The sequence below is a fragment of the Xenopus tropicalis genome, chromosome 9, assembly GCF_000004195.4.
Source record: "Xenopus tropicalis strain Nigerian chromosome 9, UCB_Xtro_10.0, whole genome shotgun sequence".
Classification (NCBI taxonomy): Eukaryota; Metazoa; Chordata; class Amphibia; order Anura; family Pipidae; genus Xenopus; species Xenopus tropicalis.
In genome coordinates, this window is record NC_030685.2 from 8,382,572 (window position 1) to 8,454,660 (window position 72,089).

Here is a 72,089-nt window from a genome sequence, read left to right on the forward strand (position 1 = left end):
AATTATATCTTAGTTGGGATCAAGTACAGGTACTGTTTTATTATTACAGAGAAAAGGGAATCATTTAACCATTAAATAAACCCAATAGGGCTGTTCTGCCCCAATAAGGGGTAATTATATCTTAGTTGGGATCAAGTACAGGTACTGTTTTATTATTACAGAGAAAAGGGAATCATTTAACCATGAAATAAACCCAAGAGGGCTGTTCTGCCCCAATAAGGGGTAATTATATCTTAGTTGGGATCAAGTACAGGTACTGTTTTATTATTACAGAGAAAAGGGAATCATTTAACCATGAAATAAACCCAATAGGGCTGTTCTGCCCCCAATAAGGGGTAATTATATCTTAGTTGGGATCAAGTACAGGTACTGTTTTATTATTACAGAGAAAAGGGAATCATTTAACCATTAAATAAACCCAATAGGGCTGTTCTGCCCCCAATAAGGGGTAATTATATCTTAGTTGGGATCAAGTACAGGTACTGTTTTATTATTACAGAGAAAAGGGAATCATTTAACCATGAAATAAACCCAATAGGACTGTTCTGCCCCAATAAGGGGTAATTATATCTTAGTTGGGATCAAGTACAGGTACTGTTTTATTATTACAGAGAAAAGGGAATCATTTAACCATGAAATAAACCCAAGAGGGCTGTTCTGCCCCAATAAGGGGTAATTATATCTTAGTTGGGATCAAGAACAGGTACTGTTTTATTATTACAGAGAAAAGGGAATAATTTAACCATTAAATAAACCCAATAGGAATATTTTGCTTCCAATAAGGGGTAATTATATCTTAGTTCTCAGCATTCTCATTGGTCAGTTCTCTTGCATCTATAATTAAGTTTTCAGTCAGTAGAATTCTCATTGGTGAATTGTTATCAACTTCTATGGAGAACTAGGGGGTGTAGTCGGACAGCTTTCCGGTTGGGTTTAGTGTCCCTTTGATGCAGCCCATTTAAGGGCTGTGATTGGCTATTATGGGCCTCTATGCACCCTATCAGCTTACAGGGGCTTTATTTGGTAGGAAATCTTGTTTTTATTCAACCAAAACTTCCCCCAAGTCAGGAATTCAAAAATAACTCCCTGGTTTGGGGTTGGTGAGCAACATGTTACCCCCGAGCCACTGGTTGGGGACCACTGACCCAAGTTCTATCCTACTGTCTCTTAGGAAGACTGAATCCGGTGTGACCCACTGCAGCTAAAACTATGGGTTCGGAGGTAAAAATGGAAGCTCCCATGTGTCTGATTGAGAACTCTCCTGATGGGAAATTATCTGTAAATCCCCAAGCCAAGGAGATCCTGTCCAAGATCACTCAGCCAGTAGTGGTGGTGGCCATTGTTGGGTTGTATCGGACGGGAAAGTCCTACCTCATGAACAAGTTGGCTGGAAAGAATGCAGGTAAGGGGGAGCAAATAATCTGGGTGCTTCTGAATCAGCAGGACTGAAATTATCTACAGGGGTGTCTATGGGTCCCTATATGGTGGGAGCTCTGTCCTGTCAAACCCAAGATGACCTGTCCAAACCCAAGCAAGATTAAGATCTAGGAGATGAGAGCTTTACCATTTTTGTTGAAGAAAATATGGAGAAGAGAAGAGATGCCCCTCCTCCCTAAAGAACAGATCTGAATATTTTCCACCATTTTCTGCAGTTCCCAGTACATGGCCAGACAGCCAAGGTTTTATCTCCAAGGAGTCTCTATGTTCTCCCTGTGTCTGTGAAGGGTTCGTCTAGGTTTCCTTCCATACTCCAAAGACACACAGGCAGCTTAATTGGCTTTTAATATAAGTATCCCCAGTGTGTGTGAATGTGACAGGGACATTAGATTGTAAGCTCCATTGGGCCTGATTTGAATGATGTAAACCCTCTGTCCTAAAATAAGGAGCTCAAATAGAAGGTAGGGTACAAACAATTCTCTACAGAGAAAGATTAAATTCATATGCATGAGATTCAATATTTGCAACTCACCCTATCCCACCACTAGAGATTCAATATTTGCAACTCACCCTATCCCACCCCTAGAGGGCGTATCTTTACTTTTTACGTCAACCAGTGATGTCACGAAGGGGGCGGGGATTGCTATTGAAGCTGAACCAATCACATGCCAACTCCAGACTTTTTCTGTTGTAGCCAGCATTATCCGAAGGTTCCCATTCTATTTGTAATATATTATACTCTTCGCAGGATTTGACTTGGGTGCAACCATCGTGGCACAAACAAAAGGTATCTGGATGTGGTGCGTTCCTCACCCAACCAAGAAGAACCACACCTTGGTACTGCTGGACACAGAAGGCCTGGAAGATGTACAAAAGGTGATGGGTCAATGCATTATATTAGGGATGTCCATAAGTTTATACGGTTATATTGATCATCTTCCTCAATTTGAGTATTTTTGCGCTTAAAGTGCAAAAAACTACTTAGACCAAAGAGACTATACCTTTATCCCAGTCCATAATCAATGGTCAGGACAAGTGATGAGCGAATCTGTTCCGTTTCGCAAAAAAATTTGCGAAATTGCAAGAAAATTTGTGAAACGGCGAAAATTTTTTGAAACAACGAAAAATTCCCAAAACGCATTTGTCGCACATTTTTTTGTCACCTGCACTTTTTTTACACAACCGCGCCCAATTTTTACGTGACCATGCTTTTTTTATGCAACCACGCCCACTTTTTACATGACTGCGCCTTTTTTGTACGCGACCATGCCTTTTTATGCTCCCAATTCGACACAACCGCGCCCTTTTTGGACTTTTTATGTGACCACGCTTTTTTTTATGCGACCGCGTCCATTTTGATGCATGACAAAAAAAATTTCTGCGTGACGAATTTTTCCGCAGTGAATTTTCACTGACTTTTCGCGATATAATTCGCCAATGGCGAAATGTGGAAATTCGCTGCGAATCCATGCCACGCAAAAAAATTCGCTCATCACTAGTCAGGACCTAGGACCACCCGTTTCTTTAAAAGCTTCCCATTGGATAGCGAAGGACAACCTAAGTTTTGGTTCTAGTGACCAAACAGAATTGTATCTCAAGACCCCCAAGGACCATGGCCCACAGGAGATAAGTCATGCACAATAAATTGTTGCTACCGTAAGGCAACTTTGGGCGACTTCATTTTGAAGCTCCACGTATGTCTTCCTACCGGTGGAGCACATTAATGCCGGTGGGAAGGCGTTCCTTGGCCCTAAAGTAAAGTTCATGAGAAGGTCCAGGAGGAAAAAGCAACAATGGGAGTCAATATTAAAATGCTGCTGGCCACATACCTACCAACAGTCTGAATCCCAACACTCTACCCATGCGTCCCAACCCTGCTGTGGTTGCAAACTTTTTTCATTTTTTTCCAGGGTGACAAGAAAAATGACACCTGGATTTTCTGCCTTGCGGTTTTGCTTAGCAGCGCGATGGTGTACAACAGTAAGGGGACCATCGATCAGGACTCCATCGAGAAACTTCAGTATCCTTGGATAGTAGGCTCACCAGTCAATTGTTCGGCCATGTTGGGGCTCATTTAGGATGGCACCGACCTTGTTGCTATGGCCGCAAGTTTAACTTAGAGAATAGTGGCAATGGTAACCATCTGGCATAGCCTGAGATATGGCTTACAATTGCCCTGGAACAAATTCTAGAGCACTAATGGGGCAAAAATTAATCTACCTCTTTGTTGAGTTTTTTAGTACAACAGCCTTTCAACAAAAAAAAGTAAAGAGTGAAAATAGTTGCCCCTTTGGGTGCAATATGAGAATCGCCTGGGGCAATGTCCAATGGCTCCATCATCAGGGTTGGTTTCCTTTACTTTACCCCATAGTTATGTGCAGGAACTAACTGAAAAGATTAAAGTAAAGGCTTCTGAAAATGATGACGAGGAGGCTGAGTTTTCCAAACATTTCCCCATCTTCATATGGACAGTGCGGGACTTCACCCTGTCTCTGGAAGTGAATGGAGAGAAGATCACAGACGATGACTACTTGGAGCATGCTCTGGCGGTGAAGGAACGTATGTAATGTGCACCGGTGGTGATAGCCCTATCCGAGATTGGCAACCTCTCAAACCAAAGCTGTACAACGTTGGTGAGATCCTAAGACTCATGGTTCCTCAACATCTGGAGTGCCACAGGTTGCCTTTCCCTGATCCATGACCACACACAGCTTAACCCTCGACATGTCTGAGTTAACTTCAGTATATTCTGTGGCTTATTTCTCTTTCTCTCTTATTTCCCAGCTGAGAGAACTCTGAGGGACCAGATGCTCAACCTGCCGAAGAAATGCATCCGCATGTACTTCCCGCGTCACAAGTGCTTCACATTCTGCAGCCCCACCTCTAACCTGAACCTCTTTCAGAAACTCGAACAAGTTTCTGATGAACAGCTCTTTCCTTCCTTCGTGGCAAAAGCAAAGCAGTTCTGTGATTATATCTTCAGCTATGCAGAAGTCAAACACCTGGATGGGTTTCAGCCAGCAAAAGGCAACAGTAGGTTGGATTCTTCTCTCCAGTGATGGAATTGGGTGGTGGTGCCTGGTAGAGAAACATTTGGTGCAGGGACTCCTTCTTCTCTTATAAAATAGTAACATTTGTTGCTGCCTTCATTTCTCATATTCTTTAACGTCTCCTTTCCCTTTTAAAGGAGAAGGAAAAGCATTTTATTGCTTTACCATATCTGAATAAACAGCCCTAGAAGCTCCCTGTGTTTGTTTAATATAGCAGCTGACATTTTAGCTTGGTCTTAGTAGCTTCCTGCTGCAGCTCTAGCTGCTGGTAGCTCAGATTGCACAGAGTTAGGAAGGGGAGCAAATTCTGATAGGAGGGGAAGGAGGAAAAAGGAGGGGGAGAGGTAGAGAGGAGCAAACTGAGCAGACTCATGCCCGTGCCCTTAAGAACATGTGAACACAAAAGAAGACAAGAAATCCGGTGTTTCTTTTGATAGAGGACTCAGTGCAGCTTTTCTGTGAGTGCTTATGGCTGTATTTACATAGACCTTTAGATAAAGTTTACTTAGTTTTTACCTTTCCTTCTCCTTTAAACCTCCATTTTGTATTTTTTGACATTTTTATGCTTTTTTTTCTTTGTCCTCTTCTTTTTTTTTTTTTTACTTATTGTACCTTCTCCTACCTCTCACCCACCAACCTTGATTGTCTCTTTATGATCCTAATTTCTATTGCTCTTCTGTGGCCTTCTCTTCCACAGTCCCTCTTCTTTGCTTGTTCTGGTGGGTACTGTTGGGTAAGGTGTGTCTTTGAACAGTATCTAGTAGAATTAAGTCTAAAACAACTGGACTTTTCTGAGTTTTTTCTTCAAATGCCGGAGAATTCCCTACCACTCATTTGACCTGAAGGAGCCACTTGGATGAGTGTTAAGAAAACCCAGAAAAGCCCAGTTGTTCTAGACTTAATTCTACTAGATACTGTGTATCATGATCTGGATGAATGAGAATCTTCATAGACTGATTGATACATAATGTATAAGACTTAATTCTACTAGATACTTTGTATCATGACCTGGATGAATGAGGACCTTCATAGACTGATTGATACATAATGTATAAGACTTAATTCTACTAGATACTTTGTATCATGACCTGGATGAATGAGGACCTTCATAGACTGATTGATACATAATGTATAAGACTTAATTCTACTAGATACTGTGTATCATGACCTGGATGAATGAGGACCTTCATAGACTGACTGATACATAATGTATAAGACTTAATCCTACTAGATACTGTGTATCATGACCTGGATGAATGAGGACCTTCATAGACTGATTGTTCTGTCCTCACCACGTGTTACCCTGAGGTAGTATGTGGCTTGACATACAGCTAAACCTTCCCACACTCCAATAAAGAGACAAAGGGTAAATCTGTAGAACTTTACTGGGTGATTGTGGAAATAAATGTGGTAAAACTGTAATACAAAGGAGATAAAGCACAATGAGTATATGGGGAATACACTAACACAAAACAACTGCAACATACAAACATTTCTGGATCTGATTATATGCCACAGTGTCTCTGAAGAGCTGGCAGCTTTTTAATGGTGGCTCAGTCCAGGGTTTATGACCATAATCCTTACCAGCGATGCTACCATGGGGAGAAGATGGAGAGTGTGTGCTTCTTGTGCAGCATGATCTACAAAATGGAGTCTGTACTCCCACAAGGCATTGCAAACGTCACATGGCAGGAAGTATGGTGGTTCCATAGGTTATAGGTCACACAGGAAATTAATACTTGCATTTGCAGCAAACAGTCAGCAGAGGGAGTTCACTGCTAATGAGTACAATAAACAGCAAAAATGATGGAAGCTGTGCTGGAGACATGACACTGATTGATACATAATGTATAAGACTTAATTCTACTAGATACTGTATATCATGACCTGGATGAATGAGAATCTTCATAGACCTGTGTCTTTGAAACATGAGACCGAATTATGAAGATGTCCCTGACTCTTTGCTGTAGTCAGAAAATACAGTAAACCCATTCCAGAAGTGTCAGAACTAACTCTCAGTGCTCCCAAGTCATCTTGGCTAGGATAAGGTTGTTTCTTTTTCAAGTATCTGTAAGATCAACCTCAACCTTATGTCCCAGTTGTAAGCAGATGTTTCGTCCCATGATACTCACTGGGTCTCAATTGTTAAATAACTTCTACATTTTCCTTCACTTTGGGCAAGCCGGGGTATGGCACTTTTTAAAAATCACCCCCAAAATTCCATGCCCAAATCCCTAATGAACAATTTGGGAAATCGTGTTGCTGTATGTTTTGTGGGTTGTTAGCCAATCTATGCTTATTTTTAGTGTTTGGAAATCTGGCCGAAAAATATACTGAAGCTATTAACAATGGCCAAGTCCCTTGTATGGAGAATGCAGTCCTTTACCTTTCTGAGAATGAAAACAAGGCAGCAGTTGAGAAGGCCTCGGAATACTATGAAACTGAGATGGACAAGAGAGTGGTGTTTCCTACAGAGACGATGGACCAGTTCATGGATATTAACAAAGAATGTGAGGAAAAGGCAGTTGATATCTTCATGGCAAGATCTTTCAAAGACAAAGACCATCACTTCCAGAAAGAGCTAATGGTGAGACAGGGTGTCCCTTCCAAAATAAGCAATGGCTGCCAGTGATTTGGCCAATCAAACCTGGATATCAAATAGGATATTGGCTGATAATAATAATACTTTTATTCAACAGGGGAGGATACAGAAGAAAAAGAACGAATTTCTGAAGAAAAATGAGGATGCTTCTGTTGCTAATTGTGATGATTTGCTTGCAAAGTTATCAGAAGACCTAGACAAAGCTCTCACTGCTGGGTCGTACGTTGTTCCCGGCAGCTATCAACTATTTAAGCAGGAGATGGATAAGATTGTTGGAAAATACAATGAGGATACAAAGAAAGGCATTAAGGTAACACTTATGGAGAGGGGGTTGGATTGATAGTCAAATCTCGATCTGAGGCCAAATCTTTCTGCTAACGTGGACATACTTTTTTTTTCTTGCAGGGCGATGAGGTTCTTCAGAAGTTTCTGAAGAATAAGGAGGCGACTGGAGACACAATTTTGACAAGTGACAAGGCCCTTGATAAAAATGAGAGGATTAAAGAAGGTATCTATGTAGCATTCTTAAGTAAAGCTCTATCACATAATTAAAGGGGATATAATAACTACTGCACTCAATAGTTGCTTTAAAATAGCACAAAGGTGAAGGCATGCTGGGAGCTGTAGTCCAGCAAATTCATAAAGCAATATTGCTCAATAAACCTTCCCCAGCTCTCAAAAACCAGTGGCTGCATTAATATGTGAAACAATCCTCCAATAAGAACCCCAGCTGATCTGTGTAAACCTGGCTTCATGTTCTTTATTCATATATTTGTACAGGGAAGAAGTTCATTGCTTCTAATGACCCCCTGCTAAGCTTTCATACTGATGTCTAGACATTTGGCCAAGATGGCTTACCATGTCCCACCATGTGACTCCAGCTAAACAGATAATTAGCACACATGGTTTTCCATTATTAAATTGTCTCCAATCAGGAGTCCAACAAATTATTCAGACAAAGGGTAATTGATGCTGTACTGGCTCTCATCCAGAGAGTGTATCTAGGGCAGATAGGACAGTCAGTTTCAGGACTGGGAGAAGGAGAAGACCCTGGAAGTGGTTAATATTTAGGGAACATCATGATGTGTCTGAATTAATTAGAAGGGACTGGCCAGGATCAGGGGCATGGCCTAAAGAGGTCTGATTTTAGGGAGGTTTGCACTGTATCTAGGATTGTCCCTACTGTAGAGCAAGACCAGGCAGTTGTTTTCTTTGCTTGGGAGGTTGGTGGGAGGTTGAACCCCATTTTAACTGCATTTATTTTTACCAAACAACAGCTGAAAAGGCAAAGGCTGAAAGCTTAATGATAGAGCAAAAAGTATCTCAAGTGAAGGCATCTCAGGAAGAGCAGAAGGTCGACAACCAAATGAAATCCTTTGAGATGAACTTCCAGCGACTGTTGGAGAAACTTCAAGCTGAAAAAATGATGATGAGGGAGCAAATTGAACGGCTAGTGTCTGAGAAGAGGAGGGTAAGTGCCGTGACCAAGTTACCTTTACCTTATTAGCACCACCGGCTATTGCACTTCTGCTGGATGCTTTCTGGGCTTTGAAGCAAAATGTTGCAGCACTACCTCTACTTACCAATCGGCTGTTGGGAAAAGTCAAAGGAAATCAGTCGTTTGTGTTGTAGGGTGCCAGAGAATCCTCATCTTGTGGATGGGCAGCCCCACTAATGTGTTCCTCAGCCCCCATCAACTTACGGGGACTTGCCAAGGGGCAAATGTAATGGACAATGTTGAGGGTACAGTTGACTTATTTATAGAGCGGTGAGGGTATTTCCATATTTCCACAATTCCACATAAATATTGCCCCAGTATTTAGATATGGTGTAGTCTTACTATATCTCACAAAGACAAACTTTCCCTAATAAGGTCATAGATAATGAATTTGCAATGATTACCCCCTTTATGGCTTCTTGTTATGACACAACAAAAAGGCCTTTGAGATAAGGAAGATGGTGGCAATCTGGGCAGAGAAATGATCAATGAATCTCTTGTGTACATAGGAAGAAGAACTCCTGACACGCCAAGGATGTGCCCGGCAAGCCAAACTCTACGCGGCACAGATCAGTGATCTTGAGAAGGAGAAGGAGCAAGCGGATCAGGAGACTGCGTGGTATACGCCCGTATGGGAGAGCTTGAAAAGTGTAGTAGTAGATGTTGCACCTTCCCTTTTCAACTTTGGTGCAGGGATGGTGAAAAAGGCGATTTCTAGTTTCCAAAACAAGGAGAAAGAAGAAAAGAAGAATAACAAAGAGAAGGGCCCGCCCAAACCAAACAAGACCACCAAATAAAGTTGGCTGAAGCTTTATAAGCAGCCAATAATAGCCAAGTGTAGTCAGCTTAGGGTGAAGACACACAGAGCTACTAGTAGCAGCTACTTGTCACGGCAACTAAAACAGACAATGCTGATCATTTGCTTATAATTGTCTCTACGTGTGTTTTAGCAATTCTCATCTGTCTCTATGGCAGGGTAGTTTTTTAGTAGCCATGACGAGTAGCTGCTACTGAGTAGCTGCGTGTGTTTTCACCCTAAGTGCTTTTTACCCCGCTTTACTTTACTTTCCCTTGGTTTCAGCTTATTTCACTGAGAAAAATGCTCTTTATCTTGTTCAAAAAACCCGAAACAGGTCATTGAAAAGTAAGTGAAAATTAGAAACTTTGCCTTACTACTTGATTTTAATATAGTAGCACTTTTGTCTCTGTCTTCAATAAATAAAGTGAAAATCTGTGCAAAGTTCTCTTGTTGTCGAATAGTATATATGAAAAAAATTCACGTGGAAAATATTGGCTTGAATGAAATATGTCCCTAGTCTATATAGAGATGCAGCCAGCAAGTGTTCACATTTTGTCTCAACATGTCCAGACACCATTTGCCTCTAGATGGTGCCAGAGTGCAAAGACTTGCCAGCAAAAGACAATAGAAAATTCCATGAACCATCACCACCTGGTGGCAAATTTTGGTATTTTTTCCCCTGAGTTAAGAGACATAACATGACAACATGGGGAAGGAACTTGGCTGTATCTGTAGGTATTCTGCCCAACACTCACTTAATGGCCATTGCTTCACTTTCTAGGGCCACGCCACAAAAATGTTGATTGGGATTGGGACTTGGGGGGAGTCTATGTTGCTACGATAGTGTTCTGATTAGTAAATTAGAGTGTAGCAGTGCAAGACCTACCACCAGTGTTGTATTTCTGAAACAAACATGGTCTGGGTCATGTCTCTCATCTCTTTCACCTGGAAATTTGATACATATTTTGTCAAACATCAGATGCTTAATATATCCTTTGATTCCATCATTCTTCCCATAAAATAGGGATGACTGAGCTGTTGTTGTTAAACTACAACCCTCACAATGCTTTCAGCTGGGACATGAAAGGAGACATATAAGATAAACAAAACAAACCCTAACCCTGTAGGCAATTATGAATAATATACGGTGCTGGTTTCCCTTTGGGCTAAACATTAACCCTATCTGTAACAATGGCCTCTTTATTGGAGCTCCCTATAGATCCTCTCAGGTCCCTGTCTGGGTTTCAAATGAGGGGTGGGCGTGTCCTAACGGTCCCTGCCAGAAGCACAGTAGGAGGGGGAGAGCCAATCACTTGGTTCCTATCCTACAGTGCCGCCGGCCCCCCTGCACAGCCTGGGAAAGGAGGCAGCAGGAAGTAGAACAGATGGGCGGGACTGTACTTGCATTCCCCCCCGTGGAGTTGACATTAGTGGTCCATGCATAGGCTGTATCTGCTCTGCTGTGTATGCACCCAGAAACAAAAGCTTAAGCTGGGCCACCCACACAATCAAGGGACCCAGGGGTTGAAAAAGCTTGCGGTTCTTAGTGTTCTGCATATTTAGTTTTGGTTTTAACAGCAATGATTTCTTAGAAGTTGTGCAATACAGTCTGGGAGAGCACAGTTATGCTAAACGGAAGCTTTCTTTATTTCTTTAGTTGATATCTAAAGGCAAACTAAACCTCAACATAAAAATAACCTTGCATTGATATACCTTATGCTTTGGGTTTCTCTGCAGCCCAATGCCACCACAGACCAAGATCTTTGGCTCTGAAGATGCCCCAGAAGCTGGGCTGCTGTCACTTACCTGAGCTTAGGGACCCACTCCCTATATGCAACATACCTGTATACAGTAATATCAAATCCACAGCAGAAGACTAATTGGTATTACGTTAAGATTTAACACAACATGGTAGGATACCAATTGGTACATAATGAGTAATTATCATCCTAGGACACATACAACCTCATTGTCAATTGTTTATGGTGACCACTAAGATTAGAGTCACCCAGAGCACACTGAGCATGTGCAGAGTCACTGACACTCAAAATATGGCCTCCCAACATCAGAAGTGTTCTCTCTGGGGTGGGGTATATTCACTTACCAACACCTCCTCCACCTTCATTATATTATTGAGGGTCCTCTCTGGGGTGGGGTATATTCACTTACCAACACCTCCTCCACCTTCTTTATATTATTGAGGGTTCTCTCTGGGGTGGGGTATATTCACTTACCAACACCTCCTCCACCTTCTTTATATTAATAAGGGTTCTCTCTGGGGTGGGAGATATTCACTTACCAACACCTCCTGCATCTTCTTTATATTATTGAGGGTTCTCTCTGGGGTGGGGGATATTCACTTACCAACTCCTCCTCCATCTTCTTTATATTAATAAGGGTTCTCTCTGGGGTGGGGGATATTCACTTACCAACACCTCCTGCATCTTCTTTATATTATTGAGGGTTCTCTCTGGGGTGGGGGATATTTACTTACCAACTCCTCCTCCATCTTCTTTATATTATTGATGGTCCTCTCTGGTGTGGGGGATAGTCACTTACCAAACCTCCTCCATCTTTTTTATATTATTTAGAGTTCTCTCAGGGGTGGGAGATTATTCACTTACCAACACCTCCTCCATCTTCTTTATATTATTGAGGGTCCTCTCTGGTGTGGGGGATATTCACTTACCAAACCTCCTCCATCTTTTTTTATATTATTTAGAGTTCTCTCAGGGGTGGGAGATTATTCACTTACCAACACCTCCTCCATCTTCTTTATATTATTGAGGGTCCTCTCTGGGGTGGGGGATATTCACTTACCAACACCTCCTCCACCTTCTTTATATTATTGAGGGTTCTCTCTGGGGTGGGGTATATTCACTTACCAACACCTCCTCCACCTTCTTTATATTAATAAGGGTTCTCTCTGGGGTGGGAGATATTCACTTACCAACACCTCCTGCATCTTCTTTATATTATTGAGGGTTCTCTCTGGGGTGGGGGATATTCACTTACCAACTCCTCCTCCATCTTCTTTATATTAATAAGGGTTCTCTCTGGGGTGGGGGATATTCACTTACCAACACCTCCTGCATCTTCTTTATATTATTGAGGGTTCTCTCTGGGGTGGGGGATATTTACTTACCAACTCCTCCTCCATCTTCTTTATATTATTGAGGGTCCTCTCTGGTGTGGGGGATATTCACTTACCAAACCTCCTCCATGTTTTTTATATTATTTAGAGTTCTCTCAGGGGTGGGAGATTATTCACTTACCAACACCTCCTCCATCTTCTTTATATTATTGAGGGTCCTCTCTGGTGTGGGGGATATTCACTTACCAAACCTCCTCCATATTTTTTATATTATTTAGAGTTCTCTCAGGGGTGGGAGATTATTCACTTACCAACACCTCCTCCATCTTCTTTATATTATTGAGGGTCCTCTCTGGGGTGGGGGATATTCACTTACCAACACCTCCTCCATCTTCTTTATATTATTGAGGGTTCTCTCTGGGGTGGGAGATTATTCACTTACCAACACCTCCTCCATCTTCTTTATATTATTGAGGGTCCTCTCTGGGGTGGGGGATATTCACTTACTAACTCCTCCTCCATCTTCTTTATATTATTGAGGGTCCTCTCTGGGGTGGGGGATATTCACTTACCAACACCTCCTCCATCTTCTTTATATTATTGAGGGTTCTCTCTGGGGTGGGAGATTATTCACTTACCAACACCTCCTCCATCTTCTTTATATTATTGAGGGTCCTCTCTGGGGTGGGGGATATTCACTTACCAACACCTCCTCCATCTTCTTTATATTATTGAGGGTCCTCTCTGGGGTGGGGGATATTCACTTACCAACACCTCCTCCATCTTCTTTATATTATTGAGGGTCCTCTCTGGGGTGGGGGATATTCACTTACCAACACCTCCTCCATCTTCTTTATATTATTGAGGGTTCTCTCTGGGGTGGGGGATATTCACTTACCAACACCTCCTCCATCTTCTTTATATTATTGAGGGTCCTCTCTGGGGTGGGGGATATTCACTTACCAACGCCTCCTCCATCTTCTTTATATTATTGAGGGTTCCCTCTGGGGTGGGGGATATTTACTTACCAACACCTCCTCCATCTTCTTTATATTATTGAGGGTCCTCTCTGGGGTGGGGGATATTCACTTACCAACACCTTCTCCATCTTCTTTATATTATTGAGGGTTCTCTCTGGGGTGGGGGATATTCACTTACCAACACCTCCTCCATCTTCTTTATATTATTGAGGGTCCTCTCTGGGGTGGGGGATATTCACTTACCAACACCTCCTCCATCTTCTTTATATTATTGAGGGTTCTTTCTGGGGTGGGGGATATTCACTTACCAACACCTCCTCCATCTTCTTTATATTATTGAGGGTCCTCTCTGGGGTGGGGGATATTCACTTACCAACACCTCCTCCATCTTCTTTATATTATTGAGGGTTCCCTCTGGGGTGGGGGATATTTACTTACCAACACCTCCTCCATCTTCTCTATATTATTGAGGGTCCTCTCTGGGGTGGGGGATATTCACTTACCAACACCTCCTCCATCTTTTTTATATTATTGAGGGTTCTCTCTGGGGTGGGGGATATTCACTTACCAACACCTCCTCCATCTTCTTTATATTATTGAGGGTCCTCTCTGGGGTGGGGGATATTCACTTACCAACACCTCCTCCATCTTCTTTATATTATTGAGGGTTCCCTCTGGGGTGGGGGATATTTACTTACCAACACCTCCTCCATCTTCTTTATATTATTGAGGGTCCTCTCTGGTGTGGGGGATATTCACTTACCAAACCTCCTCCATCTTTTTTATATTATTTAGAGCTCTCTCTGGGGTGGGAGATTATTCACTTACCAACACCTCCTCCATCTTCTTTATATTATTGAGGGTTCTCTCTGGGGTGGGGGATATTCACTTACCAACACCTCCTCCATCTTCTTTATATTATTGAGGGTCTTCTCTGGGGTAGGGGATATACACTTACAAATGACTCCTCCATCTTCTTTATATTACTGAGGGTCCTCTCTGGGGTGGGGGATATTCACTTACCAACACCTCCTGCATCTTCTTTATATTACTGAGGGTCCTCTCTGGGGTGGGGGATATTCACTTACCAACACCTCCTCCATCTTCTTTATGATAAGGAATGTCCCTACTGGACTTGGGAAAACAGTAAAACTTACAACTAATATGTGGGTTCTCGTTTGCTGATTAAATGCTAGGAATAAAGGTACTTACCAACACCTCCTCCATCTTTTTTATATTATTTAGAGCTCTCTCTGGGGTGGGAGATTATTCACTTACCAACACCTCCTCCATCTTCTTTATATTATTGAGGGTTCTCTCTGGGGTGGGGGATATTCATATACCAACACCTCCTCCATCTTCTTTATATTATTGAGGGTCTTCTCTGGGGTTGGGGATATTCACTTACCAACACCTCCTCCATCTTCTTTATATTATTGAGGGTCCTCTCTGGGGTGGGGGATATTCACTTACCAACACCTCCTGCATCTTCTTTATATTACTGAGGGTCCTCTCTGGGGTGGGGGATATTCACTTACCAACACCTCCTCCATCTTCTTTATGATAAGGAATGTCCCTACTGGACTTGGGAAAACAGTAAAACTTACACCTAATATGTGGGTTCTCGTTTGCTGATTAAATTCTAGGAATAAAGGTAATAAGTTTTCTTGTGCCCCTTTTTAAAAGCAGAGATCTCATTGGTATTTACTCCAGGTGATCAAATATGATATGAAATATGGAAAGTTGTCATAATGGATGTCCAAGAATCTCTGAAGTTAACCACACATTTTGAAATTTTGAACTCTTATTTTTCATCTGTCTATACATCTGAGTAGCCAGATAATGAAGGCTTCCCTTGTAATATGCCCAGTTCGAGTAATTTAGCTACTGGCACATGGATCACTCGGGAGGGAATTCAATAGAGACTTGAACATGTAAAGGTAAACAAAGGTCCAGGACCAGATGGGATTCATCTCAGGGTATTAAATGAGCTGAACGTTGTGATTGCCAAACCTCTTCACTTAATTTTTCAGGATTCATTGAGGTCTGGCATGGTGCCAAGAGACTGGCGGATTGCTAATGTGGTGCCGTTATTTAAAAAGGGATCCCGTTCTCAGCCTGAAAACTATAGGCCTGTTAGTCTGACATCAGTAGTAGGAAAACTTTTGGAAGGGGTAATAAGGGATAGGGTACTTGAATACATTGCAGTTCACAATACTATTAGTTTGTGCCAGCATGGTTTTATGCGTAACAGATCTTGCCAGACTAATTTAGTCGCCTTTTATGAGGAGGTGAGCAGGAACCTTGATGCTGGAATGGCAGTTGATGTCATCTACTTGGACTTTGCTAAAGCGTTTGATACAGTACCTCACAGAAGGTTAATGATCAAATTAAGGAATATTGGCCTAGAACATAATATTTGTAATTGGATAGAGAACTGGCTGAAGGATAGAGTACAAAGAGTGGGGTAAATGGAACATTTTCTAATTGGGCCAGTGTGGTTAGTGGAGTACCGCAGGGGTCAGTCCTTGGGCCTTTGCTTTTTAACTTGTTTATTAATGACCTGGAGGTGGGCATAGACAGTACTGTTTCTATTTTTGCTGATGACACTAAATTGGGCAAAACTATAAGTTCCATGCAGGATGCTGCCGCTTTGCAGAGCGATTTGACAAAATTAGAAAACTGGGCAGCAAACTGGAAAATGAGGTTCAATGTTGATAAGTGCAAAGTTATGCACTTTGGTAGAAATAATATAAACGCTAACTATCTACTGAATGGTAGTGTGTTGGGGGCATCCTTAATGGAGAAGGATCTAGGGGTTTTTGTTGATAACAAGTTGTCTAATTCCAGGCAGTGTCATTCTGTGGCTACTAAAGCAAATAAAGTGCTGTCTTGTATAAAAAAGGGCATTGACTCAAGGGATGAGAACATAATTTTGCCCCTTTATAGGTCCCTGGTAAGGCCTCACCTTGAGTATGCAGTGCAGTTTTGGGCTCCAGTCCTTAAGAAGGATATTAATGAGCTGGAGAAAGTGCAGAGACTGCAACTAAACTGGTTAAGGGGATGGAAGGGTTAAACTATGAGGTGAGACTGTCGAGGTTGAGGTTGTTTTCTCTGGAAAAGAGGCGCTTGCGAGGGGACATGATTACTCTGTACAAGTACATTAGAGGGGATTATAGGCAGTTGGGGGATGTTCTTTTTTCCCATAAAAACAATCAGCGCACCAGAGGTCACCCCTTTAGATTAGAGGAACGGAGCTTCCATTTGAAGCAGCGTAGGGGGTTCCTCACGGTGAGGGCAGTGAGGGGGTTGGGGAATGCCCTGCCGGGGGATGGGTTAATGGCAGATTCTGTTAATGCCTATAAGAGGGGCCTGGATGAGTTCTTGATCAATCAGAATATCCAAGGCTATTGTGATACTAATATCTACAGTTAGTACTAGTGGTTGTATTTATAGTTTATGTATGTGAGTGTATAGATTGGTAGGTGTGGGTTGTGGGTGCTGGGTTTACTTGGATGGGTTGAACTTGATGGACACTGGTCTTTTTTCAACCCTATGTAACTATGTAACTAACTATGTAACACAATGACTGAACCGTTGCACTATGGCGTTCCTTAAGGATAAACTGTTTGTCTGTCTTATTTAAGGGCATTTTATACTACATAAAGCCAATGTACAGCTTAGAGCTTCCTGCCATAGGTACATTGTGACATATTAGGAGAAAAGGAGCTCTCAAGGCTCTATTGGGTTGACCTTTTGGTCCACCATGAGAATTCCCTGAAGACCACAGAGTAAGAACATGACTGTCTTCATTTGGCTGTGATACCCAATATTCCCAATTAAACAAACGGGATAGTTTTAGCCCAGTTGCCCCTCCACACAGACCTCTTCCTAGTTGCACCCAACCAATTCCCTCCCCACTTTGTGGGACCCCTCACCCCCATGTATGCAAGATATGGAGATACCACAACCAGCCAGTTATACCATTGCTCCATTCTGTGGGTCATTTGCAACTCCTAACAGAAAACACACACAAGAGAGTCTACTGGGAGTTTCCATTTTTTATTCAAGCTAAGAATCGATGCTGCAGGAGAGACCTAATGAAAATGCAGTAGGTTACACCACCCTAAATACTACAGTAACCTGTAAGAATATCAGCAAATTATTTCTTCTACTGAAACAACTTTATTAAGCGTTACACAAAGTTTTCAGGCACAAATTTTCTGCCTTTGTAGCTCATTCAGGGGGGCCTGGAAAGCAACACTCCATCAGGTTTATGATACAGTACATGGTGGTGGGATAGGTGGTTTTTCAATTTTTTTTGTTTCTTCCTGCAGCGTCTTTTCTTGCATTCGCTGCTTTTGCAGCTCCTCCTCTTTCTTCTTCATTTCCTTCTCATGAACTTGAGCTGCATTTGCTGCCTTTGCAACTCCTGATCTTTATTCTTTACTTCCCTCTCATGAATGAACTTGAGCACCTTTTTCTTCCTTCCTTGTCTCTTTTTCTCTGGATCCCCCATTCTCTCCAAGGAAAACTCTATATCTTTGATAATTTCACAGAAAATATTCAGCACCTCCTCGTGCCTCCCTTTGGTTTTGATGCAATCTTCTGGGGTGAAATTTTCAAGGGCAAAGATTTGCTCCGCCCCCATGTTTTCAAACTTTTCCTTCATTTCTCTCAGATTCCCACTGGTCTTATGGGTTAGAACCACAATAGGAAAGATTTCTGCAAAGAGCAAATGATTGTTATGTAGCAACACCTAGGGCACATAGGGTTTATTTACTAACATAGGTGCTAACTTGCACAAGTACGGTGCTGATTACTCTTTGGCTCCTATGTCTGTACAGTAGGTCAAGTCAAGTTTAAAGGACAATGAAAGGCATTTTATTGTCAATAGATTAGTGCAATCCATTACCATACCTGAGTAAGCAGCCCTAGAAGCTTAATCTGTCAGTTTAAGATAGCAGCTGCCATTTAAACTTGGTCTGTTCTGCAGCTCTAGCTGGTACTATATTCTGATTTGAGGGGGAGTGAATTCTGATGGGAGGAGGAAAAGGGGGGGAGAGGGAGAGAGGAGTAAACAGAGTAGTCTTGTGCCCATGCTATGAAAGAATTTTTTTGAGAGCAGGAAGTCTGACACAGAAGAATATGTTTACAAAAAAGGAGACAAGAAATCCTGTGTTTCTTTTGATAGAGGACTCAGCAGTTCTGTGAGTGCTTATGGCTGTATTTACATAGACCTTTCTGATAAAGCTTACTGAGTTTTTACCTTTCCTTCTCCTTTAAAAGAATCACGTTTAAAGAGCAGCACAACACCAGGGGATGCTTCTTAGCTTAAGTTTCTGATAGCTGGTCATCTAGCTAAACCAAACAGCAGGAGGCACTGTTGTATCAAATTTATTATATCAGTAGTATAGTATTTGGTAATGTCTTGAAAACTAGGGCAAAACAGTAAATTAAAGTGTTATACTCTTTGCAGCAGATGAGAAATATAACCCACACTATACTGTACCTGTCAGGTCTCTGGCCGTTTCAAGCAGCTCTTTTATCATTGGCATCTCCTCGTTGGGCAGTCCTTGCTTTACACTGGACATCAAGGGACCGTGCAAGGGAAATTAGTGAGGAAAAAGTCAAGTGATGTTACTCCTCCCCCATTTGCTTGGATAATTATTATTATTTTAACAACCAATAGCAGCAAGAAAGATTATTTTTTGCAGATTTACAGTGAGAGATCTTAGGATAGAGATAATTATGTAATTTCTCCCTTCATTATATGGCACAGGAATCAGACATGGGGATAAAGGGACAGACTTGTTCAGTGCTGGGAAACTGTGCTTAATGCTCCCAACTCCAATTGCAGGAACAGAGAACAGGGAGCCAGATTTATACAGATCAGCTGGGATTCTCATTGGAGGATTCTTTTGCATTTCAATGCTGCCAATGGGGGCCCTAGAGAGCTGGGAAAGTTTTATTGTGCAATATTGCTTTAAGAATACAGCCCTGATGTTGCTGGACTACAGCTCCCAGCATGCCTCACCCTTCATTATATGTTACATTATTCTGGGATTTGTAGTCCAGCAACAGCTGAGTAACGTTTGGTTGAGCCGCGCTGTGCAGCAGGGTTTAGTGTCCCCTTTAATGGCAGAACATGCAAAGCACTGTGGGAATTGGCATCTTGGCTGGAGGATTGTTTCCAGGGTTCGATGTAGTCAGCTGGTCGCTAACGGGTTAAGTCTCCACGGGTGTCTCCAGATGTTTCCCTGCTCTGGGTTTTCCCCCTCACTTGTTTAGATGTAAAGGCTGAGAGTTCTGTAAGGAGGAGCCGCGGTGTTGGGGATTTAACCCCCTGCAACAATACTTACAGCATAGAAACTGCTCAAAATAGCAATTAATAATTTACATTTATTAAGGTGTTTAGTTCTTCTCTATCATGAGTTCGCCTAGAGGGCCCAGAACAGAATGGTACCGTAATCCTTATAATAGAAAGGCTAATTACCTGAACACAAAGATGGGGTAGATAAAGTCAGATGATTTTACATCTGCCTCAGCATCTATAATTCTTTCTGTGAGCCCAAATCCTTTGCTCCAATTTACTCCCTTATCCAGGGGCAACAAGTTGGCTGGAAACAAAACACATCAAAGAAAATAGTTATTTAGTTTTGAGCTTTATCATATTCAGCATATTACCCAACATATGTTATTTAATAAGCCTTTTAATATACAGATATAGGACCCATTATCCAGAATGCTCGGGAGCAAGGGTATTCCGGATAAGGGGTCTTTCTGTAATTTGGATCTCCATATCTTAAGTCTACAACAAAATCAATAAAGCATTAATTAAACCCAATAGGATTGTTTTGCCCCCAATAAGGGGTAATTATATCTTAGTTGGGATCAAGTACAGGTACTGTTTTATTATTACAGAGAAAGGGAATCATTTAACCATGAAATAAACCCAATAGGGCTGTTCTGCCCCAATAAGGGGTAATTATATCTTAGTTGGGATCAAGTACAGGTACTGTTTTATTATTACAGAGAAAAGGGAATCATTTAACCATTAAATAAACCCAATAGGGCTGTTCTGCCCCAATAAGGGGTAATTATATCTTAGTTGGGATCAAGTACAGGTACTGTTTTATTATTACAGAGAAAAAGGAAATCATTTAACCATTAAATAAACATAATAGGGCTGTTCTGCCCCAATAAGGGGTAATTATATCTTAGTTGGGATCAAGTACAGGTACTGTTTTATTATTACAGAGAAAAGGGAATCATTTAACCATTAAATAAACCCAATAGGGCTGTTCTGCCCCCAATAAGGGGTAATTATATCTTAGGTGGGATCAATTACAACGTGCAGTTTTATTATTACAGAGCAAAAGGAAATCAGTTTTAAAATTCTGAATTATTTGGTTAAAATAGAGTCTATGGGAGACAGGCTTTCCATAATTCGGAGCTTTCTGGATAACGGGTTTCCGGATAAGGGATCCCATACCTGTATTTTATTATAAAGATAACCAAGACCATAATATCAATGACATACAATGTCAACTTAGATTCTTATAGGTCTTTTTTTTTTTTTTTTTACATTTTCTGTGATTTTAGTGCATTTTTAGTTATTTTATTGCATTTTCAGTTATGCATAGTTGTTGTTCGCTTGACTTTGTTTGTAAAACTAATTTGCCCAAGCCAAAATACTCAAACTGTGATTCTGACTGCAGATATCACTAGGAAAAAAACACCATTGATTTTTGTTTTTTTTTATTTTAGCAATTTTATTGCATTTCACATTGTTCTTTTTTACTTGTCTTTGCACATGGACATTTTGTCTCAATTTCAATTTAATTTCAATTTGGCTTTCTCTGTACGCCACATACTTAGGTAAATCTATAGATATTGGGCATCAAACTGTTCAGTAGACCCCTGGCGTTCATATTTAGAGTGTTTTATGTTGGTAAGTTATGAAATGTGGGGGTACATAATGGGGCAAAATGCAAGCTTTGTAACAATTTTCAGAAAAGTTATAAAAACTGTTCTGTTTAGCATAGCTTTGTAGTTTGCAGTAGAAATATGTATTTACCCATTTTTGTTTTGTCAGAATGTGTACTTTCAGAAAATGTATGGTTTTCTAGGGTCTCCATACTGTTAGGGGGTCTTATGCCACATAATACACATACCGGGTGCAAAAACTGCACGAGCCGGAGTGTCATATGTGAAAATTCATATGCACTATTTTTATTTGGGTGCCCCTGTACTCCGCATAGTTTGGTAAATCTATACATATTGGGCATCAAACTGTTCAGTAGACCCCTGGTGTTCATATTAAGTGTGTTTTATGTTGATACTCTACAAGTTGTGGGGGTACATAATGGGGTAAAATGCAAGCTTTGCGCCAATTTTCAGAAATGTCATAAAAACCGTTCTGTTTAGCATAGCTTTGTAGTTTGGTAGTTTGCAGTAGAAAGATGTATTTACCCATTCGGAAAATGTATGGTTTTCTAGGGTTTCCATACTGTAAGGGGTCTTATGGCACATACATATACCGGCTGCAAAAACTGCACGAGCCGGAGCGTCATATGTGAAAATTCAAATGCACTATTTTTATTTGGGTGCCCCTGTACGCCACATAGTTTGGTAAATCTATGCCTATAGGTCATCAAACTGTTCAGTAGACCCCTGGCGTTCCTATTTGGGGTGATTTGCCTTTGTATGCAAGGAATTGTGTGAGATAAATGAGGCAAACTGCAACATTTTTAGGCGATTTTCTGAAATATCATAAAAACCACTAACTTTAGGAAAGCTCTGCAGATTGGTACTTTGGTGTAGAAAGGACTCTTTACCTATGTTGGATTTGTCAGAATGTGTACTTTCCAAAAATATATGGTTTTCAGGGGACACCCTACATTTCTGCAGTTTCTATCCCACATAAAACTGCCAAGTGTTTATGAATTAGGTAAAGGTAAGCCATGAAATTAGTGTGCACAAGGTATATTTTGGGGTCTCTAAGTGCCATGTGCTTTGATAAACCTATGTACAGTGGGCATCAAACTGTTCAGTAGACCTCTGGGGTTTATATTTAGGGTGTTTTATCTTGGTGCCTAATGACCTATAGAAAATAAGATGCTGCATGTTGGAAGTTTTGAGGTGATTATTGGAAATGTCATAAAAATCGGCAAACTTGGGAAACCTTTGCGGCTTGGTACTTTGGAGTAGAAAGACATGGGTACCCATTTTAGATTTCAGGAAATATGTACTTTCCAAAAATACATGACTTTCTGGGGTGAATGTACTTTTTACTAGCATTATCCCACATATAATGATGTAAATGTGTTGATTTTGCAGAAGCTGAAATGACAGAAATGATAGATCATATGGGGGTATGTTCACATTGGGGCCCCTACATGCCACATACTAAAAACCAATAACTTTAGGAAAGCATTGCAACTTGTTAGTTTGGAGTCGACAGACAGTTGTGCCTATTCTGTATTCCCCAGAATCTGTTGTTTCTAAAAATGTATATTTTTTGGGGATAATCCTTCTGTTAGTGGAATTTTTGGCTTTGAAATCTAAAGTATGCAGCTTTCTGGAGCAGTGCTTTGGGAATTTGGTAGGGTACTGCTGGGAGTTTGTGACCTATACATGTGAGAAATCTCCATAAAACTATATATATTTGGTATTGGCACATTCAAGAGACATGGGACTTTCCAAATCAGTTGTATTTTCACGCATAAAATAATTTTCGTTTCTGGTATGTGTGTTTATATTATGGAAAATATTATTTTTTTAATTTTTTAGAAATTTAGAAGCCCATATCTTGTTACACAAAACTTCCACCATATTTTGAAAGCTTAGGTTGTCCTGAAAAAACAATATATAGTTTTCCTGGGTAAACTAAAAGTACCCCCTGAGGTAAAGCCCCTAAAGTGAAACAGTGCAAAATGTTCAAAAACTGGCAGTAGACGTTCCGCTTTGTCAAAAACGGCTGTGCCTATAGCCTGTGTATAATGTATAGATTCAGCCATGGACTTACCAAGCTGAGCAAATATTTCTGCCGTCTCATAATCGTTCATCGCTGAGCAGCCGCGGTTGTCCACCAGCGTCAGGGTGTCGGTCAGCGGAAACGTTACTCTGGTTTTAGTGTCGCCGCCTTCTGAATTTTTGGAGTCTGTATAGTTCTGGTACTCGCCATCTTCCAAGACGTACTTGCAGGTGTTGATGAAGGAGGATTTGCCGTGTCCCAAAAACCCAAAGAGCTGGAGGAGGACCCGGTCGTAGCCCTGGTTCTTTGTGGTGCAGTCAGTCAGGTTGAGGTTTTTAATTGAATCTGTCAGTCGAGTGATTTCATCCATTTTCCTTCCCAGTAACCGGACTCTGTGCCCCGAGGTGAATAGACGCAGAGCTGAGAGAGACGGTGCCTTTATATATAGGGAATGTGAAAGTAAAAGTAACACAAACACATGAAACCCCCACACAGCCCAAACTTACAGAGCAGTAAAATTCAAGTAAAATAACTTGGTGCTGTGACTTGGATATGTGTGATTATACAAACCGGATTCCAAAAAAGTTGGGACACTAAACAAATTGTGAATAAAAACTGAACGCAATGATGTGGAGGTGCCAACTTCTAATATTTTATTCAGAATAGAACATAAATCACGGAACAAAAGTTTAAACTGAGAAAATGTACCATTTTAAGGGAAAAATATGTTGATTCAGAATTTCATGGTGTCAACAAATCCCAAAAAAGTTGGGACAAGTAGCAATAAGAGGCTGGAAAAAGTAAATTTGAGCATAACGAAGAGCTGGAAGACCAAATAACACTAATTAGGTCAATTGGCAACATGATTGGGTATAAAAAGTGGCAGTGTCTCTCCGAAGCCAAGATGGGTAGAGGATCACCAATTCCCACAATGTTGCGCAGAAAGAGAGTGGAGCAATATCAGAAAGGTGTTACCCAGAGAAAGATTTTGCATCTATCATCATCAACTGTGCATAACATCATCCGAAGATTCAGAGAATCTGGAACAATCTCTGTGCGTAAGGGTCAAGGCCGTAAAACCATACTGGATGCCCGTGATCTCCGGGCCCTTAAACGACACTGCACCATAAACAGGAATGCTACTGTAAAGGAAATCACAGAATGGGCTCAGGAATACTTCCAGAAACCATTGTCAGTGAACACAATCCACCGTGCCATCCGCCGTTGCCAGCTGAAACTCTACAGTGCAAAGAAGAAGCCATTTCTAAGCAAGATCCACAAGCTCAGGCGTTTTCACTGGGCCAGGGATCATTTAAAATGGAGTGTGGCAAAATGGAAGACTGTTCTGTGGTCAGACGAGTCACGATTCAAAGTTCTTTTTGGAAATCTGGGACGCCATGTCATCCGGACCAAAGAGGACAAGGACAACCCAAGTTGTTATCAACGCTCAGTTCAGAAGCCTGCATCTCTGATGGTATGGGGTTGCATGAGTGCGTGGGGCATGGGCAGCTTGCATGTCTGGAAAGGCAGCATCAATGCAGAAAAATATATTCAGGTTCTAGAACAACATATGCTCCCATCCAGACGTCATCTCTTTCAGGGAAGACCCTGCATTTTTCAACAAGATAATGCCAGACCACATTCTGCATCAATCACAACATCATGGCTGCGTAGGAGAAGGATCCGGGTACTGAAATGGCCAGTCTGCAGTCCAGATCTTTCACCTATAGAGAACATTTGGCGCATCATAAAGAGGAAGGTGCGACAAAGAAGGCCCAAGACGATTGAACAGTTAGAGGCCTGTATTAGACAAGAATGGGAGAGCATTCCTATTCCTAAACTTGAGAAACTGGTCTCCTCGGTCCCCAGACATCTGTTGAGTGTTGTAAGAAGAAGGGGAGATGCCACACAGTGGTGAAAATGGCCTAGTCCCAACTTTTTTGGGATTTGTTGACACCATGAAATTCTGAATCAACATATTTTTCCCTTAAAATGGTACATTTTCTCAGTTTAAACTTTTGTTCCGTGATTTATGTTCTATTCTGAATAAAATATTAGAAGTTGGCTCCTCCACATCATTGCATTCAGTTTTTATTCACAATTTGTTTAGTGTCCCAACTTTTTTTGGAATCCGGTTTGTATATATGTACTGTGTGAGTATGTGATGGTATCAAAATAAAGCATTAAATTATATATATAGTGAATAAAGTACCCCCTTTTTATAAAACATAAGGATATTCTAAGTCACCAAGGAGTTCCATGATCGTATGCTTTTATACAGGTGACTTATAATATCCTCATATTTTTCAACAGGGGGTACTATATTTATTACAATACACATGTTCCAGTGAGTCATGTGACAGAAATGACATCACCAGTTATAACTGGTGACATCACTAAGCACTGATTATAAGACTATAATTTACAGCATATTCATGACTCTTGTGTATTATATAGTGAACAAGGTACCCCCTGTTGTACCAGCCTTGTGCTTTTATACAGGACATGGAACTCCAAGGTGGCTTCTAATACCCTCATATTTTATAACAGGGGGTACTTTATTTATTATAATATACAAGTTTTAGTGAGTCATGTGACAGAAATGACAACACTAAACTCCGATTATAACCAATGACATCACTAAGCTCCATTTTAAAGGATACAATTTACAAAATATTCTTTGCTCTTGTGCATTATAGATATATATATATATGTAGGGACCCATGGGGTTAAATGGCCCCTATGGTTTTAAATCCCTACAGGTTCAGTTCCCTTAGTTGCTGGGCAGGGAATGTATCTAAGTGAGTTCATTAACATATGAATGCTATTGGTTAGGAGGTATGGTGACCACTTCCTGCCTTACTTTGGTATAGTGCTGGGAAAGGGGCAGCACCTTCCTGTTTGCTTCCACCTGAGGAACAGGGTGTATGGGTGCTGTGAGCCCAGGGCAGGGGCCCAGTTAAAGTCAGGGAACACGGCCCCGTGAATGAGGCATTAGATAGTGGCAGGTGTAGCTGCTGAGAAGCTGTATTGTGAGTAACCCTGTAGGTGTTCAATAAACACTTATTATTTTGTTGTTTGCAAGAACCTCTGGCGCCCTCTGTTTTTATTTTTCTGTATAGCAGCAAGAGAGGTGTAGTTGCACAACACCCTCACCTTCTACTTAGCGAAGGCCCATTCTGGGTAAGAGAGTACTATATATATATATATATATATATATATATATATATATAGTGAATAATGTAATCCCTATTTTAAAACATAGGGATATTATAAGTCACTAAGAAGTTCCTTATAATATATAGTGAATAAAGTGCCCCCTATTGTAACATATAGGGATATTATAAGTCACAGAAGAGTTCTTTATAATATATAGGGATGTAGCGAACTGTTCGCCGGCGAACTAATTCGCGCGAACATCGGGTGTTCTCAAGTCCGCAAATTCGCGAACTTTTGGCGATGTTCGCCATTTGGGTTCGCCTTAGCTGGCGCCAAATTTTGACCTCTCACCCCAGACCAGCAGATACATGTCAGGCAATCAGGCAGCTCTCCCTCCTGGGCCACCCCCCCCCCCTTGGACCACTCCCTTCCATATATAAACCGAAGCCCAGCAGCCATTTTACATTCTGCCTGTGTGTGCTTGAAGAGATAGTGTAGGGAGAGAAGCTGTGATTGATTTCAGGGAGAGTTTAAGTAGGATTTCTGGCTAGTAATCTACTACTGCTCTGTATTTGTGTGGGGATAGGAGCTGTGCATTCATTTCAGGGAGAGTTTAAGTAGGATTTCTGGCAAGTAATCTACTTTCTACTGCTCTGTATTTGTGTGGGGATAGGAGCTGTGCATTCATTTCAGGGAGAGTTTAAGTAGGATTTCTGGCTAGTAATCTACTTTCTACTGCTCTGTATTTGTGTGGGGATAGGAGCTGTGCATTCATTTCAGGGAGAGTTTAAGTAGGATTTCTGGCTAGTAATCTACTTTCTACTGCTCTGTATTTGTGTGGGGATAGGAGCTGTGCATTCATTTCAGGGAGAGTTTAAGTAGGATTTCTGGCTAGTAATCTACTTTCTACTGCTCTGTATTTGTGTGGGGATAGGAGCTGTGCATTCATTTCAGGGAGAGTTTAAGTAGGATTTCTGGCTAGTAATCTACTTTCTACTGCTCTGTATTTGTGTGGGGATAGGAGCTGTGCATTCATTTCAGGGAGAGTTTAAGTAGGATTTCTGGCTAGTAATCTACTTTCTACTGCTCTGTATTTGTGTGGGGATAGGAGCTGTGCATTCATTTCAGGGAGAGTTTAAGTAGGATTTCTGGCAAGTAATCTACTTTCTACTGCTCTGTATTTGTGTGGGGATAGGAGCTGTGCATTCATTTCAGGGAGAGTTTAAGTAGGATTTCTGGCTAGTAATCTACTTTCTACTGCTCTGTATTTTTTGTCTAAATAACAATTTGTCTAAATAACAATAATAATTCCGTGTCCAGAAACATCACTTGAGTGACGGTTTTCCACCAGCAATAAAATATTCCGTATCCACTACTGTATACGTTGCCCTTGCAGGCCTTGTTGCCCGGTGTCTGCAACCAAGTGCCACCTAGCTGTGTGAGCTTTTTCACAATTTGTCTAAATAACAATAATAATTCCGTGTCCAGAAACATCACTTGAGTGACGGTTTTCCACCAGCAATAATATATTCCGTATCCACTACTGTATACGTTGCCCTTGCAGGCCTTGTTGCCCGGTGTCTGCAACCAAGTGCCACCTAGCTGTGTGAGCTTTTTCACAATCTGTCTAAATTACAATAATAATTCCGTGTCCAGAAACATCACCCAAGTTGTTGTTGTTTTGTAAAAATAACAAAAATGCCAGGCAAAGGCAGGCCGCCACGCAGAGGCACTAGGGGCCGTGCTGCTATGATATCCTGTGGCCCTAGGAAATTGCCCAGTTTTCCGAAGGCACTTACCCTGAACTCCCAAAATGCTGAAGAGGTAGTTGACTGGCTTACACAGCACACCCCATCCTCTACTGTTTCTAACTTTGCCACAACATCCTCATCCTCCTCTGCTATGGGCACCCCACGTACCACTTCCTCCACCACCGCCGCCCCTTCTTCACTGGAGTCAGAGGAGTTATTTACTCATGAGTTTGTTGAACTGAGTGATGCGCAACCATTATTGCCAGAAGAAGATGAAGGAGATGCGGACGTTACACCAGATATCATAATTCAGGCAGGCAACACAACAGAGATGGACATAAGGTGTGATGAGGTCCCCGCTGCTGCTGTCTTCTGTGAGCTGTCAGAAGAAATTGATGCATCTGAGGAGAATGATGATGAGGAGAGTGATATTTTGTGGGTGCCCACAAGAAGAGAGCAAGAGGAGGATAGTTCAGATGGAGAGACGGAGAGTCAGAGAGGCAGGAGGAGATTAAGACTTAGAAGAAGCAGGGACAGCTCCCAGGGAACAGTAGGGCAACAACATGAATCGGCACCTGTGGTCAGCCAGCCAACGCACCCACCAACTTCTACTGTTACTGCTAGAAAGCCCACATCAAAAGGCTCAGCAGTGTGGCATTTTTTTAATGTGTGTGCCTCTGACAAAAGCGCTGTAATTTGCAATGAGTGCAGTCAGAAACTGAGTCTTGGGAAGCCCAACACCCACTTAGGTACAACTGCTATGCGAAGGCACATGAATGCCAAACACAAAGCACTATGGGAGCAACACCTCAAAGGCAGCAGCCAAACGCTAAGCCACCCTCCTTCTGCTCCAGCATCTTACTGCTCTACCTCTGCTGTCCTTGACCCGTCTCAACCACCCTCCACTCCGCCTTCCAGTTCCTGCTCATCTGCCCCCAGCCAAGTTTCTGTGAGGGCCATGTTTGAGCGTAAGAAACCAATGCCTCCGAGTCATCCCCTTGCCCGGCGTCTGACAGCTGGATTGTCTGCACTCTTAGCCCGCCAGCTTTTACCATACCAGCTGGTGGACTCTGAGGCTTTCCACCAATTTGTAGCAATTGGGACACCGCAGTGGAAGGTACCCAGCCGCAATTTTTTTTCACAGAAGGGAATACCACACCTGTACCAGCATGTGCAGAGTCAAATCACCGCATCTCTGTCATTTAGTGTTGGGGCAAAGGTCCATATGACTACTGACACATGGTCCTCCAAGCATGGTCAGGGCAGGTATGTCACCTACACTGCCCACTGGGTGAACCTGGTGATGGCTGGGAAGCAGGGAATGCGTGGTTCAACAACAGTGGAGTTGGTGTCACCGCCACGGGTTGCATGCGGGTCTGCCACCACCTCTACTCCTCCTTTGCTCTCTAACTCGTCTTCTAACTCGTCTTCTAACTCGTCTTCTAACTCGTCTTCTAAGTCGTCTTCTAACTTGGCTTCTTCCTCGGCTTCTTCCTCCTCTGCTGCTGTGTCCTCCTCCACACCTGTGCACCCCCAGCTCCACATAGGCTATTCGACATGCCAGGTACGCCGTTGTCATGCTGTCTTGGGCATGACGTGCCTGGAAAGTAGAAACCATACCGGATCTGTACTCCTGTCATCTCTGCACTCACAGGCCGATCGGTGGCTGACCCCACACCAACTGAAAATTGGAAAAGTGGTGTGTGACAACGGAAGCAATCTGTTGGCAGCACTGAGACTGGGCAATTTAACACATGTGCCCTGCATGGCACATGTTTTAAATTTGATAGTCCAACGGTTTGTCTCGAAGTACCCAGGATTGCAGGACATTCTCAGGCAGTCCAGGAAGGTGTCTGGCCATTTCAGACATTCCTACACAGCCATGGCACGCCTTGCTGACATTCAGCGGCGGCACAACTTGCCAGTCAGGCGTTTAATTTGCGACAGCCAGACTCGCTGGAATTCAACGCTCCTCATGTTTGAACGTCTGCTGCAACAACAAAGAGCCATCAATGAATACCTATTTGAACTGGGTGGTAGGACTGGATCTGCAGAGCTGGGGATTTTTTTCCCCCGTTACTGGGTGCTTATGCGCGACGCCTGCAGGCTGATGCGCCCTTTTGACGAGGTCACAAATATGGTTAGTCGCACTGAAGGCACCATCAGCGACCTAATACCCTTTGCTTTTTTTCTTGAGCGTGCCGTGCGACGAGTGACAGATGACGCTGTAGACCAGCGTGACCAAGAGCCTGATTTCTGGGCGGAATCACCAGAACGTTCCCAGGCACCTGCTGCAACGCAGGGAGAGGTGTCAGAAGCGGAGTCAGAGGAGGAAGGTGGCTTTGTGGAGGCAGAAGACAAACAGGAGCAAGCTTCCCAGGGGGCTTGTGGTCACCTTTTGTGGAGCCCTGGTCTTGTACGTGGCTGGGGGGAGGAGACGGTGGTGGATGAGGACGTAGTCCTTGATAACGAGGAAGGGGAGATGGATACCTCTGCATCCAACCTTGTGAGAATGGGGTCTTTCATGCTGTCATGCCTGTTGAAGGACCCCCGTATCAAGAGGCTTAAGGAGAAGGACCTGTACTGGGTGGCAACGCTACTAGACCCTCGTTACAAGCATAAAGTGGCAGAAATGTTACCAACGTACCACAAGTCCGAAAGGATGCTGCATTTCCAAACCAGCCTGCAAAACATGTTGTACAATTCTTTTAAGGGTGATGTCACTCCACATTCCAGGGGCAGAGGTGCCGGTAATCCTCCCACGAGCACACCTGCAAGGACAATGCACTTTGGCCACTCTGTAACGTCAGACATGCAAAGTTTTTTCAGTCCAAGGCAGCGCCAGGACCCTTCTGGATCCACCCTCAGAGAACGCCTCGACCGGCAGGTAGCGGACTACCTGGCATTAACTGCAGATATTGACACTCTGAGGAGCGATGAACCCCTGGACTACTGGGTGCGCAGGCTTGATCTGTGGCCAGAGCTGTCACAATTTGCCATAAATCTGTTGTCTTGCCCTGCCTCAAGTGTCCTCTCAGAAAGGACCTTTAGTGCAGCAGGAGGGATTGTAACTGAGAAGAGAACTCGCCTAGGTCACAAAAGTGTTGATTACCTGACCTTTATTAAAATGAATGAGGCATGGATCTCGGAGGGTTACTGCACGCCGGAAGACTTGTTCTGACTGCCCATGCAGCTGTCCTTCTCTGCACGCCGCTTGACACCACACACAGCTGTCCTTTAGCGTCCTCCTCCACCACCATACAAACTAGGGTGCAAATCCTACTGGCTTAATTGTAAGCCAAACTTTTTGGACAGGTAAATCCTGAATTTTTCTCTCTTCTACTCTTCTGTGCTTGTCACCCTATCTGAGTTCTTTGAAAGGGTTTGGCTGGGGCATGGTTATGATACCATCTAGCTTTGATGTTTTTAATGTCTTCTGTGCTTGTCACCCTATCTGAGTTCTTTGAAAGGGTTTGGCTGGGGCATGGTTATGATACCATCTAGCTTTGATGTTTTTAATGTCTTCTGTGCTTGTCACCCTATATGAGTTCTTTGAAAGGGTTTGGCTGGGGCATGGTTATGATACCATCTAGCTTTGATGTTTTTAATGTCTTCTGTGCTTGTCACCCTATATGAGTTCTTTGAAAGGGTTTGGCTGGGGCATGGTTATGATACCATCTAGCTTTGATGTTTTTAATGTCTTCTGTGCTTGTCACCCTATATGAGTTCTTTGAAAGGGTTTGGCTGGGGCATGGTTATGATACCATCTAGCTTTGATGTTTTTAATGTCTTCTGTGCTTGTCACCCTATCTGAGTTCTTTGAAAGGGTTTGGCTGGGGCATGGTTATGATACCATCTAGCTTTGATGTTTTTAATGTCTTCTGTGCTTGTCACCCTATATGAGTTCTTTGAAAGGGTTTGGCTGGGGCATGGTTATGATACCATCTAGCTTTGATGTTTTTAATGTCTTCTGTGCTTGTCACCCTATATGAGTTCTTTGAAAGGGTTTGGCTGGGGCATGGTTATGATACCATCTAGCTTTGATGTTTTTAATGTCTTCTGTGCTTGTCACCCTATCTGAGTTCTTTGAAAGGGTTTGGCTGGGGCATGGTTATGATACCATCTAGCTTTGATGTTTTTAATGTCTTCTGTGCTTGTCACCCTATATGAGTTCTTTGAAAGGGTTTGGCTGGGGCATGGTTATGATACCATCTAGCTTTGATGTTTTTAATGTCTTCTGTGCTTGTCACCCTATATGAGTTCTTTGAAAGGGTTTGGCTGGGGCATGGTTATGATACCATCTAGCTTTGATGTTTTTAATGTCTTCTGTGCTTGTCACCCTATATGAGTTCTTTGAAAGGGTTTGGCTGGGGCATGGTTATGATACCATCTAGCTTTGATGTTTTTAATGTCTTCTGTGCTTGTCACCCTATATGAGTTCTTTGAAAGGGTTTGGCTGGGGCATGGTTATGATACCATCTAGCTTTGATGTTTTTAATGTCTTCTGTGCTTGTCACCCTATATGAGTTCTTTGAAAGGGTTTGGCTGGGGCATGGTTATGATACCATCTAGCTTTGATGTTTTTAATGTCTTCTGTGCTTGTCACCCTATATGAGTTCTTTGAAAGGGTTTGGCTGGGGCATGGTTATGATACCATCTAGCTTTGATGTTTTTAATGTCTTCTGTGCTTGTCACCCTATATGAGTTCTTTGAAAGGGTTTGGCTGGGGCATGGTTATGATACCATCTAGCTTTGATGTTTTTAATGTCTTCTGTGCTTGTCACCCTATCTGAGTTCTTTGAAAGGGTTTGGCTGGGGCATGGTTATGATACCATCTAGCTTTGATGTTTTTAATGTCTTCTGTGCTTGTCACCCTATCTGAGTTCTTTGAAAGGGTTTGGCTGGGGCATGGTTATGATACCATCTAGCTTTGATGTTTTTAATGTCTTCTGTGCTTGTCACCCTATATGAGTTCTTTGAAAGGGTTTGGCTGGGGCATGGTTATGATACCATCTAGCTTTGATGTTTTTAATGTCTTCTGTGCTTGTCACCCTATATGAGTTCTTTGAAAGGGTTTGGCTGGGGCATGGTTATGATACCATCTAGCTTTGATGTTTTTAATGTCTTCTGTGCTTGTCACCCTATATGAGTTCTTTGAAAGGGTTTGGCTGGGGCATGGTTATGATACCATCTAGCTTTGATGTTTTTAATGTCTTCTGTGCTTGTCACCCTATCTGAGTTCTTTGAAAGGGTTTGGCTGGGGCATGGTTATGATACCATCTAGCTTTGATGTTTTTAATGTCTTCTGTGCTTGTCACCCTATATGAGTTCTTTGAAAGGGTTTGGCTGGGGCATGGTTATGATACCATCTAGCTTTGATGTTTTTAATGTCTTCTGTGCTTGTCACCCTATATGAGTTCTTTGAAAGGGTTTGGCTGGGGCATGGCTATGATACCATCTAGCTTTGATGTTTTTAATGTCTTCTGTGCTTGTCACCCTATTTGAGTTCTTTGAAAGGGTTTGGCTGGGGCATGGTTATGATACCATCTAGCTTTGATGTTTTTAATGTCTTCTGTGCTTGTCACCCTATATGAGTTCTTTGAAAGGGTTTGGCTGGGGCATGGTTATGATACCATCTAGCTTTGATGTTTTTAATGTCTTCTGTGCTTGTCACCCTATATGAGTTCTTTGAAAGGGTTTGGCTGGGGCATGGTTATGATACCATCTAGCTTTGATATTTTTAATGTCTTCTGTGCTTGTCACCCTATATGAGTTCTTTGAAAGGGTTTGGCTGGGGCATGGTTATGATACCATCTAGCTTTGATGTTTTTAATGTCTTCTGTGCTTGTCACCCTATATGAGTTCTTTGAAAGGGTTTGGCTGGGGCATGGTTATGATACCATCTAGTTTTGGTTTTTTTTATGTCTTCTGTGCTTGTCACCCTATATGAGTTCTTTGAAAGGGTTTGGCTGGGGCATGGTTATGATACCATCTAGCTTTGATGTTTTTAATGTCTTCTGTGCTTGTCACCCTATATGAGTTCTTTGAAAGGGTTTGGCTGGGGCATGGTTATGATACCATCTAGCTTTGATGTTTTTAATGTCTTCTGTGCTTGTCACCCTATCTGAGTTCTTTGAAAGGGTTTGGCTGGGGCATGGTTATGATACCATCTAGCTTTGATGTTTTTAATGTCTTCTGTGCTTGTTGTCACCCTATCTGAGTTCTTTGAAAGGGTTTGGCTGGGGCATGGTTATTATACCATCTAGCTTTGATGTTTTTAATGTCTTCTGTGCTTGTTGGCACCCTATCTTAGTTCTTTGAAAGGGTTTGCCTGGGGCATGGTTATGATACCATCTATCTGAGATATTTTTTCTGTCCTCTGTGCTTCAGTGGCTGCAACAAAAAAACCATAATTTTTTAGGAATGTACACATTCCTGATTTTTCAGGGTTCTGCAACTGCGGCAAAATCGTATCTTTTATGGTCACCACAGGTGATCGAAAAGGTAGGACAAACCTGGGCCCACACTGCAGAATCAGTGTTTTTTGGTTCACGTTACTCTACATTGAATTACCTCTGCCTGACCATGCACGTGCGCACAAGCACGGTGACTGCTAAACACACCACTACAGAAATATTCCCACCGACGGGACGAACGTCCTGGAGGTGACAAGCAACTAGTAAAAACTAATATTCGCACACTTGACAGTATCATTAAAGCTTTTTGCGTTTTTTTTCGTTGCAGTAAACGCGGCGTTTTGTCTTTGCGTGTGAACCGGCCGTAACCTTTACACGACTTGATTGGAATGTAGATGCCGGACTTTTTAAAGCAGTTTATTACATAAGTTTAGGAATGTAGTGTGATTCCTGCCCTTTACAGCACAAAACGCAACGCTGTGTCAACAACGTATTTTTCAGAGAAATTTTTGCCATTGATGCCCCTCCTGCATGCCACTGTCCAGGTCATGGCACCCTTTAAACAACTTTAAAATCAGTTTTCTGGCCAGAAATGGCTTTTCTAGGTTTTAAAGTTCGCCTTCCCATTGAAGTCTATGGGGTTCGCAAAGTTCGCGAACGTTCGCACTTTCTGACGAAAGTTTGCGAACGGGTTCGCGAACATTTTTTTTTAGGTTCGCTACATCCCTAATAATATATAGTGAATAAAGTACCCCCTATTGTAACATATAGGGATATTATAAGTCACAGAGGAGTTCCTTATAATATATAGTGAATAAAGTGCCCCCTATTGTAACATATAGGGATATTATAAATCACAGAGGAGTTCCTTATAATATATAGTGAATAAAGTGCCCCCTATTGTAACATATAGGGATATTATGAGTCACAGAGGAGTTCTTTATAATATATAGTGAATAAAGTACCCCCTATTGTAACATATAGGGATATTATAAGCCCCCGAGGGGTTTCTTATAATATATAGTGAATAAAGTGCCCCCTATTGTAACATATAGGGATATTATAAATCACAGAGGAGTTCCTTATAATATATAGTGAATAAAGTGCCCCCTATTGTAACATATAGGGATATTATAAGTCACAGAGGAGTTCCTTATAATATATAGTGAATAAAGTGCCCCCTATTGTAACATATAGGGATATTATAAATCACAGAGGAGTTCCATGATCATATAAAAGCAGAAGTGCTTCATGGAACTCCTTGTTGACTTCTAATATATTTTACAACAGGGGGTACTTTATTTATTATAATATATTAGTGTTTAGTGAGTTTTAGTGAGTCATGTGACAGAAATTACATCACTAAGCTCCAATTATAAGGATATAATTTACAGTTTGTTCCCATAGGGAAATAACCTTACTGTATATTATATATATATATATATATATCTGCATAAAGATGCCAGCACTCACATCTACTGGGGAAGTACAGGAGCCTGGGTGCAGGTCAAAGTAGATTAACAGATGCAGCAAGAAGAGGATCCGCACTCACAGGACTTAAAGGACAACTAAAGCCTAAAAAAGAATATGGCTAGAAATGTTTAGCTGTGTGTTTTGAGCGCTTGTACCAGCCCAAAGTCACCAAAGCTCTATAGAAATAAAGCCCCATACCCCTGAAGATGCCCACAGTAGCTCTCCATCTTTTGCCTTGCCCAACTACTGCACATGCTCAGTCTGCTCTTGGCTGATGTCAGTGACCTGAGCTTAGGGATCAACTCACAATATTCTTCTTTCCCCTGCCTGCTTGGTCTGGTCACTATTAAACATGCATACTAGCCAACCAATCACAGTCCTGTCTGGCTGCTCCCTAATAAACTGAAGTCCTGCTCTGGCACTTTGAGCTTGGGGCGAGACTTAAGCTGAATCCTTATTCTGTGACTTTTCTTTCCACCTTGTAATGATTCCAAATACTGAGCTGTGTAACAAATATAAGTTACAAAGGTTGGAAACAGAGGCAGAAGCTGTGACAAAAGTTTCAGTCACTTTGCTATTACTCAACAGCCCCTCTGGGAATAAACTTTCCCATTGGAAAGGTTTGTCTGTATGTAATACAGTGACTGTATATGCACCTTACACTCCCCCCCATGGCTAAGGTACAGAATATTACTGGCTTCAGCACTGGGGCTTTTTTTTTTCTTCTTTTATATACAACCACACAACAGACCAATAACTTCTCTCAAAGTGTTTATGAAGCAGTTGCATGGGGGTTTGTGTGCATTACACACGGGGAGAGGCCAAACTGTGCCAGTAGGTGTATAGGCAGAACAACATGATATGTACAGGGGAACCTCTGCACAAACACTATGTTCCTTCCCAGGATGCAAAGTGACTGACACTGAGCTCAGAGTTTGGGCTCTCACTATTATAAACAGGCTGTGTATGGAACCCCCAGGCTGCTCAGCAACCCTTTGCTTTGGTCAGTGTAATGCAAGTGTTAGAGAGAGTCATTTGTAGAAGGATAGAATTCAGAATGTGTTTTGCTTAGAAAAAGCCACAATTATCTTCTGAGCTGATATTTTGGGGGATGGGGATATGGGAATATTTGGGAGTCTGTTGTAAACAAGTTATGTCTAAATACTGAGCTAAAGCTTGTTTTTATTGATATCCTGTAATAAAATGTGTATAATAGGGCAGCGCTAGTTTATATGTACCTGTACCCATGATGCACCTGTGTCTCTGTGCCAATGGGATCATTTTTAGGTTCCACTTAGTTCTCTATGGAGGTTGAAGGAAAAAAATATATACACAAGAGCATTGACCAATGAGAATGCTAATTAGATTCCCAGCACTATATCAGCCATTTTGATATTATCTTACATATAGAGATAATGATGTCATTTTCCCGTCATTATATGGCACAGGAATCAGACATGGGGATAAAGGGACAGACTTGTTCAGTGCTGGGAAACTGTGCTTAATGCTCCCAACTCCAATTGCAGGAACAGAGAACAGGGAGCCAGATTTATACAGATCAGCTGGGATTCTCATTGGAGGATTCTTTTGCATATTTATGCAGCCACTGGCTTTGTGCTGTTGTTTTGATAATTTACTATGTTCCCTAAGCTCCGCCTCCCAACAGCAGCCCAGAGCAAACTGAGCATGTGCAGGAGCCAGATCTTATAGAAGATGGTATAACAAAGTAACAAGATGGCGGCTCCCTGTGGACAACTTTCAAAGCATAAATCATTATTTTAATTAGGCTTCTCAACCCCTGGGCTTGTGCAGTAAGTTCATAATGTTTATGTTTATGTTCAGTATACAAAATACAGCATTTCTAATGATTTTCTATTTTAGACTTTAGTTCTCCTTTAAGGTGGCCATACATGGGCCAATTGTTGCTGCCGATATGGGTTCCTTGGACCGATTCAGGAGCTTATTTGCCCGTGTAGGGGCAGAAACAACGGCAATGCCAGATATCGTTCGGGAAGGTTAAAAGATTTAGTCGGATCGGGGACCGACTGCCCCATTGCTGCCAATATAATTTGGCCTCGAATAAGCCTACATTTTCCCCGATATCGCCCACCCAAGCAAGCGGATCTTCACGTGAATGGCCACCTTAAGAGTGTCAAGAAGGCTTGTAAAGACAGAGTAAGAGAACATATTAGTCAGATTTGTAATACTAAATATGCATTTAAGAGCAATGTCACTAGACACTGTGCAGAGTGCAATAATAGTGATAAAAAGTTATTTTCAGTACAAGTGATAGAACAGGTAAAGACTGGTAGGAGAGGAGGAGATACCCTTACCCTTCTCTGTCAGGGACAAGTTTACTGGATTTTTTATTTATATACACGTATTCCTTTAGGTTTGGATTTTACTTTTGATGTTACTTGCTTTGTGTGAAAAGATATTACTTACTCTGAAACAATTGTATTTTTACTCTATAACCCCATGTTATGTATTTTTTAAACCTCTCTTTAACTATGTCTGTATTTGATGGAGTTAATAGATTGAATTGTCTGTAGTGGTGGGGGTTGGAGCCTACTCTACATTGATTGGTCTTAAATTAAAGTGGGTGGATGTTTTACCATGTATATATAGATGTGCAAATAAATGTTGGTGAGCCTATGATTAAGTGCTGGATTAGCATGAAACGCGTTAGGCTGCATATATGGGGTATGATTTTTTAATGGATTAGAATAAAGATTTATATTTTTCATTTTTTTGTCTCTTTTTGCGGACTTAATCTTTAATTATTGTCAAGAAGGCTTGTGCCCAGGATATTATGTTATAAGAATGAAGAAAACAGCAGCACTCCGGTTGTTTTGAAAAATGTGAATCTTTACTAAGAGAGAGGGGGCGAGAAAGAGAGGAGCGCTTTACTGCACGTTCTTCACCTACCAGCAGTAATTATGGGGATTCAACTTCGGAGGCTTCCTCTTCTTCTTTTTTAGGGCTAGGCATAATGCGGGCTTTGCAAAGAAAAGGAGGGGCGGCAGGAGACACCGGAGGACAGAAGGAACGCAGACAACAACCACAGCGCAGAGCACGGACTTACAAAAAATGTTGGTAATCAATATTTCGAGTCATTCATTTACATCTGAGGAAATGTGTTTATTAAGTAAAGGTTTATCATTTAGTCCGGTAAGGACATGTGACACTTTTCAATTGGATATAGATTTGGAGCGATTTTTTCGCAATTTAAGGTTGAAATCATTTTTTTCACAGCCTAATACTATGGTGATTGATGCATTGACAGATACTAAGGGTATTTCACAGTTGAACCTTAAAAAAGTGGGATTGAGGAAAAAGAGTAATTTTGTTCCTCCAGCTACAGATCCAATAATAGAGACATATATTAAATTAGTGAAATCTGATATAAGTGATCTTAAGTCTCAACTAAAGTCTAAACCTTTATTACATACGAGACATAATTTAACTTTACAGGATAAACGGCATTTGTCTGATATATTGTCATATAAACAGGTGATATTTAAACCTGCTGATAAGGGTGGAGCATTAGTTATTCTTGATAAAAACTATTATGTTAATGAAATTAAAACACAGTTGGCTGATGAGAGTGTATATTGTGCACTTCCTAAGGATCCCCTCACAACTGTACAAAATAAGATAATGAGGGTTGTGGAACCAGCATTTAATGATGGTGTCATTGATGTGGATCTTAAAAATTTCTTGTATAAAGTTAATCCAATTACACCTGTGTTTTACACTATTCCAAAGATCCATAAGGATCTGCATCATCCACCTGGGCGGCCAATTGTTGCCAATACTGATTCAGTATTTTCTCCATTATCCATTTACTTGGATAAAGTGTTGCAACCAATTATGCGTAATACAAAATCTTTTTTGAAAGACACAAGTCAATTACTAAATATTCTAAATGACTGTAAAGTTACAGATCAAACACTGCTAGCTAGTTTAGATGTTAATAGTTTATATACATCTATAGCACATATAGCAGGTTTGGATGCAGTTGAAAAATGGTTGCATGTAGCCTCTGTGTACACTGAGAAAGAGAAGGCATTTTTTATGAATTTATTGGAGATTGTACTGTATGATAGTTACTTTATGTTTGGTGACATTTATTATAAACAACTACAAGGTACGGCTATGGGAAGTAATGTAGCTCCCACGTATGCCAACCTGTATGTGGCCAATTTTGAAGACTTATTTGTCTATACTAATACACTTTTTCAGCAATATTGTTCCCTTTATTATCACTATATCGATGATATTATTATATTCTGGGAAGGATCTGCTGATACATTAGTAGAGTTTTATGAAAATCTAAATTCGGTTGTTCCCAAACTCAAATTCTCTTTGGTGCATGATACACAAAGTATCAATTTTTTGGATGTTACTATCAGAAAAATGGGTACACAAATTGAAACTGATTTATATCAAAAGCACACTGACAGAAATAATTTGTTACATAATACTAGCTTTCACCCGAGACCTTTGTTAAAATCGTTACCTATTACACAGTTCAAAAGGGTGAAAAGGATAGTTTCTAATAAGGAACAGTGTGATATGAGGCTGAACCAGATGTCTGAGCGTTTTGTGGAAAGGGGGTATCCAAAAAGGGAGTTACAAGTGAGTTTGGATACAGCTAAGGGTGTTTGTGATGCACAGTTGAGAATCCCCCTTGATAATGGAACCAGAGAGAAGGGAGAAAGGTTGGCATTTGTGAGCCAATTCTCAGTAGCCAGTGAACACGTAAGGAACATTATTAGGAAACACTGGCAGGTATTAAAAATGGGCATATCTAATGTTAAGGAATTTTCTATACCACCTCTAATGGCTTTTAAAAGGAATAAAAATTTGAAAGACCTTTTGGTTAGGGCTGATATAGGTCCACAAAAGAAATATACACAACGGTTTTTGGGTACCCCAAAAATGGGAACATTTCCGTGCTTATCCTGCGCACATTGTAATAACATTACAAAGGGTGAGTTCTTCACACACCCACACACGGGTAGAACTATGCCAATTAGAAAATATTTTACATGTGACTCCATGTATGTAGTTTATCTCATTAAGTGTCCGTGTGGCCTTGCATACATAGGAGAAACTACACAGAAGGTAAAGGATAGGATTAAGCAACATAAATCCAATATACGTTGTAAACAATTGCAATTACCTATACCTGCACATTTTCATCAAATGAAACATTCTATTTCACAGTTAAGATATCAAGTGATAGATAATGTCGATCCACTTAGACGGGGAGGAGATAGACAGCGATTACTAAAAAAATTGGAAATGCGTTGGATTAATACATTAGGTACCCTGTCACCTGGCGGTCTCAATAGGGAATATACCCCTATGATGTTTATATGAGTAAGTTGATGTTAAGTGCTTGGTTTTAACAAATACTTGTGTTTTATGTCTTAAATCCATGTTTTATGTCTTAAATTTTTATGTCTTAAATCCATATTAGTTCTGGGGTTAATTGTCCCCTGAATGTGGCATTGGAGCCAGAGAGATATTTGATGGATGAAATAAACTGCAGTAAGATACTGTCCATTTCACGAGCTGTTCAATTTGCTATATGTGATACATGTCACAGGGCACTTAGTATATTGCATGCACAGGCATTTATCTTGTGATTTATTGTATTTACTAAATATATTCACTAAATTTTATGGGTTAAATGGAAGTGAATATGGGGTTAATTGTCCCCTTAATTCGGCATTGGAGCCAGAAAGATATTTGAGGGATGAAATACACTGCAGTGGGATGCTGTCCATTTCAAGATTTGTTTAATTTGTTATATATGTTATATGTGATACATGCCACAGGGCACTTCTTATATTGTATACATAGGCACTTAGTTTGCATTTCATTGTGTGCACTAAATATATTCACAGAATATTATGGGTTAAATGGAGGTGAATATGGACTGATCCTCCTCTTCCTGTGGGTATTTAAACACTTGTTTGTATTTGTACTAATAGGCTTGATAAAGGGCTGGAGTGAAGCCCGAAACGTTGCCTTTGGCACTTAGTAAAGATTCACATTTTTCAAAACAACCGGAGTGCTGCTGTTTTCTTCATTCTTGAATTTATCTGCCCGGGCAGTGGGTACAGCGTGCACCTGGGGCTGCAAGAAGCTATTTTCACTGTGTAAGCACATGTTAACCGATTCTACAGGATATTATGTTATATTACAACAGATTGTCTATGAAGATTTTCATTCATCCAGGTCATGGTATATCTAGTATAAATAAATTTAAAGCAACTGGACTTGTTGAGTAATCATTGAAGACGTTTCACTACTCATCCGAGCAGCTTCTTCAGTTCAACTGACTGGTATGGGAAGCCCTCAGCATATGTACTCTTCCACTAATCCAATCACAGTGGCACTTTGTAACTCTTCCACTAATCCAATCACACTGGCACTTTGTAACTCTTCCACTAATCCAATCACACTGGCACTTTGTAACTCTTCCACTAATCCAATCACACTGGCACTTTGTAACTCTTCCACTAATCCAATCACAATGGCACTTTGTAACTCTTCCACTAATCCAATCACAATGGCACTGTGTAACTCTTCCACTAATCCAATCACACTGGCACTGTGTAACTCTTCCACTAATCCAATCACACTGGCACTTTGTAACTCTTCCACTAATCCAATCACAATGGCACTTTGTAACTCTTCCACTAATCCAATCACACTGGCACTTTGTAACTCTTCCACTAATCCAATCACACTGGCACTTTGTAACTCTTCCACTAATCCAATCACACTGGCACTTTGTAACTCTTCCACTAATCCAATCACACTGGCACTTTGTAACTCTTCCACTAATCCAATCACAATGGTACTTTGTAACTTTTCCACTATCCAATCACACTGGCACTGTGTAACTCTTCCACTATCCAATCACACTGGCACTGTGTAACTCTTCCACTAATCCAATCACACTGGCACTCTGTAACTCTTCCACTAATCCAATCACAATGGCACTTTGTAACTCTTCCACTAATCCAATCACACTGGCACTTTGTAACTCTTCCACTAATCCAATCACAATGGCACTGTGTAACTCTTCCACTAATCCAATCACACTGGCACTTTCTAACTCTTCCACTAATCCAATCACACTGGCACTTTGTAACTCTTCCACTAATCCAATCACACTGGCACTTTGTAACTCTTCCACTAATCCAATCACAATGGCACTTTGTAACTCTTCCACTAATCCAATCACAATGGCACTTTGTAACTCTTCCACTAATCCAATCACAATGGCACTGTGTAACTCTTCCACTAATCCAATCACACTGGCACTTTGTAACTCTTCCACTAATCCAATCACACTGGCACTTTGTAACTCTTCCACTAATCCAATCACAATGGCACTTTGTAACTCTTCCACTAATCCAATCACAATGGCACTGTGTAACTCTTCCACTAATCTAATCACAATGGCACTGTGTAACTCTTCCACTAATCCAATCACAATGGCACTTTGTAACTCTTCCACTAATCCAATCACAATGGCACTTTGTAACTCTTCCACTAATCCAATCACACTGGCACTGTGTAACTCTTCCACTAATCCAATCACAATGGCACTTTGTAACTCTTCCACTAATCCAATCACAATGGCACTTTGTAACTCTTCCACTAATCCAATCACAATGGCACTTTGTAACTCTCCCACTAATCCAGTCACAATGGCACTTTGTAACTCTTCCACTAATCCAATCACACTGGCACTGTGTAACTCTTCCACTAATCCAATCACACTGGCACTGTGTAACTCTTCCACTAATCCAATCACACTGGCACTGTGTAACTCTTCCACTAATCCAATCACACTGGCACTGTGTAACTCTTCCACTAATCCAATCACACTGGCACTGTGTAACTCTTCCACTAATCCAATCACACTGGCACTGTGTAACTCTTCCACTAATCCAATCACACTGGCACTTTGTAACTCTTCCACTAATCCAATCACAATGGCACTTTGTAACTCTTCCACTAATCCAATCACAATGGCACTTTGTAACTCTTCCACTAATCCAATCACAGTGGCACTTTGTAACTCTTCCACTAATCCAATCACACTGGCACTTTGTAACTCTTCCACTAATCCAATCACACTGGCACTTTGTAACTCTTCCACTAATCCAATCACACTGGCACTGTGTAACTCTTCCACTAATCCAATCACACTGGCACTTTGTAACTCTTCCACTAATCCAATCACACTGGCACTGTGTAACTCTTCCACTAATCCAATCACACTGGCACTTTGTAACTCTCCCACTAATCCAGTCACAATGGCACTTTGTAACTCTTCCACTAATCCAATCACACTGGCACTGTGTAACTCTTCCACTAATCCAATCACACTGGCACTGTGTAACTCTTCCACTAATCCAATCACACTGGCACTGTGTAACTCTTCCACTAATCCAATCACACTGGCACTGTGTAACTCTTCCACTAATCCAATCACACTGGCACTGTGTAACTCTTCCACTAATCCAATCACACTGGCACTGTGTAACTCTTCCACTAATCCAATCACACTGGCACTTTGTAACTCTTCCACTAATCCAATCACAATGGCACTTTGTAACTCTTCCACTAATCCAATCACAATGGCACTTTGTAACTCTTCCACTAATCCAATCACAGTGGCACTTTGTAACTCTTCCACTAATCCAATCACACTGGCACTTTGTAACTCTTCCACTAATCCAATCACACTGGCACTTTGTAACTCTTCCACTAATCCAATCACACTGGCACTGTGTAACTCTTCCACTAATCCAATCACACTGGCACTTTGTAACTCTTCCACTAATCCAATCACACTGGCACTGTGTAACTCTTCCACTAATCCAATCACACTGGCACTTTGTAACTCTTCCACTAATCCAATCACACTGGCACTATGTAACTCTTCCACTAATCCAATCACAATGGCACTATGTAACTCTTCCACTAATCCAATCACAATGGCACTGTGTAACTCTTCCACTAATCCAATCACACTGGCACTATGTAACTCTTCCACTAATCCAATCACACTGGCACTTTGTAACTCTTCCACTAATCCAATCACAATGGCACTTTGTAACTCTTCCACTAATCCAATCACAATGGCACTGTGTAACTCTTCCACTAATCCAATCACACTGGCACTATGTAACTCTTCCACTAATCCAATCACAATGGCACTTTGTAACTCTTCCACTAATCCAATCACACTGGCACTTTGTAACTCTTCCACTAATCCAATCACACTGGCACTTTTTAACTCTTCCACTAATCCAATCACAATGGCACTTTGTAACTCTTCCACTAATCCAATCACAATGGCACTTTGTAACTCTTCCACTAATCCAATCACAATGGCACTGTGTAACTCTTCCACTAATCCAATCACAATGGCACTGTGTAACTCTTCCACTAATCCAATCACAATGGCACTTTGTAACTCTTCCACTAATCCAATCACAATGGCACTTTGTAACTCTCCCACTAATCCAGTCACAATGGCACTTTTAACTCTTCCACTAATCCAATCACACTGGAACTGTGTAACTCTTCCACTAATCCAATCACACTGGCACTTTGTATCTCTTCCACTAATCCAATCACACTGGCACTTTGTAACTCTTCCACTAATCCAATCACACTGGCACTGTGTAACTCTTCCACTAATCCAATCACACTGGCACTGTGTAACTCTTCCACTAATCCAATCACAATGGCACTGTGTAACTCTTCCACTAATCCAATCACACTGGCACTGTGTAACTCTTCCACTAATCCAATCACAATGGCACTTTGTAACTCTTCCACTAATCCAATCACACTGGCACTTTGTAACTCTTCCACTAATCCAATCACACTGGCACTGTGTAACTCTTCCACTAATCCAATCACAATGGCACTGTGTAACTCTTCCACTAATCCAATCACAATGGCACTGTGTAACTCTTCCACTAATCCAATCACAATGGCACTGTGTAACTCTTCCACTAATCCAATCACACTGGCACTTTGTAACTCTTCTACTAATCCAATCACACTGGCACTGTGTAACTCTTCCACTAATCCAATCACAATGGCACTGTGTAACTCTTCCACTAATCCAATCACAATGGCACTGTCTAACTCTTCCACTAATCCAATCACAATGGCACTGTGTAACTCTTCCACTAATCCAATCACAATGGCACTGTGTAACTCTTCCACTAATCCAATCACACTGGCACTGTGTAACTCTTCCACTAATCCAATCACACTGGCACTGTGTAACTCTTCCACTAATCCAATCACACTGGCACTGTGTAACTCTTCCACTAATCCAATCACACTGGCACTGTGTAACTCTTCCACTAATCCAATCACACTGGCACTATGTAACTCTTCCACTAATCCAATCACACTGGCACTGTGTAACTCTTCCACTAATCCAATCACAATGGCACTGTGTAACTCTTCCACTAATCCAATCACACTGGCACTGTGTAACTCTTCCACTAATCCAATCACACTGGCACTGTGTAACTCTTCCACTAATCCAATCACAATGGCACTGTGTAACTCTTCCACTAATCCAATCACAATGGCACTTTGTAACTCTTCCACTAATCCAATCACAATGGCACTTTGTAACTCTCCCACTAATCCAGTCACAATGGCACTTTGTAACTCTTCCACTAATCCAATCACTCTGGAACTGTGTAACTCTTCCACTAATCCAATCACACTGGCACTTTGTATCTCTTCCACTAATCCAATCACACTGGCACTTTGTAACTCTTCCACTAATCCAATCACACTGGCACTGTGTAACTCTTCCACTAATCCAATCACACTGGCACTGTGTAACTCTTCCACTAATCCAATCACAATGGCACTGTGTAACTCTTCCACTAATCCAATCACACTGGCACTGTGTAACTCTTCCACTAATCCAATCACAATGGCACTTTGTAACTCTTCCACTAATCCAATCACACTGGCACTTTGTAACTCTTCCACTAATCCAATCACACTGGCACTGTGTAACTCTTCCACTAATCCAATCACAATGGCACTGTGTAACTCTTCCACTAATCCAATCACAATGGCACTGTGTAACTCTTCCACTAATCCAATCACAATGGCACTGTGTAACTCTTCCACTAATCCAATCACACTGGCACTTTGTAACTCTTCCACTAATCCAATCACACTGGCACTGTGTAACTCTTCCACTAATCCAATCACAATGGCACTGTGTAACTCTTCCACTAATCCAATCACAATGGCACTGTCTAACTCTTCCACTAATCCAATCACAATGGCACTGTGTAACTCTTCCACTAATCCAATCACAATGGCACTGTGTAACTCTTCCACTAATCCAATCACACTGGCACTGTGTAACTCTTCCACTAATCCAATCACACTGGCACTGTTTAACTCTTCCACTAATCCAATCACACTGGCACTGTGTAACTTTTCCACTAATCCAATCACACTGGCACTGTGTAACTCTTCCACTAATCCAATCACACTGGCACTATGTAACTCTTCCACTAATCCAATCACACTGGCACTGTGTAACTCTTCCACTAATCCAATCACAATGGCACTGTGTAACTCTTCCACTAATCCAATCACACTGGCACTGTGTAACTCTTCCACTAATCCAATCACACTGGCACTATGTAACTCTTCCACTAATCCAATCACACTGGCACTGTGTAACTCTTCCACTAATCCAATCACAATGGCACTTTGTAACTCTTCCACTAATCCAATCACACTGGCACTATGTAACTCTTCCACTAATCCAATCACACTGGCACTGTGTAACTCTTCCACTAATCCAATCACAATGGCACTTTGTAACTCTTCCACTAATCCAATCACACTGGCACTGTGTAACTCTTCCACTAATCCAATCACACTGGCACTGTGTAACTCTTCCACTAATCCAATCACACTGGCACTGTGTAACTCTTCCACTAATCCAATCACAATGGCACTTTGTAACTCTTCCACTAATCCAATCACACTGGCACTGTGTAACTCTTCCACTAATCCAGTCACAATGGCACTGTGTAACTCTTCCACTAATCCAATCACACTGGCACTTTGTAACTCTTCCACTAATCCAATCACACTGGCACTGTGTAACTCTTCCACTAATCCAATCACACTGGCACTGTGTAACTCTTCCACTAATCCAATCACAATGGCACTGTGTAACTCTTCCACTAATCCAATCACACTGGCACTGTGTAACTCTTCCACTAATCCAATCACACTGGCACTATGTAACTCTTCCACTAATCCAATCACACTGGCACTGTGTAACTCTTCCACTAATCCAATCACAATGGCACTGTGTAACTCTTCCACTAATCCAATCACACTGGCACTTTGTATCTCTTCCACTTATCCAATCACACTGGCACTTTGTAACTCTTCCACTAATCCAATCACACTGGCACTGTGTAACTCTTCCACTAATCCAATCACAATGGCACTGTGTAACTCTTCCACTAATCCAATCACACTGGAACTGTGTAACTCTTCCACTAATCCAATCACACTGGCACTTTGTATCTCTTCCACTTATCCAATCACACTGGCACTTTGTAACTCTTCCACTAATCCAATCACACTGGCACTGTGTAACTCTTCCACTAATCCAATCACACTGGCACTGTGTAACTCTTCCACTAATCCAATCACAATGGCACTGTGTAACTCTTCCACTAATCCAATCACACTGGCACTGTGTAACTCTTCCACTAATACAATCACACTGGCACTATGTAACTCTTCCACTAATCCAATCACACTGGCACTGTGTAACTCTTCCACTAATCCAATCACAATGGCACTGTGTAACTCTTCCACTAATCCAATCACACTGGCACTGTGTAACTCTTCCACTAATCCAATCACACTGGCACTGTGTAACTCTTCCACTAATCCAATCACAATGGCACTTTGTAACTCTTCCACTAATCCAATCACACTGGCACTGTGTAACTCTTCCACTAATCGAATCACAATGGCACTTTGTAACTCTTCCACTAATCCAATCACAATGGCACTTTGTAACTCTTCCACTAATCCAATCACACTGGCACTGTGTAACTCTTCCACAAATCCAATCACAATGGCACTGTGTAACTCTTCCACTAATCCAATCACAATGGCACTTTGTAACTCTTCAGAAAGGTGACATCTGAAACTCACAGAGGTGTGAATGCTGTGGAGTTACTTTGAAGAAGAACTAACGTTAATTATATGTGTGTGTTGCATACAGCAAAGGTCTGTTATAGACAGGGTCGGACTGGGGGGGGTGAAGGGCCCACTGGGCTTCTGCCCCAGGGACCCTGCAGGTGCCCCTGTCGGCCGTGTCCCCTAATTCCCTCCTCCCCCCTTTGCAGGGGCCACCCTGACCCCTCTCGCAGGGCCTCTCACCCGACGTCCTCCACCGAAAGTGCGTAATTTAACGAGCCGGGGCAGGAGCGGTTGGGCAGGGGGAGTGCAGGTAAGGGTCGGGTCTGGGCCAGTCTGACCCTGGTTATAGAGCAAATGAAGAGTTACAGGACTTGGTGGGATACATGTTGTTATAGCAATGCTAACATGTATCACAGTGCCATGGGCTTTAGCAACTGAACTTAAGGTTAAAATGCCAGGATACTTCATATATTGTAAAGAGTGAAGGTACAATTATTCTGGGTACGATGTTTACTAGGTAGCTACAAGTGGAACATATGGTGTATCATATATAAAGCAGCACCGGGTTCATGGAAATCACCAATTGTGGGAAAATATTTCACAGGGTAAATCAAGACCAATGAACCAATAACGGTAGTATAGAGATGTTCTCAGTTGCTAGTATGGATGCAAGGGTAAATAAGTCAGATATTAGTAGAAAGGAGCATAGGAGATTAGTTCATTCAGTCCCAGTGGGCTGATGGTATCCAATCTATGGATCCATTTTAATTCAGTCTGAAGTAGCAGTCTCTCACAGTTTCCTCCTCTGGGGGGATCAGGAACATAGTCAATAATCATACTCCTCATGCTAGTGTATGTTTATATTCCAAAAAATATTTAGCCACTGGTGTATCACCCTTGCCGGTGGAAAGTGCAGTCCTTATAGCCGAGCGATGATTAGCCATTCTGTCTCTGAAATTGGTGATGGTCTTCCCCGCGTACATCAGTCCACATGGGCATTTAATAATGTAAATAATAAATTTGGAGGTACATGTGACCCTGTGTTTAATTTGGATAACTTTACCCGAGTGGGGATGATGGAAAGTAGGGCCCATCAGCATCTGTCGGCAGGTGGTGCAGTCTGTGCAACGGTAGCAGCCAACCTTTGAAGATGGTAGCCAGGTGGAGGTCTCAGAGTGTTGGTAACAGTGAGTGAGGTCATGTTTAACCAATAAGTCCCTTAGGTTCTGTCCTCTCTTGTGGGCTATCCGTGGTGGCTCCTTGAACACAGGGGTTTGTACTACTGACCAGTGGTTGTAGATGGCATTTCTAACCTTTTCAGTAGAAGGTGGTATAGGTGGTTAGGAACGTAAGTCGTTCTTTTCATTCACATCTGGTCGGTTTCTCAATATTTTTAAGGAGTGAGTCCTGTGAGGGTAGCATTGCCTTTTCTCTGCTATTCAGTCGTTCATGTAATGGATGTCCCCATTGTGAGAAGCGTTCCACAAGCTCGTCTAATTGGATCTTGAGTGTGGTACGGTCTGAGTTGTTCTGGACCATCCTTAGCATTTGTGAATAGGGGATGCTTCGCAACAGATGTGGGGGGGGGGGGTGACAGGATCTGTAGCGAAGTAAGGTATTTCTATCCGTGGATTTCATGTGTGTTTTTGTGCTGACATTGGTACCTGTGACGATAAGATGGAGGTCTAGAAAAGACAAGTCTGTGGTGCTACAGTTTGCCGTGAAGCGTATGGGCGAGTGTAGGGCATTTAGCTGTGAAACTATTCCATAGTGCCTGTCCAAAGTATGATTAGGTCATCTATAAAGTGCCACAATCTATAAATGTGTTTGCTGAAGACAAAATAAATGTGGTGTTGTTTGCATGCTGTCATATATAAGTTGGCAAACGCAGGGGCGACATTTGAGGCCATACTTGTCCCACTCAGTTATAGGTAGTAGCAGAGTTCAAATTTAAAGTACCGTATATAATCGAGTATAAGCCGATCCGAATATAAGCCGAGGTACCTAATTATACCTAAGAAAACTGGAAAAACTTATTGACTCGAGTATAAGCCTAGGGTGGGAAAGGTATGTCTTTTTTCATTATGTCATTTGCAAATAAATGTCTTACTACACTGCACTGCCTCATAGAGGGGAGGCCAAATTACTACAGCCCTGCATTACTACAGCCCTGCATTACTACAGCCCAGCTTTACAATAGCCCAGCATTACTATAGCCCAGCTTTACTATGCCCTGTATTACTATAGCCCATCTTTACTATAGCCCTGCATTACTATAGCCCTGCATTACTATAGCCCAGCTTTACTACAGCCCTGCATTACTATAGCCCTGCATTACTACAGCCCTGCATTACTACAGCCCAGCATTACTACAGCCCAGCATTACTACAGCCCAGCATTACTACAGCCCTGCATTACTATAGCCCTGCATTACTGTGAGGTAGGCAAGCCGTTCCCTATGTGTATACAATAGCGCCTGATACAGTAGCCCTATGTAAGCCAGGCTTTAGGGCAGGATTAATGCTGCAGCGCTTCCCCTATGTATATAACAGGCCAGAGAGCACACACTCCCCCACCCCTCACTATAGAATATTATTTCCAGGCTGCCCCACTCCCCCGCCATCATCTTGTAGCGGTACCTCCTCCTCCTCGGTTCTCTCATCTACGGCAGCCTCGGCCCCCTCTCCTGAGTCGAAGCTTGAGGAGGATGCCGGGCCGGATGCAACGTTATGCGCATGAGATCCAGCGCGTGTCACCCGCAGCCCGACGAGCCCTCACTGGGAGAAGAGCCTCAAGAAAGACCGGGGCTCACCGGCCGGAGTAGGACGCAGCTGGACGGCTGGGGAAGGAGGGCAGGCCAGTCCGGGTGATCCCTGTGGGAGGCTAGGCTGCGAAGCGGGGGCCCTGGCAGACAAAGGAGCCGGGGGAGCGGGGAGGGTGCGCGCGCATCGAACGTCAGCAGAGTTGCTAGAGGAATATGTACTCTCTTCTGCTCACATACTCGAGTATAAGCCGAGGGTTACTTTTTGAGCACATTTTTTGTGCTGAAAAACTCGGCTTATACTCGAGTATATACGGTAGTTCAATTTCAAACACAATTCCAACCAGGTGATGAGAAATTCTGTTTTCGGTCGAGCACGGTCAATGTTTTGTATCAATGAGCTGCGAACAACCTCAATGCCTTGGTCAGTGGGGATGAGAGTACACAGAGATGTGACATACATTGTGGCTAATAATGTGTTTGGGGGTAGTGGAAAAGATCCCTTAAGTTTACTCAAAAAGTCACGGATATATGAAGAGGATTTCTGGACGAAGGGTTGTAGATAGTGGTCCACGTAAATCTTCAATGGTTGTAAAATTGAGTCACGGGCACTGACTATCGGCCTCCCAGGTGGGGACACAACATTCTTGTGTTGTTGTGTCTACTTTGACTACTAGTGAAGGTAATAACTCTGCCTCCTCCACTCCAGGGTTCCATTTTTTTTAGGCTCCACCACCAGGTCAAGAACCAGGGGCGACCACATAAGAAACGGGGGGCATCAAGTGAAGGTAATAACTCTGCCTCCTCCACTCCAGGGTTCCATATTTTTTAGGCTCCACCACCAGGTCGACCACACAAGAGACGGGGGGCATCAAGTGAAGGTAATAACTCTGCCTCCTCCACTCCAGGGTTCCCTTTTTTTTAGGCTCCACCACGTCAAGAACCAGGGGCGACCACACAAGAAACGGGGGGCATCAAGTGAAGGTAATAACTCTGGCTCCTCCACTCCAGGGTTCCATATTTTTTAGGCTCCACCACCAGGTCGACCACACAAGAGACGGGGGGCATCAAGTGAAGGTAATAACTCTGCCTCCTCCACTCCAGGTTTCCCTTTTTTTTAGGCTCCACCACGTCAAGAACCAGGGGCGACCACACAAGAAACGGGGGGCATCAAGTGAAGGTAATAACTCTGCCTCCTCCACTCCAGGTTTCCCTTTTTTTTAGGCTCCACCACGTCAAGAACCAGGGGCGACCACACAAGAAACGGGGGGCATCAAGTGAAGGTAATAACTCTGCCTCCTCCACTCCAGGGTTCCCTTTTTTTTAGGCTCCACCACCAGGTCAAGAACTAGGGGCGACCACACAAGAAACGGGGGGCATCAAGTGAAGGTAATAACTCTGCCTCCTCCACTCCAGGGTTCCCTTTTTTTTAGGCTCCACCACCAGGTCAAGAACTAGGGGCGACCACACAAGAGACGGGGGGCATCAAGTGAAGGTAATAACTCTGCCTCCTCCACTCCAGGGTTCCCTTTTTTTTAGGCTCCACCACCAGGTCAAGAACCAGGGGCGACCACACAAGAAACGGGGGGCATCAAGTGAAGGTAATAACTCTGCCTCCTCCACTCCAGGGTTCCATTTTTTTTAGGCTCCACCACCAGGTCAAGAACCAGGGGCGACCACACAAGAAACGGGGGGCATCAAGTGAAGGTAATAACTCTGCCTCCTCCACTCCAGGTTTCCCTTTTTTTTAGGCTCCACCACGTCAAGAACCAGGGGTGACCACACAAGAGACGGGGGGCATCAAGTGAAGGTAATAACTCTGCCTCCTCCACTCCAGGGTTCCCTTTTATTTAGGCTCCACCACCAGGTCAATAACCAGGGGCAACCACACAAGAGACAGGGGCATCAAGCGGTCACATACTGTACCCAATATAAGCACCCACAACCTATCAACTACAGAGAAACAGATACTGGCCAAAGGTCTTTCATATATTAGAACTTTTTATCAGTTTGATTTATAACCGGGCAAATAACACAGTCCACAGTTTGAGCAGATTTAGGCACTTTCTGGGCAGATATCAATGTTACTAGAAAAAATAACATTATTCCAAGCAGAAACTATTCTCCAGCCTTTCTTTATCTGCCTGTAACAAGACCAGACGGGGTGTCCATTATACATCTCTCTTTCCTTTGCGCCTGCTCATAATTCTCTATAACGGTGAAACACAACGCCCTTAGCACCACTCCCTTGCAGATGAGCCCCCGGTGACTGTATTGTGCAACGGTGTATGACCGCAGCAGAAGGAAGTGGTTGCCGGATATCTGAGTCTGACTTTTGATACTGTTTAATCAAATCTTAATTTCCGAGAAATCCTTTGCTGAGAAGCTGCTGAAGCCTCCGAGCTGCACATACTGTACAAGCTGCCTATATATACGTGTAAGCGCTGGGCAACCCTGAAACTAAGGGAAAGCTGAACTACCTCCTAAATAAAGCTGGGTGCCACCAATAAGGTTCAATACAATTAATTTGCAACATATTTCTGCCCCTTTGCCCTGCCAAGTGCTATTAAATGGTAGCTAGGACTCATCTGCAAGGAAAAAACGTTTCCTTCCGGTAGGTCTAGTAACTCATAGACATCAGTATATCCTATATCAGTATCTACCAACCACTCCTAACCCAACCCAGACTATTTATACACCTGGGCCCGACACACTCATTTTTTTTAAAGGTTTTTATTTTTGCATTTTTAAACATACAGAAGAAAAAAATAAAAAGAAAAAGCATACAAACATGTAAAACTAATAAACATCATGCGGTTTTACATCATGTTGTCCTTATGTTTTGTTTATACAAGATACGCAATGACATTTGCGTTTGATCTAATCTGGGTTAGTGGTCCTGATGGTGGGGGTGTCTCCTGGAGCTTACAGGGAGAGGAGGGGGGGGGCAGTTCAGCTAGTAGCATCTATCCAGGTCCTCCAGACTTTTTCATAATTCTGAGGACACCCCCCTCCCCGGCAGTGTATGTGAGTTGGAACAGGGGGAGTAGCATTCCGATGAGCCATCTATCTATTGTGGGAGGGGATTGAGCCATCCAGTGTAGCAGTATACATTTTCTAGCATAGAACAGTAGGCTTCGAAAGAGAATTCTCATGTGGGCTGTTGGGATAAGGCCATTGACCACGCCCAAGAAGCAAACATGGGTGTTAGGAGGTTTGGGAGGGAGGTTTTCTCTTTTCTCATTACTTGCAGGGCCACCATCAGAAATCATGGGGCCCCTCACAACAAAATTTTCGGGGCCCCCCTCCACCCACGACCTGCCCCCCAATGGCGCCTCCCATCAGTAAAAAGGACACACAGACATTGGTAGCCGGGGCCCCCTAAAACATTAGTAGCCAGCATCTCCCCAGCATCCTCCAGTTAACCCCCTCCCTTGTCCTCCAGCTCTTCCCCCTCAGCATCCTCCAGTTAACCCCCCTCCCTTGTCCTCCAGTTCCTCCCCCTCAGCATCCTCCAGCTCCCCCTAACATCCTTCCCACTATCCTCCAGCTCCCACCCCCCAAGCATCCTCCGGCTCCCCCCCATTGAATTCCTGCAGTTCCCCCCTCTTGATATGTGCCCCAGCTCCCCCCAACATCTGCACAGCTCCCCCAGCATCTTCCAGCTCCAGCCCCCCCACCAGCGACTTCCTCCAGCTCCCCCCAGTAACTTCCTCCAGCTCCGCCTCATCAGCGACTTTCTCCAGCCCCCCCAGCAACTCCCTCCAGCTCCCCCCCCAACAGCGGCTTCCTCCAGATCCCCCCCAGCCCCCCCCACTCAGCAACTCCCTCTGGCTCCCCTGTGGCTTCTTCCAGCTCCACCCCCCCCCCAGCGACTTCCTCTGGCTGTGTCTTCTAGTTCAGGCTCCCAGCTGATCTGTACCTTTTATATGGTTGCGCCCCGTGCGTACGGACACAACCAATCCAATTTCACACTGGCCACTAATGACAGGGCCCAGTAGAATTGGATGGTCTGGCATTGCCAAAGAAGATGTATATAGTTTGCCTCTGGGGCGTTCCATTTGGGGCACTGGTATGATTCACGCCTTTTCATACGATATAGTCTCAGGGGGGTTAAGTGAAGTCTGTGTATTATCTTGAATGGTATCAATCTGTCTCTAGTTGAGACAAGGTAATCATAGGCCCTATCAGTGGCTTCATCCCTGTCATCATCGTCTATCTCTGGGAAGTCCCTGTGCCGCATTGTATAGGCTGTACCAAATGGGGACTTAACTGTTGATAGGAGGAGCGCATATAGTGTTTATAGTTTTTTGGTTGAAGGGCTTCAGAGGTTTAGTTCTAGTCTAGATGTGGTCAGGCTTGGTGCACTTCCCCTAAATTGTGCCTGGAGGGCATGTCGTAGTTGGAGATAGGAGTACTATGGGAGTGTTACTTGGGTTTGTGAGTGCTTGAATTGATCTCTTGGTGCTAAGGTACCTCCTGTTAGTATGTCACCCAATGTGCGAATTCCCCAGGTGGACCAGACTCTGATGATATTTGCTTGAAATGGGGTGGGTGGGAGTTAGCCCAGAGTGGTAGTCCAGCGGAGAGGAGAGGGGGTTTTAGGTGGCAGAGTTTTAGTGCAGCAAGCCAAGCTTTGTATGGCGTGAGCATAATTGGGTGTCTCCTCACTGTCCATGTCTGCTCACTGAAGCAGACATGAACCCCCAAGTGTACCGCCTTGGATCAACAGCCCTGGAAGCAGAAAAATGACAAAATGGAGATGCCACAAAAAAAAGCAAAGCCATATAACCACATGGTAGAGCTTCTGGTTGATTAAAATAAGGGGTCTGCCATCCCTAGGGGATGGGTCTGCCAAAAGATATCCCAGATGAAATGTGTGATGGTGGGCCCTGGGCCCCTTTTGTCCATTTATTAAAATGACCCTGCCACCGGGACAATGTTTCACTGTCCCTCTGACTCTGATAGAAAGTTTTTGAAATTATTTTAATAGCCAATGGCCAGGTTAGAGATGTATGGGTCAGAAATTCTTGACCTGCACCTGGCCCAGACACGCCCCCTTCTTAACCCTTCTTGACCTGCACCTGGCCCAGACACGCCCCCTTCTTAACCCTTCTTGACCTGCACCTGGCCCAGACACGCCCCCTTCTTAACCCTGGCCCCACCCAGCTCAAGGCGGATAAGGAGCTTAAGAACCAGTTCTGACCTGACCCTTCTAATGATGTTAGGGCTGAGGTCATGAAGTGGTGGGCTCTTTAGTGTATTTGTCAGTGGAAGGGGCTGGGGAGGAAAGAGAAGTTGGGGTCTTCTGAGTAGTAAGGCTTGCATTCCATTCGTGACCCACCTTTGCAGATAAGACCTAGCCCAAACCCACCCAACACAAGCCCACAGATGCTGCCGGTTTTATGGCTACCCACGGACCACTCTTCCAAATGTAAAGACAATTGTCATTGTGCATAAGCCTTATCTGTTCAACACTTGCAACTGAAATCATTTGAATTTCTGCCCAATATAAAGGGGCCACAACTATATGTGCCAAGGGGTTATAAATGAACATGAACTCACTTATTTACAAGAGAACAGGCACATCTATAAACAGTGATTGTGTATCCTCTGGGTGTGTTCTGTGTGTGCATTTGTATATTTAGAAGGAACATGAGCTCCCCCTGTTGGTCGGTGCTTGAGTTTCAAGCAGAAATTCTTCTGGAAAGTTCAGACTTTCAAGGGCTCATCATTTTGTTGATAGAATATATTCTGTGCTACAGAATCGTCCTATCTGAACCCGAGGCAATATGGCTTTGCTGTGGCCTTGTTGTGTCACTAACATGCAAATGGTACTTAGTGCCCCAGTTTGCTCATTATGTGCCTGTGTGTGAGACCCCCAGCCCTCCAGGGCCAATTAATATGCAACATAATCCTCCAATGAAAATCCCAGCCGGTCGACCTCTGCTCATTGTTTTACTCTACATGATCCCTCTGGGCAGATGGCACTTGGGGCAACTTAATTTCTGCCAGCAGAGAAGCGCCCGGAAACTCCGCTGCCACCCCCACATGCTCTACCCACAATCCCTTGCTCTCTCCAGCTTGGTAGACACAACCCCTTATTGCATTTTCTCTTCTAACCTTTCATCTCTTTTTTAACCCCTCACAGCCGCTCCCACGGCCTCCCCTTGTGTTTCACTTTCATTTAAGTGGAGTTTAGTTTCCTATTAGAAACTGCATTGTAACTAAAACTCAGTATTTTCAAGAGGAACAAGAAATCAGCACATTGTGCTTCCCCCCCCATGTCTTTCTGAACCACCTGACCCAATTAGCAAGACCACACCCTTTAAATAAATATATAGGGAGCATGTGACCTCTCTGTGTAGTAAGCAACTATATCAGGGGTAGGTCCTTTATGACCGGCATGCTAAGCTTTCCATCCATATGTCATTGCCAGAGAGCTGGGTCCTCCCTGGGGTGGGGTATATTCATTTATCAACACCTCCTCCATCTTGATCTTTATATTATTGAGGGTCCTCTCTGGGGTGGGGTATATTCATTTTTCAACACCTCCTCCATCTTGATCTTTATATTATTGAGGGTCCTCTCTGGGGTGGGGGATATTCACTTACCAACACCTCCTCCATCTTCTTTATATTATTGAGGGTCCTCTCTGGGGTGGGGGATATTCACTTACCAACACCTCCTCCATCTTCTTTATATTATTGAGGGTCCTCTCTGGGGTGGGGGATATTCACTTACCAACACCTCCTCCATCTTCTTTATATTATTGAGGGTTCCCTCTGGGGTGGGGGATATTCACTTACCAACACCTCCTCCATCTTCTTTATATTACTGAGGATTCTCTCTGGGGTGGGGGATATTCACTTACCAACACCTCCTCCATCTTCTTTATATTATTAAGGGTTCTCTCTGGGGTGGGGGATATTCACTTACCAACACCTCCTCCATCTTCTTTATATTTTTAAGGGTTCTCTCTGGGGTGGGGGATATTCACTTACCAACACCTCCTCCATCTTCTTTATATTATTGAGGATTCTTTCTGGGGTGGGGGATATTCACTTACCAACACCTCCTCCATCTTCTTTATATTATTAAGGGTTCTCTCTGGGGTGGGGGATATTCACTTACCAACACCTCCTCCATCTCCTTTATATTATTAAGGGTTCTCTTTGGGGTGGGGGATATTCACTTACCAACACCTCCTCCATCTTCTTTATATTATTGAGGGTTCTCTCTGGGGTGGGGGATATTCACTTACCAACACTTCCTCCATCTTCTTTATATTATAGAGGGTTCTCTCTGGGGTGGGGGATATTCACTTACCAACACCTCCTCCATCTTCTTTATATTATTAAGGGTTCTCTCTGGGGTGGGGGATATTCACTTACCAACACCTTCTCCATCTTCTTTATATTATTAAGGGTTCTCTCTGGGGTGGGGGATATTCACTTACCAACACCTTCTCCATCTTCTTTATATTATTAAGGGTTCTCTCTGGGGTGGGGGATATTCACTTACCAACACCTCCTCCATCTTCTTTATATTATTGAGGATTCTCTCTGGGGTGGGGGATATTCACTTACCAACACCTCCTCCATCTTCTTTATATTATTGAGGATTCTCTCTGGGGTGGGGGATATTCACTTACCAACACCTCCTCCATCTTCTTTATATTATTAAGGGTTCTCTCTGGGGTGGGGGATATTCACTTACCAACACCTCCTCCATCTTCTTTATATTATTAAGGGTTCTCTCTGGGGTGGGGGATATTCACTTACCAACACCTCCTCCATCTTCTTTATATTATTAAGGGTTCTCTCTGGGGTGGGGGATATTCACTTACCAACACCTCCTCCATCTTCTTTATATTATTGAGGGTTCTCTCTGGGGTGGGGGATATTCACTTACCAACACTTCCTCCATCTTCTTTATATTATTTAGGGTCCTTTCAAGGGGGCTATCCTCTTACCAACTCCTCCTCCATCTTCTTTAGGTTATGGCAAGGCCTTTCAGGGGGGCTATCTACTTACCAACACTTCCTCCATCTTCTTTATATCATTGAGGGTCCTCTCTGGGGTGGGGGATATTCACTTACCAACACCTCCTCCATCTTCTTTATATTATTGAGGGTCCTCTCGGGGGTGGGGGATATTCACTTACCAACACCTCCTCCATCTTCTTTATATTATTGAGGGTCCTCTCGGGGGTGGGGGATATTCACTTACCAACACCTCCTCCATCTTCTTTATATTATTGAGGGTCCTCTCTGGGGTGGGGGATATTCACTTACCAACACCTCCTCCATCTTCTTTATATTATTGAGGGTCCTCTCTGGGGTGGGGAATATTCACTTACCAACACCTCCTCCATCTTCTTTATATTATTGAGGGTCCTGTCTGGGGTGGGAAATATTCACTTACCAACACCTCCTCCATCTTCTTTATATTATTGAGGGTCCTCTCTGGGGTGGGGAATATTCACTTACCAACACCTCCTCCATCTTCTTTATATTATTGAGGGTTCTCTCTGGGGTGGGGAATATTCACTTACCAACACCTCCTCCATCTTCTTTATATTATTGAGGGTTCTCTCTGGGGTGGGAGATTATTCACTTACCAACACCTCCTCCATCTTCTTTATATTATTGAGGGTCCTCTCTGGGGTGGGGGATATTCACTTACCAACCCCTCCTCCATCTTCTTTATATTATTGAGGGTTCTCTCTGGGGTGGGGGATATTCACTTACCAACACCTCCTCCATCTTCTTTATATTAGCTAATTAAATGCTAGGAATAAAGGTAATAAGTTTTCTTGTGCTCTTTTTTAAAATCAGAGATCTCGCTGGTATTTACTCCAAGTGATTAAATATGATATGAAATATGGAAAGTTGTCATAATGGATGTCCAAGAATCTCTGAAGTTAACCACACAATGACTGAACCCGTTGCACTATGGCATTCCATAAGGAAAAACTTTTTGTCTATCTTATTTGAGTATATTTTATACTACATAAGGGGATTATAGGCAGATGGGGGATGTTCTTTTTTCCATAAAAACAATCAATGCACCAGAGGTCCCCCCTTTATATTAGAGGAACGGAGCTTCCATTTGTGGGTTGTGGGTGCTGGGTTTACTTGGGTGGGTTGAACTTGATGGACTCTGGACTTTTTTCAACCCTATGTAACTATGTAATGTACAGCTTAGAGCTTCCCCTGCCCTGGGGGTGCCATTGGTACATTGTAACATATTTGGAGAAAATAAGCTCTCTATGCTATTGATGGGAAAGCAAAAATAAAAATGTATTGGGTAAACCATTTGGTCCACCATGAAAATTTCCTGAAGACCTCAGAGTAAGAACATGACTGTCTTCATTTGGCTGTGATACCCAGTATTCCCAATTAAACAAGTGAAATCATTTTAGCCTACTTCTAGCCCCACTTTGTGGGACCCCTCACCCCCATGTATGTGAGATATGGAGATACCACAACCAGCCAGTTATACCATTGCTACACAAACTCCATTCTGCGGCTCATTTGCAACTCTTAACAGAAAACACACATGAGAGTCTTCTGGATTTTCTGTTTTTTATTCAAGCTAAGAATCAATGATGAAAATGCAGTAGGTTACGCCACCCTAAATACTACAGTAACCTGTAAGAATATCAGCAAATTATTTCTTCAACTTTATTAAGCGTTACACAAAGTTTTCAGGCACAAATTTTCTGCCTTTGTAGCTCATTCAGGGGGGCCTGGAAAGCAACACTCCATCAGGTTTATGATACAGTACATTCCCCTCCATTGTTCTTGTTTCTTTGAAGTTCTGCCTTTTCTTCATGCAGCGTCTTTTCTCGCATTCGCTGCCTTTCCAGTTCCTCATCTTTCTTCTTTATTTCCCTCTCATGAATGAACTTGAGCAACTTTTTCTTCCTTCCTTGTCTCTTTTTCTCTGGATCCCCCACCCCCTTCTGAAAGCGAAACTCTATATCTTTGATAATTTCACAGAAAATCTTCAGCACCTCCTCATGCCTCCCTCTGGTTTTGATGTTATCTTCTGGGGTGAAATTTTCAAGGGCAAAGACTCGCTCCGCCCCCATGTTTTCAAACTTATCCTTCATTTCTCTCAGATTCCCACTGGTCTTATGGGTTAGAACCACAGTAGGAAACATTTCTGCAAAGAGCAAATGATTGTTATGTAGCAGAACCTAGGGCACATAGGGTTTATTTACTAACATAGGTGCTAAGTACGGTGCTGATTACTCTTTGGCTCCTATGTCTGTACAGTAGGTCAAGTCAGGTTTAAAGGACAATGAAAGACATTTTGGCATTTTATTGCCAATAGATAAGTGCAAGCCATTACCATACCTGAGTAAGCAGCCTTAGAAGCTCCATCTGTTAGTTTAAGATAGCAGTTCTGATAGCTGGTCATTTAGCTAAGCCAAAAAGCAGAAGGCACTGTATCAAACTTATTATATGAATAGTATAGTATTTGGTAATGTTTTGAAAACTAGGGCAAAACATTAAATAAAAGTGCTCAGAAGTGTTTAGTTCCCTTTTACAGCAGGTTCTACTCTTTGCAGCAGATGAGAAATGTATCCCACACTATACTGTACCTGTCAGGTCTCTGGCCGTTTCAAGCAGCTCTTTTATCATTGACATCTCCTGGCTGGGCAGTCCTTGCTTTACACTGGAGACATCAAGGGACCGTGCAAGGGAAATTAGTGAGGAAAAAGTCAAGTGATGTTACTCCTCCCCCATTTGCTTGGATAATACTGTATTTATTATTTTAACAACCAATAGCGGCAAGAAAGATTATTTTTTGCAGATTTACAGTGAGAGAGCTTAGGATCAAAAAACTTCATTATAAATGCAAAAGAACTGACCAATAAGAATGCTGATTCCCAGCACTATATCAGCCATTTTGATATTATCTTACATATAGAGATAATTATGTAATTTCTCCCTTCATTATATGGCACAGGAATCAGACATGGGGATAAAGGGACAGACTTGTTCAGTGCTGGGAAACTGTGCTTAATGCTCCCAACTCCAATTGCAGGAACAGAGAACAGGGAGCCAGATTTATACAGATCAGCTGGGATTCTCATTGGAGGATTCTTTTGCATTTCAATGCTGCCAATGCGGGCCCTAGAGAGCTGGGAAAGTTTTATTGTGCAATATTGCTTTAAGAATACAATCCTGATGTTGCTGGACTACAGCTCCCAGCATGCCTCACCCTTCATTATATGTTACATTATTCTGGGATTTGTAGTCCAGCAACAGCTGAGTAACGTTTGGTTGAGCAGCGCAGTGCAGCAGGGTTTAGTGTCCCTTTAATGGCAGAACATGCAAAGCACTGTGGGAATTGGCATCTTGGCTGGAGGATTGTTTCCAGGGTTCGATGTAGTCAGCTGGTTGCTAACGGGTTAAGTCACTGAGGAGGGCGGTGTCTCCAGATGTTTCCCTGCTCTGGGTTTTCCCCCTCACTTGTTTAGATGTAAAGGCTGAGAGTTCTGTAAGGAGGAGCCGCGGTGTTGGTGATTTAACCCCCTGCAACGATACTTACAGCATAGAAACTGCTCAATATAGCAATTAATAATTTACATTTATTAAGGTGTTTAGTTCTTCTCTAACATGAGTTCGCCTAGAGGGCCCAGAACAGAATGGTACCGTAATCCTTATAATATAAAGGCTGATTACCTGAACACAAAGATGGGGTAGATAAAGTCAGATGATTTTACATCTGCCTCAGCCTCTATAATTCTTTCTCCGAGTCCAAATCCTTTGCTCCACTCCACTCCCTCATCCAGGGGCAACAAGTTGGCTGGAAACAAAACACATCAAAGAAAATAGTTATTTAGTTTTGAGCTTTATCATATTCAGCATATTACCCAACATATGTTATTTAATAAGCATTAATATATTTTATTATAAAGATAACCAAGACCATAATATCAATGATATACAATCTCAGCTTAGATTCTTATAGGTCTTTTTTTTTTTAATTTTCTGTGATTTAGTGCATTTTTAGCCATTTTATTGCATTTTCAATTATGCATAGTTGTTGTTCGCTTGACTTTGTCTGTAAAACTAATTTGCCCAAGCCAAAATACTCAAACTGTGATTCTGACTGCAGATATCACTAGGAAAAAAAAAACATTGATTTTAGTTTTTTTTATTTTAGCAATTTTATTGCATTTCACATTGTTCTTTTTTACTTGTCTTTGCACATGGACATTTTGTCTCAATTTCAATTCAGTTTCCTCTGAGCCCCACATAGTTTGGTAAACCTATACATATTGGGCATCAAACTGTTCAGTAGACCCCTGGCATTCATATTTAGAGTGTTTTATGTTGATAAGTTACAAAATGTGGGGGTACATAATGAGGTGAAATGCAAGCTTTGTGACAATTTTCAGAAATGTCATAAAAACCGTTCTGTTTAGCATAGCTTTGTAGTTTGCAGTAGAAAGATGTATTTACCCATTTTTGTTTTGTCAGAATGTGTACTTTCAGAAAATATATAGTTTTCTAGGGTCTCGGTACTGTTAGGGGGTCTTATGGCACATAATACACATACCGGGTGCAAAAATTTCACTAGCCGGACCGTCATATGTGAAAATTCATATGCACTATTTTTATTTGGGGGCCCCTGTACCCCACATAGTTTGTTAAATCTATACATATTGGGCATCAATCTGTTCAGTAGGCCTCTGGTGTTCCTATTTGGGGTGATCTGCCTTTGTACGCAAGAAACTGTGTGAGATAAATGCAGCAAATTTTCTGAAATGCCATAAAAACCACTAGCTTTAGGAAAGCTTTGCAGATTGGTACTTTGGTGTAGAAAGGACTCTTTACACATGTTGGATTTGTCAGAATGTGTACTTTCCAAAAATATATGGCTTTATGGGGTTACCCTACATTTCTGCAATTTCTATTCCACATAAAACTGCCATGGGTTTATGAATTAGGTAAAGGTAAGCCATGAAATTAGTGTGCACAAGGTATATTTTGGGGTCTAAGTGCCATGTGCTTTGATAAACCTATGTACAGTGGGCATCAAACTGCTCAGTAGACCTCTGGGGTTCATATGTAGGGTGTTTTATCTTGGTACCTAATGACCTGTAGAAAATAATATGCTGCATAGTGGAAGTTTTGAGGTGCTTTTTGGAAATGTCATAAAAATCGGCAAACTTAGAGAGGCTGTGCGGTACTTTGGAGTAGAAAGACATGGGTACCCATTTTAGATTCGGGGGAATGTGTACTTTCCAAAAATATATGACTTTCTGGGGTGAATGTACTTTTTACTAGCATTATCCCACATATAATGATGTAAATGTGTTGATTTTGCAGAACCTGATATGACAGAAATGATTAATCATATGGGGGTATGTTCCCATTGGGGCCCCTACATGCCACATACTTAGGTAAACCTGTACATATTGGGCATCAAACTGTTCAGTGGACCCCTGGCATTCAAATTTAGGGTGTTTTATTTGGTTACTGTATGACTTGTAGGAGATGATACTATAGACTGGAAACTTTGAAGCAATTTTTAAGAAATTTCACAAATTTTGATAAAAGCCAATAACTTGCGACTTGATAGTTTGGAGTAGACAGACAGTTCTATTCCCCAGAAACAGTTCTTTCTAAAAATGTACAATTTTCTGGGATAAACCTTCTGTTAGTGGAATTTTTGGCCTTGAAATCTAAAGTATGCAGCTTTCTGGGGCAGTGCTTTGGGAATTTGGTAGGGTACTGCTGGGAGTTTGTGACCTATACAAGTGACAAATCTCCATAAAACTATATATATTTGGTATTGGCACGTTCAGGAGACATGGGACTTTCCAAATCAGTTGTATATTCATGCAAAAAATAATTTTCGTTTCTGGTGTATGTGTTTATATTATGGAAAATATTTTTTTTTTTCATTTTTTAGACATTTAGAAGCCCATATCTTGTTACAGAATTGGAATTACACAAAAATTCCACAATATTTTGAAAGCTTAGGTTGTCCTGAAAAAAAACAATATTTAGTTTTCCTGGGTAAACTAAAAGTCCCCCTGAGGAAAAGCCGCTAAAATGAAACAGTGCAAAATGCTCAAAAACTGTCTGGCAGTAGAAGTTCTGCTTTGTCCAAAATGACTGTGCCTATTGCCTGTGTATAATGTATAGATTCAGCCATGGACTTACCAAGCTGAGCAAATATTTCTGCCGTCTCATAATCGTTCATCACTGAGCAGCCGCGGTTGTCCACCAGCGTCAGGGTGTCGGTCAGCGGATACGTTACTCTGGTTTTAGTGTCCCCTCCTTCTGATTTTTTGGAGTCTGTATAGTTCCAGTACTCGCCATCTTCCAAGACGTACTTGCAGGTGTTGATGAAGGAGGATTTGCCGTGTCCCAAAAACCCAAAGAGCTGGAGGAGGACCCGGTCGTAGCCCAGATTCCCTGTGGCGCAGTCAGCAAAGCTGAAGTTTTTTATTGAATCTGTCAGTCGAGTGATTTCATCCATTTTCCTTCCCAGTAACCGGACTCTGTGCCCCAAGGTGAATAGACGCAGAGCTGAGAGAGACGGTGCCTTTATATATAGGGAATGTGAAAGTAAAAGTAACACAAACACATGAAACCCCCACACAGCCCCAACTTACAGAGCAGGAAAATTCAAGTAAAATAACTTGGTGCCATGACTTGGATATGTGTGATTATATATATGTACTGTGTATCTAAATAAAGGATAAAATTATATATATAGTGAATAAAGTACCCCATTTTATAAAACATAAGGATATTCTAAGTCACCAAGGAGTTCCATGACCATATCATTTTATACAGGTCATGGAGTTCCTTATAATATATAGTGAATAAAGTGCCCCCTATTGTAACATATAGGGATATTATAAGTCCCCGAGGAGTTCCTTATAATATATAGTGAATAAAGTGCCCCCTATTGTAACATATAGGGATATTATAAGTCCCCGAGGGGTTCCTTATAATATATAGTGAATAAAGTGCCCCCTATTGTAACATATAGGGATATTATAAGTCCCCGAGGAGTTCCTTATAATATATAGTGAATAAAGTGCCCCCTATTGTAACATATAGGGATATTATAAGTCCCCGAGGGGTTCCTTATAATATATAGTGAATAAAGTGCCCCCTATTGTAACATATAGGGATATTATAAGTCCCCGAGGAGTTCCTTATAATATATAGTGAGTAAAGTGCCCCCTATTGTAACATATAGGGATATTATAAGCCCCTGAGGAGTTCCTTATAATATATAGTGAGTAAAGTGCCCCCTATTGTAACATATAGGGATTTTATAAGTCCCCGAGGAGTTTCTTATAATATATAGTGAATAAAGTGCCCCCTATTGTAACATATAGGGATATTATAAGCCCCGAGGGGTTCCTTATAATATATAGTGAATAAAGTGCCCCCTATTGTAACATATAGGGATATTATAAGTCCCCGAGGAGTTCCTTATAATATATAGTGAGTAAAGTGCCCCCTATTGTAACATATAGGGATATTATAAGCCCCTGAGGAGTTCCTTATAATATATAGTGAGTAAAGTGCCCCCTATTGTAACATATAGGGATATTATAAGTCCCCGAGGAGTTCCTTATAATATATAGTGAATAAAGTGCCCCCTATTGTAACATATAGGGATATTATAAGTCCCCGAGGAGTTCCTTATAATATATAGTGAATAAAGTACCCCCTATTGTAACATATAGGGATATTATAAGCTCCCAAGGGGTTCCTTATAATATATAGTGAATAAAGTACCCCCTATTGTAACATATAGGGATATTATAAGTCCCCGAGGAGTTCCTTATAATATATAGTGAGTAAAGTACCCCCTATTGTAACATATAGGGATTTTATAAGTCCCCGAGGAGTTCCTTATAATATATAGTGAATAATGTACCCCCTATTGTAACATATAGGGATTTTATAAGTCCCAGAGGAGTTCCTTATAATATATAGTGAATAAAGTACCCCCTATTGTAACATATAGGGATATTATAAGTCACAGAGGAGTTCCTTATAATATATAGAGAATAAAGTACCCCCTATTGTAACATATAGGGATATTATAAGTCACAGAGGAGTTCCTTATAATATATAGTGAGTAAAGTACCCCCTATTGTAACATATAGGGATATTATAAGTCACAGAGGAGTTCCTTATAATATATAGTGAGTAAAGTGCCCCCTATTGTAACATATAGGGATATTATAAGTCCCCGAGGAGTTCCTTATAATATATAGTGAATAAAGTGCCCCCTATTGTAACATATAGGGATATTATAAGCCCCCAAGGAGTTCCTTATAATATATAGTGAATAAAGTGCCCCCTATTGTAACATATAGGGATATTATAAGTCACAGAGGAGTTCCTTATAATATATAGTGAATAAAGTGCCCCCTATTGTAACATATAGGGATATTATAAGTCACACAGGAGTTCCTTATAATATATAGTGAATAAAGTGCCCCCTATTGTAACATATAGGGATATTATAAGTCACAGAGGAGTTCCTTATAATATATAGTGAATAAAGTGCCCCCTATTGTAACATATAGGGATATTATAAGTCCCCGAGGAGTTCCTTATAATATATAGTGAATAAAGTGCCCCCTATTGTAACATATAGGGATATTATAAGTCACAGAGGAGTTCCTTATAATATATAGTGAATAAAGTACCCCCTATTGTAACATATAGGGATATTATAAGTCACAGAGGAGTTCCTTATAATATATAGTGAATAACGTGCCCCCTATTGTAACATATAGGGATATTATAAGTCACAGAGGAGTTCCTTATAATATATAGTGAATAAAGTGCCCCCTATTGTAACATATAGGGATATTATAAAAGCAGAAGTGCTTCATGGAACTCCTTGGTGACTTCTAATATCCTCATATTTTACAACAGGGGGTACTTTATTTATTATAATATATAAGTTTTAGTGAGTCATGTGACAGAAATGACATCACTAAGCTGCGATTATAACTAATAACATCGCTAAGCACCATTTATAAGGATATAATTTACAGTTTGTTCCCATAGGGAAATAATCATACTGTATATTATATATATATATCTCCATAAAGATGCCAGCACTCACATCTACTGGGGAAGTACAGGAGCCTGGGTGCAGGTGAAAGTAGATTAACAGAAGCAGCAAGAAGAGGATCCGCACTCACAGGACTTTTTGCCGCCAATATAATTTGGCCTCGAATAAGCCTACATTTTCCCCGATATCGCCCACCCAAGCAAGCGGATCTTCACGTGAATGGCCACCTTAAGAGTGTCAAGAAGGCTTGTAAAGACAGAGTAAGAGAACATATTAGTCAGATTTGTAATACTAAATATGCATTTAAGAGCAATGTCACTAGACACTTTGCAGAGTGCAATAATAGTGATGAAAAGTTCTTTTCAGTACAAGTGATAGAACAGATAAAGACTGGTAGGAGAGGAGGAGATACCCTTACCCTTCTCCGTCAGCGAGAAGTTTACTGGATTTTTTTATTTACATACACGTATCCCTTTAGGTTTGAATTTTACTTTTGATGTTACTTGCTTTGTGTGAAAAGATATGACTTACTCTGAAACAATTGTATTTTTACTCTATAACCCCATGTTATGTCTGTATTTGATGGAGTTAATTGATTGAATTGTCTGTAGTGGTGGGGGTTGGAGCCTACTCTACATTGATTGGTCTTAAATTAAAGTGGGTGGATGTTTTACCATGTATATATAGATGTGCAAATAAATGTTGGTGAGCCTATGATTAAGTGCTGGATTAGCATGAAACGCGTTAGGCTGCATACATGGGGTATGATTTTTTAATGGATTAGAATAAAGATTTATATTTTTAATTTTTTTGTCTCTTTTTGCGGACTTATTATTTAATTATTGTCAAGAAGGCTTGTGCCCAGGATATTATGTTATATTACAACAGAAGTTGTAAGTTTAGCGTGTGTTGCATGCAGCAAAGGTCTGTTATAGACAGGGTCGGACTGGGGGGGTGAAGGGCCCACTGGGCTTCCGCCCCAGGGGCCCTGCAGGTGCCCCCGTCAGCCGTGTCCCCTAATTCCCTCCTCCCCCCCTTTGCAGGGGCCCCCCTGACCCCTCTCACAAGGCCCCTCACCCGACGTCCTCCCCCGAACGTACATAATTTAACACGCCGGGGCAGGAGCGGTCGGGCAGGGGGAACGCAGGTAAGGGTCGGGTCTGGGCCAGTCCGACCCTGGTTATAGAGCAAATGAGGAGTTACAGGACTTGGTGGGATACATGTTGTTATAGCAACGCTAACATGTATCACAGTGCCATGGGCTTTAGCAACTGAACTTAAGGTTAAAATGCCAGGATACTTCATATATTGTAAAGAGTGAAGGTACAATTATTCTGGGTACGATGTTTACTAGGTAGCTACAAGTGGAACATATGGTGTATCATATATAAAGCAGCACCGGGTTCATGGAAATCACCAATTGTGTGAAAATATTTCACAGGGTAAATCAAGACCAATGAACCAATAACGGTAGTATAGAGATGTTCTCAGTTGCTAGTATGGATGCAAGGGTAAATAAGTCAGATATTAGTAGAAAGGAGCATAGGAGATTAGTTCATTCAGTCCCAGTGGGCTGATGGTATCCAATCTATGGATCCATTTTAATTCAGTCTGAAGTAGCAGTCTCTCACAGTTTCCTCCTCTGGGGGGTTCAGGAACATAGTCAATAATCATACTCCTCATGCTAGTGTATGTTTATATTCCAAAAAATATTTAGCCACTGGTGTATCACCCTTGCCGGTGGAAAGTGCAGTCCTTATAGCCGAGCAGGGCCGCCATCAGAAATCACGGGGTCCCTCACAACAAAATTTTCTGGGCCCCCCTCCCATAAATACAAAGGACTCCCAGACATGAGACATTGGTAGCCAGCAGGGCCCCCCTAGTACATTGGTAGCCAGCAGGCCCCCCCCTAGTACATTGGTAGCCAGCAGTGCCCCCCTAATACATTGGTAGCCAGCAGGGCCCCCCCTAGTACATTGGTAGCCAGCAGGCCCCCCCCTAGTACATTGGTAGCCAGCAGTGCCCCCCCAGTACATTGGTAGCCAGCAGTGACCCCCCCCAGTACATTGGTAGCCAGCAGGGCCCCCCTAGTACATTGGTAGCCAGCAGTGCCCCCCTAGTACAATGGCAGCCAGCAGGGCCCCCCTAGTACATTGGTAGCCAGCAGGGCCCCCCTAGTACATTGGTAACCAGCAGTGCCCCCCCTAGTACATTGGTAGCCAGCAGTGCTCCCCCAGTACATTGGTAGCCAGCAGTGCCCCCCCAGTACATTGGTAGCCAGCAGTGACCCCCCCCAGTACATTGGTAGCCAGCAGTGCCCCCCTAGTACATTGGTAGCCAGCAGTGCCCCCCCAGTACATTGGTAGCCAGCAGTGACCCCCCCAGTACATTGGTAGCCAGCAGGGCCCCCCTAGTACATTGGTAGCCAGCAGTGACCCCCTAGTACATTGGTAGCCAGCAGGCCCCCCCTAGTACATTGGTAGCCAGCAGTGCCCCCCCTAGTACATTGGTAGCCAGCAGGCCCCCCCCAGTACATTGGTAGCCAGCAGTGACCCCCCAGTACATTGGTAGCCAGCAGTGCCCCCCTAGTACATTGGTAGCCAGCAGTGCCCCCCCAGTACATTGGTAGCCAGCAGTGACCCCCCAGTACATTGGTAGCCAGCAGGGCCCCCCTAGTACATTGGTAGCCAGCAGTGACCCCCTAGTACATTGGTAGCCAGCAGAC

The 72,089-nt window shown here is 42.3% G+C and overlaps 3 protein-coding genes across 3 annotated transcripts; 1 reads left to right on the top strand and 2 right to left on the bottom strand.

Annotated features, from left to right (window-relative positions):
- Window positions 1-1,172: 1,172 nt before the first annotated feature.
- LOC116407627 (guanylate-binding protein 1-like) lies at window positions 1,173-9,536 on the top strand. The gene is made up of 10 exons (XM_031893317.1): window positions 1,173-1,402; window positions 2,186-2,313; window positions 3,348-3,457; window positions 3,809-3,996; window positions 4,222-4,470; window positions 6,794-7,074; window positions 7,187-7,399; window positions 7,495-7,597; window positions 8,367-8,560; window positions 9,097-9,536. The coding sequence occupies exons 1-10, from the start codon at window positions 1,210-1,212 to the stop codon at window positions 9,382-9,384; spliced, it is 1,947 nt and encodes a 648-aa protein (XP_031749177.1). The 5' UTR covers window positions 1,173-1,209; the 3' UTR covers window positions 9,385-9,536.
- Window positions 9,537-17,503: 7,967 nt separating this feature from the next.
- LOC100496035 lies at window positions 17,504-24,051 on the bottom strand. Its single transcript, XM_012971363.2, has 4 exons — window positions 23,491-24,051; window positions 19,957-20,080; window positions 18,973-19,046; window positions 17,504-18,185 (listed from the first exon to the last, which is right to left on the bottom strand). Exons 1-4 carry the CDS (start codon window positions 23,807-23,809, stop codon window positions 17,845-17,847), a joined length of 858 nt encoding a protein of 285 aa, XP_012826817.2. The 5' UTR covers window positions 23,810-24,051; the 3' UTR covers window positions 17,504-17,844.
- Window positions 24,052-61,948: 37,897 nt separating this feature from the next.
- Window positions 61,949-66,831, bottom strand: LOC116407628. Its single transcript, XM_031893318.1, has 4 exons — window positions 66,469-66,831; window positions 63,976-64,099; window positions 62,889-62,962; window positions 61,949-62,446 (listed from the first exon to the last, which is right to left on the bottom strand). Exons 1-4 carry the CDS (start codon window positions 66,785-66,787, stop codon window positions 62,052-62,054), a joined length of 912 nt encoding a protein of 303 aa, XP_031749178.1. The 5' UTR covers window positions 66,788-66,831; the 3' UTR covers window positions 61,949-62,051.
- Between the last annotated feature and the right edge of the window lie 5,258 nt (window positions 66,832-72,089).

What these genes read in the sequence shown, in the direction of transcription:
- LOC116407627 (XM_031893317.1), top strand. Translation starts at nt 1,210, where the DNA reads ATGGGTTCGGAGGTAAAAATGGAAGCTCCCATGTGTCTGATTGAGAAC. An exon ending in GTTGGCTGGAAAGAATGCAG is followed by an intron (nt 1,403 to 2,185) that starts GTAAGGGGGAGC and finishes TACTCTTCGCAG; the next exon opens with GATTTGACTTGGGTGCAACC. An exon ending in ACTTCCAGAAAGAGCTAATG is followed by an intron (nt 7,075 to 7,186) that starts GTGAGACAGGGT and finishes TTTATTCAACAG; the next exon opens with GGGAGGATACAGAAGAAAAA.
- LOC116407628 (XM_031893318.1), bottom strand. Translation starts at nt 66,787, where the DNA reads ATGGATGAAATCACTCGACTGACAGATTCAATAAAAAACTTCAGCTTT. An exon ending in AGAAATATTTGCTCAGCTTG is followed by an intron (nt 64,100 to 66,468) that starts GTAAGTCCATGG and finishes TTTTGTTTCCAG; the next exon opens with CCAACTTGTTGCCCCTGGAT. An exon ending in TACCCCATCTTTGTGTTCAG is followed by an intron (nt 62,963 to 63,975) that starts GTAATCAGCCTT and finishes TGATGTCTCCAG; the next exon opens with TGTAAAGCAAGGACTGCCCA.
- LOC100496035 (XM_012971363.2), bottom strand. Translation starts at nt 23,809, where the DNA reads ATGGATGAAATCACTCGACTGACAGATTCAATTAAAAACCTCAACCTG. An exon ending in TACCCCATCTTTGTGTTCAG is followed by an intron (nt 19,047 to 19,956) that starts GTAATTAGCCTT and finishes CTTGATGTCCAG; the next exon opens with TGTAAAGCAAGGACTGCCCA. An exon ending in AACGGCCAGAGACCTGACAG is followed by an intron (nt 18,186 to 18,972) that starts GTACAGTATAGT and finishes TGCTCTTTGCAG; the next exon opens with AAATCTTTCCTATTGTGGTT.